The 72,089-nt window shown below is 35.5% G+C and overlaps 2 protein-coding genes, 2 long non-coding RNA genes and 1 pseudogene across 7 annotated transcripts; 1 reads left to right on the top strand and 4 right to left on the bottom strand.

Annotated features, from left to right (window-relative positions):
- Positions 1–897: 897 nt before the first annotated feature.
- LOC145789715 (uncharacterized protein At3g06530-like) lies at positions 898–3,870 on the bottom strand. 4 transcript variants are annotated; one of them, XR_014327960.1, is made up of 6 exons: positions 3,047–3,870; positions 2,553–2,660; positions 2,167–2,323; positions 1,905–2,067; positions 1,443–1,518; positions 898–1,277 (listed from the first exon to the last, which is right to left on the bottom strand). XR_014327960.1 is itself a non-coding variant. In XM_082867006.1 (5 exons), exons 2-5 carry the CDS (start codon positions 2,602–2,604, stop codon positions 1,140–1,142), a joined length of 429 nt encoding a protein of 142 aa, XP_082723132.1. In that variant the 5' UTR covers positions 2,605–2,660; positions 3,047–3,854; the 3' UTR covers positions 898–1,139. The 4 variants fall into 4 exon arrangements, 2 of the variants coding, with proteins under 2 accessions (XP_082723132.1, XP_082723133.1); XR_014327961.1 differs by lacking the exon at positions 3,047–3,870 and having other exon boundaries at positions 2,553–2,907; XM_082867006.1 differs by lacking the exon at positions 2,167–2,323 and having other exon boundaries at positions 3,047–3,854.
- Positions 3,871–4,473: 603 nt separating this feature from the next.
- Positions 4,474–5,904, bottom strand: LOC145789714 (uncharacterized). Its single transcript, XR_014327958.1, has 4 exons — positions 5,439–5,904; positions 5,032–5,115; positions 4,847–4,967; positions 4,474–4,617 (listed from the first exon to the last, which is right to left on the bottom strand). It is a non-coding gene; the product is annotated as an uncharacterized LOC145789714 (long non-coding RNA).
- Positions 5,905–27,994: 22,090 nt separating this feature from the next.
- On the top strand, positions 27,995–38,905 carry LOC145824260 (putative L-type lectin-domain containing receptor kinase S.5; annotated as a pseudogene).
- Positions 38,906–53,232: 14,327 nt separating this feature from the next.
- Positions 53,233–53,925, bottom strand: LOC145823509 (uncharacterized). Its single transcript, XR_014365793.1, has 2 exons — positions 53,893–53,925; positions 53,233–53,432 (listed from the first exon to the last, which is right to left on the bottom strand). It is a non-coding gene; the product is annotated as an uncharacterized LOC145823509 (long non-coding RNA).
- Positions 53,926–54,504: 579 nt separating this feature from the next.
- Positions 54,505–55,904, bottom strand: LOC145823508 (uncharacterized). The gene is made up of 3 exons (XM_082923010.1): positions 55,848–55,904; positions 55,502–55,723; positions 54,505–54,645 (listed from the first exon to the last, which is right to left on the bottom strand). Exons 1-3 carry the CDS (start codon positions 55,863–55,865, stop codon positions 54,520–54,522), a joined length of 366 nt encoding a protein of 121 aa, XP_082779136.1. The 5' UTR covers positions 55,866–55,904; the 3' UTR covers positions 54,505–54,519.
- Positions 55,905–72,089: the final 16,185 nt, after the last annotated feature.

The raw sequence follows: 72,089 nt of genomic DNA, 5'->3' as shown, positions 1-72,089 counted from the left end.
CCGGATTCCGGTATCTTTGCAGATAACCTCATCCTAGCCGAGATAATCTCAGCGTCATGACCAGGACACGTGGCACCTCGGCTAGCACTTCAGTGACACCTCGGCTAGCACTTCGGTGACACCTCGACTACGTGTTGTCATTCAAAATTTAGTCCCCACACTAATTAATTTGATTTTTTACAGATATATTCTACTTGATATATTTTAAAATACGAATATTTTGAATTATTAAAATAAATCCTGAAATAGATCTATTTTACCACACAACAGATATTGTTGTGCGGACTGCACAGCAGCATCCCAATTCCTTACCCCTACCCGTTGTGTAGTGAAACACACAGACCTTGTCTGCCTTAGGAGCTTATCTCTCTTTAGTCAATCATGAGAATTAGGTGAAATCACTGCTGGAAAAATGACTTTTAGCGGCGTTTTAAAAACGCCGCTATATGTATGAAAAACGCCGCTAATTCTTTTAGTGACGCTTATCACCAAACGTCGAGGACGCGGCCGTCGCTATAAGTTTATGACGCTTTAAAAACGTCGTAAAATTAGTATAGGCGGCGTTTTTAAAAACGCCGCTAAATGCGATAAATAATGATAAAATGACGTCATCCAATATTTAGCGACGTTTTTAAAACGCCGTGATAGATTTTTTTATTTTAAAAAAAATGTCCGTTGGCACTGTAGTGGCGTTTTGAAAAAACGCCGTTATAGATCTTTTTTTTAAAAAAAAAATTGTTCTGAATCTGTTATATTTAACTAAAAAACATACTTGTAATAAAGCTGAAAAATAACAATAATATGAATAAAATTTTACAACTACTTCAATATATTGACTAAATAAACATTACATGATTGTGTCTGAACCAAAATCAAACAACAAACACAATCAAAAAATAAAAAGAAAAAATAGGTTAAGTCATTTGCTTGCACAAATAATATAATTGTGAAGAAAACATTCACACAAATCATTTGAATAACATTAAGGAGTCACCAAAATTGGATGCCCCTCTATTTGAGCCAAATTGGAATCTGAGTTCACCAAAATACAAATTTGGACATTTGAGCCAACTTGATATTCATATTCCCATTCACAGAAAGTTAATTTAGAAAATTATAATAGCAATGACTCAACATCTTTAACACGCATAATTCCAGTTCCCATTCCTTTGATGACACTGATGGCGTCTTTCTAAAAGTTCAGACAGCAATGACTCAACATCTTTAACACGCATAATTCCACTTCCCATTCCTTTGAGCAATGATAGGATGACTAGCTGCCAAAGAAAACTCAATCCGTTACTTTCTGTTCATGCTATTATGGAAATTTTTAAAATTCTTGGCAGTAGTTACAAAATCTTATTCACTTGAGTAAAACAGAGCTTCTCTGCATACAGACATACAATGCATGCACTATGTAGATCCAAATCAGAATCACCAACCTTTGCATATGCAGAAAGAGTTAGGGCGAATCCTAGAATGAAAACTAGTATGTCATTCTTTATAGACTGACTGAATCTGAAAAATGACAGTTGCACAAGTTAATTTAGAAAATTATAACACAGAAAGTTAACATCAGTAAGCAATTTGTAAATTAGTACAGATAATAATAGCAGTGATTCAGGACAGCTAAAATTGCAATAGTTCTTAATGAGAACAAAACTAATTGAAATACATAAGATGAAGAGGATATCAAGAAATATTTTATTTTATTAAAGGCAACAACTCATAGGGCCTACTTAAAGAAACAGAAGCAACTCTCTTTTTAAACTATAGACTTCATGATCTTCCTATTCTATGGATATCGACAAAGTGGACAAAATGAAATGATGGTTATTATGAGAAAGAAGATGACAGTATGATGATGATATGATGAAAACTAAGCATAACAAAAAGGTGAAAACCTTTGTCCAATTGTCTGAGGCACTAAAAGGCTATGGCACGAAGAGCCAAGCAAAGATGTTAAAAATGAAGGCAAAACTTTTCTGTCTGATAGCATGAGCCTCTTTTGTTGAACCATTAAGCTCAGAAGTTCCTCAAGAAAATTACTCCAGATTGTGCTATTCCCTGTCAATTTAAGGATTTAGACAAAAGTGTTGCTTATAACAAAAGAAACAAAACAAATGCGACAAAACAAATAATTGAAGAGGATGCCATGATCAAAACCTTCTTCAGTGAAAAGCTTCGACAAAAATCGGACAAGAGAGATATTGCATTTGGTAACTAGGAAGTGAAGATGCTTATGGAAAACATTATTTGACTAACATGCAGCAAAGAAAACAAATAGATCCTGAAGTGTGCATACCCACTTCCTATTATCATCCTGGAAGAAAACAATAAAAAAAATAAAAAAACTAATTTAGTTATCTACCTATATGACAGGGTGATAGATTCAGAAATCAATCAAATCAGATACATATGTGACAGAGTTACAGATTCAGAAAACAGAGTATAGATTCCAGTGAAAGAACAATCAAGAACTTAATTCACCCAAAAACAATCAAGAACTTGGAATGAGTACTAGAGCTTTCACAGAGAATCGAAATGATTACCATTTATTATTCGAAGGATAAACTCTGCTAGCCAACAATGGGATGCAATCATGAATAAACCTGTTGCCTTTGCAGATTTGCAACCACTAGGGTGGCATCCTTATGGGCCTATTAAAAATAATCTTTTCATAATAAGCAACAGCAATTAGGAAAATTAAACAAAACACAGAAGTATGAGTGAGAAAAAAATATTCATTAACTCAACCATGAAGAAAATAGACAAATAAATTAATGAAGCTAATTCTATTCTAAACTTGACATAGTTACCAACCAATTAGATGATATTTCATACTCAATGGAGATCAATGGTCCTTGCTTTTAAAACACACACATAAATTTAAGCTAATTCTATTCTGAACTTGATTTTCTTCTTCACTTTCTAATGCTATAATCCAAATATTCCCACTTAAAAGCTTTGCTAAACGACGTCTATGTATTTAGTCAAACAAACATTTAGAAAATATTGGTCCCTAACAAAGAAAATGAAAACTAACCTTGTCCAACTCCGAAGTTGTCTGAACCACAGTGCTTCTAATTGAACAAAGAAAGTTTGGATAAACACAAGATCCACAATTTATACTTAAAAAACACTCGTGTTCCTGTTCTATACCTTTGTCTGCAAAAATTCAAACATCATAGTTCTCGGTGGCACTCAGATGTAATTTCAGAATTGAAAAAGTAACTACATCCAAATGAGGCCCAAGTAGTTCAATCAATGCATTTATTATCACCAGTCCAAGATAGCACTTGGTGCAGTTCCATCTATACATATCATTCAAGGCCACCAAACACAAGACTTCTAAATTCTACTATGGATACATCTGAGGATTCAACTATATCCATTAAAACTCAGTTGAACCTCATCTTTCTATAAATGATATAGGAATTGAATCACCAATAGCAGGGAAGAATGGTTTTCCAAACAATTTACCTTAAAGAAATTTCCCAAAACTGACTTTGCCAAAAAATGTACTTGGGAGGAGATATATTGGCTTTGATGGTTATTGTGAGAGGGATATGTCTTAGTCAATCAGCTTTAAAGCATCTAAGCAGCATCTCATGCCGTGAAAAGGATTTTTTACCTTTGCCTCTGTTAGGCCCTTTTCTCTAGTTAGATAGATTTTTTTTTTTTTTTTGACTTGCATGTGTATGAAAGAGAGAATGGAAGAAGTATGAAGCATAAAAAGAAGGAGAGCCCAAACTAAATAATCAAAAGTTTTGTTACTTGCAAAAAGAATCAAAAGTCTATATAACTAAATAATCAACTGCTAATGTCTTTGAGAAAATACAAAAAGAGAGCCCAAACTGTCTCAATGGAATAAGGAAAACACTAAAACACTACAAGGAACTTCTTGGACAAGCACAGATTCTGATTTTCATTTTACAGGATAAGCAATCATAATAAGTGAATGAGCATGCAAATTCCAGAGGAAATCAGGGACTCATGTATTCAACAAAATCACTGAACAAATTCAATTATTGTTTGATACTAAGTGAGAACGATCTAGTCTTCTTGTTATAACAACACTATCGCAGATATTAGGAAAACTACCACAGTGTCCAAGCATCAAAAGGTACTAGATTGTGATGGTAATATTGGATATGCAACCTAACTGGTGACAACATGATAACCAAAGGAAGCACATCATCATGCAGGGTGCAAAACTAGGAGAACTATTTTTAGAAGGACGTAAATTGCCCAAAAGCTCAACAGACAATTTATAAGATTAATCCATCCAACTAATTCCAGGCTCCAATCCCAGGGAATCCATTGTTATATGGATTTTGCATGTTTTGCAATCCATATTCAATTTTTTCAACCCACTTGACTCCCAAAATAAAATATAAAAAAATTACTCGTAGACCTTATAGCTATTGGTTGACACCAACATACAGGCATAGAAGTCATGCTTTACTAACATATTACCTCTTCAAGCAATCAACTTTCAGACATCACACCTTTGCTTTCTGTTTAGTATCATTCACTGGTTGTTCCTACTATTTATGTTGGAGAATTCATCGATAGGGCTCAGCATTCCAAGGATCAGCTTTTCCTGTTTAATAGCTACGAAACACAGTCAAGTAGTCACATTTTTAGGGAAAGCAAGATAATATATATATGGAATACTTAGCCAAGTAAATCCATTAACATTATGAATATAATTATTGATCACTCTCAATCCATTACATAATTTCTCATCTATGCATGTAATGTATGTTTACATGCCATCTCTTTTTCAAATGCATGTGTGTTGATATATGTGTTTGTACATGCAAAATTGTGGCAAGGATACATTCTTGGTCAGGGTTGTCAGAGAAATTTGAGTGCAGGGCATTCCCAACGCTCACCCGAACATTTTGTAATTGCAGATATCGGTCTTTGAATGCAGAATCGTGCCCTCTGAAATCAAATTCCTAAACAACAGACTTCATAAATTATGCACACATTAATGTGGTATATCTAAAAAAACCATCATACCTTCAGCAAAGAGTGAACTTGCAGGGCATGAAATCAAAGCTAATGCTCCTACTCCCAACAGTATTGCCCTTCTCTTAGAATTTCCTGAAATTTACCATTATATAATCCAAAACAAGAATCAAAACAATCATATCTCACAAGAAGTTAGTTTATACATTCCACCTTTGTCATAACTAGCAATTTTGCATCAAATTTACAGCCCTAATTTCAGAATTCACAAGACCAGAAGAATTTGTTATGAAGTAAATTCTTCAAGAAATCATTATTACATCAAAGACATATAAGCAAATCCCATGTCACTCATGAAAAACAAGAAGTAAAATGCTTGAGCTATGTTTGGATATTGGATATGTGAAGGGATTTGTAGGGAGAAGAAAAAATGAAGAGATAAAGAGTGGTAATCTTACTGTCTTCATCATAAGTTGTGTCTCCTGAACATGTGATAATGTTTTGTGGAAAAATTGCAGTAACCTTAGTTGAACAGTGGTAATCTTACTGTCTTCATCACCGATCTGAATCGCTGAGATCGATCTGAACCTCTGAATCACCAAGCTGAATCACCGATCTGAATCGCTGAGATGACCTTCGATTTCGATTTCAAGATGTGAATCACTGAGACCGATCTGAATCACTGATACCTGAATCACGATCTGAATCGAACTTCGATTTCGATTTCAAGATATGAATCACTGAGACCGATCTGAATCGCTGATACCTGAATCACGATCTGAATCGAACTTCGATTTCGATTTCGAGATATGAATCACTGAGACCGATCTGAATCGCTGAGATCTGAATCACGATTTGAATCGAAATCGAAGTGATATGAACTCAGATCTAAATCAAAATCGAAGTGATATAAACTCAGATTTGAATTGCAATATGAAATCGAAGTGATTTGAACTCAGAATTTTAAAATTTCGAGATATGAACTTCGAAATCACTCTGATGAACCACTTCGATTTCGAGAGAGAACTTCAATTTCTGAGCATTCCATTGATAAGCAACTTCAATTTCTGAGGGTTTAGACAACGGGGAGAGAGAGAGACTATTTGTTAGTGCATCGATTCAATTTGGGAGTTGAGATTCTCAGATTGGACAAAGAAGCGCGTGAGACAACATGCATTTGAAGGCGTAAATAAACGCCTCCTATTCATAAAACGGCACCGTTTCAATTAAAGGAAAACAAGACGTTTATAAAACGCCGTAAAATATTAAAAATAGTGACGTTTTAAAAAACGCCGTTAAAAAAACGCCACCTAAACCCTTCTTTCCTGTAGTGAATAGGCGCTATTCCCATTCTAATTTATTTTAAATATATTTTTTTGTTTATTTTTATTATACAATTATATTAATATTATTTCACATAAAATATAGTTTTTGAAAAAATTAAAATTTTAAAAGTATAAATGTAACTATGTATAATAAAAATGAAAATATATATATATATATATATATATATATAAAATATGAATAATGACTTCCTTCAATTGTTAATATTAAAAAGTCAAACTCATTTTATGGACCTTTTCTTTAAAAAAAAATTCAACTTTTGAGTTTAAATCTTTATTTTAAAAGTTGGTCTAGACTAGAAAATTTTTAAAATTTTGAAAAAAAAATTTATTAAAAACAAAAATAAGTCAGATTTTAGTTTATTTTTTAAATACAAAAAATTGACTTAATTTTGCCTATTTGAAATTCTTAAAAAATTGAATCAATTTTTAAATTTTGTAAAATGCTTTAGTAGAGATAAATCTTAAATATAAAGTCATTTTAGTTCATTTTGAAAAAAGTTTATTAAAAGCAAAAATAAGTCAAACTAAAAAACGAAAAATGTTAAGAGAAAATTGCAAATCAGTGGTATCTTCACAAAATATGTATAAATTTATGAAAAAATTTATAATTTTAATTATTAAAGTTGATTAAATTTACCACCAATTTGAATTTTTTTTTTTTTTTTTTTTTTTTTTTTTTTTTTTTTTTTTTAAACTCACTTGCGATTTCCCCAAAAATTAACCTCAAAAGTTGAGAATGCTATGACCATGAAGAATATTTATTATTTGTTTTATAGATGCTTAGCTGTTAATCCATCCCTACAAGCCTGCAATCTTCATGGCCCGAAATGAGTGCGAATTTCAAACACTATATGTTGATAATTGCTCAAAAAAATAAAAATAAATAAAAAGAAAGAAGGAAAAATTACTAGTCAATTCAAGTTGAGGAGTGCTTTACATATTAGATGGAAGGATTAATAAATCCAAATCAATTTCAAATCAGAGACGGTAGCCACATTAACGAATCAAGCAAAAATGTTAGAGGCCTCAAAAATTCTACCAAAAGTTTTACCAAATGTTTCACATGGGTGTGAGAGCCACATGAGACCCACATTGTGTGGGTCCCATACCCATGTGAGACATTTGGTAAAATTTTTGGTAGAATATTTGGGGTCTCTAACATTACTCACAATGCATTACCCACCAATTGAAATACACTCTTAACGAAGATGAGTCAATAATAATAGTCGCCGCACTCCTTGGAAAAACTAAATAATATGAAAAAATATTATTAATTCTTAGACTATATATCAAAAACGGTGATATTACATGCATTAATTAGTATATTAAATAGTGTACTAATACTAGTAATGATATTATTATTGACCTCACTCATTATATAAATTACAAATACTAAAAATCTCTTAAATTATGTCACATCATCAATTGATATATTAGTTAGTACACTAATTAGTACATATAACATTATTCTATTAAAAAATACCAAACAAATTTTTAAATACTCATTGGACCTCTAAAAATTAAATGTAATATATAAAATATATTATAATTAATATCAAATTAAATTAAAATTCTTTTAATAAATTAATTAGGTTTCATGTTTGAGGAAAGTGGTATCCACCAATTTTCAATTATTGAAAGAGACGAAATTAACCCCGATTGAACGGGACAACTCAATTTATTCCCCCCCTCCAACACACACACACACACACACACACGAACCTCCCTCATCCTTGTAATCTCAATTTTCATCTCTTCTTCTCTATCTCTATAATGGGATTGGCGGCCAACCTCCTCATATTCGACTTAAGATAGAACTCTACTACTACCAAAGACAAAAAAACCTCTCTCACTTGTTCTAGTCAAAAGCATTACAGAGCTCTTTAATGTCGTTCCTCATTACAATTTTGTTTATAAATTTGAGAGCAAATTTTTATTCTTTGAAACCCTTTCCAATATTATCTCTGCTATTTGAATAATTGTGGATTAGTCATGTAATTTTTTTGTCTTCACTTTCATGGTTATTTTCTTGAATATTTTTATGGATATGATAGCATTAAGGTTTTAATTATACTAATTATTATTTAAATTTTATGAAATTAAAAAAAAAAAAAAAAAAACTTGGAGCCACTGCAATCTAGGGGTGTAAAATTAGCCCATTGGCCTGCCCGACTAGGCCCAAGCCAAGGCCTTGGACTTGGGCACTATGTTTTGAAGCTTGGCGCGGCCCAGCCAAGCCTCAATATCTTTTTCCAGCAATTTCAATGGAATTTTTCTTTTTTTAAGTCTTGTCCAACCTAATCTTAGGCCCAGCTTGTCGGCCTAAAGTCTGAGGATACCCCTGGGCCTGGGCTGAGATTTTTTGCACATAGCCTAGCCCGGTCAGACTCAAAATTTGGCGAGAGGCCGCAAAGCCTAATTGTGGGTCAAGTTCGGCCAAATTTACACCCCTATCCTGGTGGCATGGCATAAATGGGGCTGCATTTTGCTATAAATTTCAGGGTGCATTCAAAACTATAGATTTTAGTCAAAAAAATTATTTAAAAAGTTTAAAAATTATATTAAAAATAATTAAAGATTTCTTCAATTCTTTCTACTTCTTGCACTTTTTTTTTTTTCACTTTCAAACACTGTAATTTTTTTCAACTCATATTTTAATCAAAAAATAAAAAAAATACAAAGAAAGTCATTTCATAAACCAATGGTTTCTCTTGGCAAATAGCAACTTTTTAATTTTTTAATTTTTTTTATCGCATTATTTCTTTATTTTTCTGTATATATTTGTTTTAAAAAAAATCAACTTTTAACTTACTTTTCAAAATAAGCCGAAGCATGTAAATAGCAACCCAACCCATCAATCTAGGCATTTTGCTTGTGAAATGGTGTAATTTAAAATGAAGGACCCAATAGTGCACTTCTATACAACATGATAATGCAACAATGGTTACTATTATTGTACTATTCTTGTGTTGAATGACCAAATATGAAATGGACTAGCCAATTTTATATTTATGAAAATGGAGAAGTCAGTGAGTTTATAATTAAGAAAAATAAGATGATGTTTGTACTTCAAACTAGACTATTATTGGGTCTCGTTTGTTTTCAGAAGTACAATAGAAAAAATTAATAGTGAGGGAATTGATAGTGAAGTGATTAAGCAAAATTGTTTTTATTTTGATAGTAGCTATTGTTGGAACAATCTTCTGTGTACAATAAATAAATTGAAACTAAGTCAAACAAATAAAATAAATAACGTACCAAAATTATTTTACCGAACCAAATGAATAATGAAAAGATCAAGTCGAGTGTGTGATATTCTGTCCTTAAGATAAATTCGCCCTGCTACGGTGCTTACGGTTAAGTGCCGTCAATCTCCTAGGATATCTTCACAAATTATAGTAGCACTCCAAACAATTTGTTCGGCAAACAAAAAAACCTATGTTGTTACTTTATGAATTTTTTCCCTAAACTAATATAAAGAATAATATATGCAAAGGAAAAAAATTAGAAGGAAAATGAAGAATTTCGGATCTCCAAAAATGCTGGAACAAATCTGGTTTTATAGACTCGAACAGGTGTTAAATTCAAACTGGAACAGGTGTATTGTTTTGAACAGATACAGTTTGAATTTCAAATAGAAAACTGCTGGAACTACTGCAGTTAAATAAGCTGTCTAGATTTTGAATCTGTTCCGGTTCCAACAGGTTTGAAAACTATTTGGACTATTTAACCTGTTTGGAAAAATTGGACTGGAAGAGATAACATTGAACAGAAAAATTAAATTCAAATTCGACACAAAATTTGAATTAATTTTATTAAGAATTCAAATAAATTAAAGTTAGAACCGAACTGACCCACACCCGCGCTTGGCTGGGTTGGCCGGACGAGTGGTGGTGGCGCGCGCGCGTGTGTGGTGGTTTGGGCTATGGTTCATTTTGTCCATAACTCCTCCATTCTACAAACTTGGGATGCCCCTTGGGGCCCAACCCAAGTGTTATAATCTAGAGCTTATATGCACACAAAAGCTCTCTTAAAGCTTCAATGTGGGACAACCCACTTCAAAGAAACCCACATTTACTTTTTTAATTGTCCATTCCACGAATCCGAAAACGACGTCAACTTCCTATTCACGCATAAATGGTTTTGATGAACCGCCTTCACTGTGTGACTTGCCATGCGGCAAGGAACACGTCATCTCTTCGGACCCACCCCAAAAGACGTTTGGGGCCCACTCAATTTTGGACTTAAAGTTATTCCAAAATAAGCCTTATAAAATCAAAATTTCCAACAATCCCCCACATGAATGGAATTTGTAACGCCCTCAAAATAATATATAAAACCCCACATTCTTGACATGCATTGATATAAGAGAAATAAACACTTTTTCTATTCATCAGAGTCGTCCTTACAAATGTATTACATGTTGATAACAAAAGTAAATGCCCAACGGCTTACAACTTTCCAAGTCAACACTTGGTTACACAAAAGAGAGTACTAACTCACATCATATTAAGCCCTTGGCCTGAATTTACATGTAATACAACAAATGATATCAAAACAACAAAAAGAGTCTTCAACTCCCAAAACCTTCCAAGCTATGTCCTTGGAGGTGGCATATCACCTGGACCTGAAAATGATGTCCCATATAGGGTGAGCCACAGCCCAGTAGAGATATACTAAACCAAATATAAGCAATGACTAAAACAATAGCATTTGATAGATGGTTAACACAAATAAACTAGTTATATCACAATACAGTTCCATGACACTTGTGTCCATGTTACATTTCACCTTACTTTACTTAACAACTCATTTCATAAACATGGCTCAGAACCTGGCCTGATAATTTAAATGAGATTACGTCTCACATTAATAGTACATCCATTTCAATTGGAATAACAACTCATATTAAACACTTCTTACTTCACAATAGATACACATAATTGCTGTATCAATCTCAAACAAAACCTTCCATACTTCATATATGATATACAGGTTTGCTATATAAATACTTCAATAGATACTCATATTTGTTGTATCAATGGAGTACATCTCCTATTTCCTCCCAAACAATGTCTGGTTTAGGAGTCCCATCCCCTATCTTCCCCTAAACCGTGGAGTACACCCCCTATCTCCTCCCACACAACACAATGTATATAAACACATATCATATACAAGGTCAATTAATACATAATTTGATGTATTATTCCAACCGCCATATTCGATGACATATTCAATTGATTAGTTTTGGTTTGCCTGATCATCATGCATTGTCTACAACATTCAAGACTATCCTCCACCGATAGCCCAAAGTAATTATTTCTAAGTAGAAAATAAATGCATCAAATGGATATAATATCAACATTTTCATAGGTGAGTGATAAATTAATCCAACTACGCCATTTAATCCCATAAATTTCCAATTTCAATATTCTCAACTCAATTTCTCATTTCTCAAAATTAATTATACAAATTAATTTATCATAATAATTAGGGCATTTTCCCATGTTTCACATATCAACCCTAAGGTTTGATTTCACCAATCTAACAACAATAATTCTATTTTTCAATAACTCACATGCATATAGGTTTTAATATTTGAAAACCCCTCTTTCATAAATTACATAACAAACCCTAACTTTCTCAATATTACCCAATATCACCAACTATCCAAAATAACCAAAATTAAAGACAAAACTCATAAGATGGAGTAGGGTATCCCTACCTCGAAATTAGAAGCCTAAAGGAGAAGATGGTGAATACCTGAAATGCTCCAAATCCATAACTTTTCAGATTAAAACGAAGCCCAAGCCACCCTCTATCTTTCTTACAAAGGACTTAGGGTAGGAACACACTAATAGTAGATCAATCCCTAGAGAGAAGGTAAGTGTAGAGAGAGAGAGAGAGCTCGGATCTAGGGTTTGCAAAATAAAAGAGATGAAAAAGTGAAGTGTTTCCCCGCTGTTGCCTACTGATATAACACAGGCTCGCTCGAACGAAGGATTGGTCGCTCGAGCGACCAGACACAAAGAACTTTCGCTCGAGCCAACAATTCGAAGCTTCAGGTCTGCAACCCAGAAGCACGCTCGAGCAATAGAATGCTCGCTCGAGCGAAGAAACTCAAAACATACACCTCGCTCGCTCGAGCGAAGGAAGTCTCACTCGAGCCAAGAAATGCAACTCTTAGGTCCAGAACCAGACGCAGACGCAAACTCGAGCGAAGGACTTCTCGCTCGAGCCACCATACACAAAACTCAACTCTCGCTTGAGCGAACAAACCCTGGCTCGAGCGAAGGATCTAAAACAAAGAGCTCGCTCGAGCGACAAAGTCCTCGCTCGAGCGAAGAAACCAAAATTTGGGTAGCAACCATTTGCTCCCAATCACTCCCAACCTGTAACAAACCTGCCCAACACATCCTATAATTCAAATACAAAGTATTGAAGGACGGAAACAAGATATAAACAACAATCGACATCATGAAACCTAAGTCCGGAAATACTGTACATAAAGGGGAAAACCCGGGATCGCTATAACCTCCCTCCCTTAAAGAATTTCGTCCCCGAAATTAGGCACAAGTTTTCAAAAGCAAGTTTTTCTCAATTCTCAACCACATTACAATTCAAAGTTCCATAACTTGACCCATTACCGGTCATTCCATCTCTATTTAAGAGGCATTTCACAATATGTACTACAATATGCATTATCAACATGCATTTCCTTCAATTCCAACAATTTTCCAATACACATGATTTATAATCTCATATCATATTCAATGTTCATGATATATTTCCATTTCTACAACACATTCAACATATACAATGTTATAACAAACTTCCATTTCAAGGCAAGTTCTACAATACTCGTATAAATTGAAACATATACAATGTTTTACAACTTAAGACACATTCAATGCTCTTAAAGTTTAACAACATAATAAAATAAACAACATATACTCAAACATCCCCAAATAGATCCGGATATTTCTCTTGGACTTCCAACTCACGTTCCCAAGTGGCTTTCTCCATTCCGTGATGTTTCCACAAAACTTTTACCAAGGGGATGGTCTTGTCTCACAAGACTTAATCCCGCCTATCCAAGACCCGAACCAGTCTCTCCTCATATGAGGCATCCTCGTCAACCTCTAAGTCGGTCCAATCCAATACAAGCGATGGATCTGGCTCGTACTTCCGAAGCATACTAACATGAAACATGTCATGAACTTCGGACAACTGCGGCGGCAAGGCTAAACGGTAGACAACCTCGCCAATCCTCTCAAGGATCTCGAAAGGGCCAATAAATCGAGGGGACAACTTCCCTCTCTTACCAAATCTCATCAAACCCCGCTTAGGTGATATCTTCAGAAACACGTGATCACCCACCTCAAATGCCAAAGGACTTCTCTTACGGTCGGCATGACATTTTTGATGACTCTGGGTTGTAACAAGCCTCTTACGGATAAGCTCAACTTTCTCCGTCGTTTTCCTCACCAATTCCGGGCCCAACAAAGGTGCATCGTCCACCTCGGCCCAACAAACTGGAGACCTACAAGGTCGGCCATACAAGGCCTCAAACGGTGCCATACCGATACTCGACTGAAAACTGTTGTTGTAGGCAAACTCCACCAAGGGCAAGTGCCTCTCCCACGACCCACTAAAGTCAAGGACACAACCCCGAAGCATATCCTCAAGGATTTGAATAGTACGCTCGAACTGCTCGTCAGTCCGAGGATGGTAAGCCGTGCTAAAGGTCAACCTAGTACCCAAGGCACTCTGCAAACTCTGCCATAACCTAGTAGTAAAGCGTGGATCTCTATCTGAGACGATCGACACTGGGACCCCATGCAACCTCACTATGTCCCGAATATACAAGTCGGCAAGATGATCTACTGAATCTCTCACGCGCATAGGGATGAAGTGCGCCGACTTAGTCAACCGGTCTACTACCACCCAAATAGCATCACTACCCCGCTGAGTCCTCGGAAGACCTACAATGAAGTCCATAGTGACATGCTCCCACTTCCACTCGGCAATAGGCAAGGGTTGTAACAAACTCGCTGGCCTTTGATGTTCGGCCTTCACTTGCTGACAAGTAAGGCACTTAGACACAAAAACTGCCACATCCTTCTTCATACCCCGCCCCAAAACTGGCGACCCAAATCCCGATACATCTTAGTGCCTCCCAGATGCACCGCAAGGTGTGAATGGTGAAAGTCTCGGAGTACTTCCTCTCGGCAAGACTCCGGCACAAAGAAACGGTCTCAGTATCTCATACTCTGGTCGGGATACATAGACAAACCCTTCTCAACCTTCCCACTGGAGATCTTCTCTCAGAGGGATTCTACCTCGAGGTCACCTCTCTGTGCCTCTAGCACCTGAGTCACAAGTGTAGGTTGCGCAACAACAAAAAACAAGGCCGCAGCCTCAACGGATTCGCCCAGAAGCAAATCAAACTCGCCAAGTACACCCAACATCTCCTATTCCCGGATGGCTATACAAGCTACATCACTAATGGATTTTTTGCTAAGGGCATCGGCCACAACATTGGCCTTTCCCGGATGATAATGCAACTTGAAGTCGTAATCCTCAATAAACTCCATCCACCTCCTCTGCCTCAAGTTCAAGTCTTTCTGTGTAAACAGATATTTCAGACTCTTATGATCCGAGAATACCTCGAATCTTTCACCATAAAAGTAGTGCCTCCAAATCTTCAAGGCAAAAATCACAGCTGTCAACTCTAGGTCATGTGTAGGGTAATTCCTCTCGTGTATTTTCAACTGCCGCGAGCTATAAGCTACCACTTTCCCCTCTTGCATCAACACACAACCCAAACCCTCTCGTGAAGCATCACAATAAACCGCATAACCCAACCCTCTCTCCGGAATAATCAAGACCGGAGCGGTGGTCAATCTAACTTTCAGCTCTTGGAACGACTTTTCACAAGTCTCACTCCATACAAATTTGACCCATTTCCGTGTCAATCTAGTCAACGGTGAAGCTAGTCTGGAAAAATCCTTCACAAACCGACGGTAATACCCAGCTAATCCCAGAAAATTGCGAATCTCAAAAATACTCTTAGGCTGTGCCCAATCTTGCACTGCCTTAATCTTGGATGTATTAACAGACACCCCTTCCTCGGAGACTACATGGCCTAAGAACTTGACATCTCCTAGCCAGAACTCACACTTCCCAAATTTGGTATGCAGCCTATGGGCTCTAAGCAACTCAAGCATCACTCTTAAGTGTTCCTCGTGCTCCTCCTCTGAAGGTGAATAAATCAGAATGTCGTCCACAAAAACGACTACAAAACGATCCAAGAATTCCCCGAATATCCAGTTCATCGAGTCCATAAACACTGCCAGTGCATTGGTGAGCCCAAAAGGCATCACCAGAAACTCATAGTGGCCATACCGCGCACGGAATGCCGTCTTCGGATTATCCTCCTCTCTGACCCTTAACTGATGGTAACCCGATCTCAAGTCTATCTTAGAGAAACAACGAGAACCCTTCAACTAGTCAAACAAATCATCAATACGGGGCATAGGGTACTTATTCTTGACTGTAGCCCGATTCAACTTCCGGTAATCAATGCAAAGTCTCAAGGCACCATCTTTCTTTTTAGCAAAGAGGGTCGGTGCTCCCTACGGCGAAACACTAGGGCGAATAAAGCCCTTACCTAGCAATTCCTGGAGCTGAATCTTCAACTCACTCAACTCAACTGGGGCAAAATGATAAGGTGCCATAGAAATCGGCGCCGTGTCGGGCACTAGATCAATAGAGAACTCAATCTCTCGATGAAGTGGTAAACTAACAAGATCCTCGGGAAAAACATTCGAATACTCACAAACCACCCTCGGCAATAGAGTCTGGGTCTCATCATACTCATTACTCATAAAGCTAGCAAGAAGACCACTAAGCTCACTCCGCCCTCGCGGATCATACACCGGTGGCAAAACACTACCAACCCGATCCCCCAAGAAATGGAAACAATCCCCGCTCAAGGTACATACTGTGACCCTCTAGCGGTAACAATCGATAACAGCCCGATATCAGTCCATACCCAGGATAACATCAAAACCCGACATAGGCATAACTACAAAAGGAAATGGAAGCCAGCGGTCGGCGACCTCTATGTCACAGCCCCGACACCCCTATTTCAAAATCAATTCACCCTCAACAGGTGATACAACACATATAGGAGATGCTAACTGTGCCAACTCCAGCCCCAAAACAGATGCAAATGCAGCAGATATAAAAGAATGGGATGAACCCATATCAATCAACACATTGGCAACCGAGTTGCAAAATAAGAAGGTACTTCTCACAACAGATGGAGCAGATACAAGATCCTGCGCGGTAACAGCATACACGCGCCCTGAAGGCCTCTGATCCACCTGCTCACCCCTAGGAGCAAAAGACTGCTGCACAGACTGGGACGACGAAGCTCCCTGATTGGCCCCCGAGGCTTGAACGGACTGTGCTGGCTGAAAACTCTGCGTCTGTCTCGAACCAGACGCACCCGATGTGGCACTCAACTGCGGGAAAAACCTCTTCAGGTGCCCCGCCTGACCACACTGATAACAAGACAGTGGTTGACCTCTGCCCTGACTTTGGCTCTGAGGTCGAGCCGAAGATGAAGCAGCTCTCTAACCTCCTCCCCTCTGCGAGCAAGCTGGAGACTTGTGACCCAATTGGCCACATTTGTAACAAGTCACGTCTCCCTGACTACCTCTCCTAGAACCTGCACTCGGCACTGGAAAGGTAGATCTAGCAAAACCACCCTGAGACTACTGAGGGTTAGAACCCCTCTGTCTCCTGCCATCACCCTGGCCATCCTGACTCCTCTTGGAGCCCCTCAACCTCTCCTCCTTCTCATGCATCATAATCTCCATATGGGTCGCAACGTCCACAAGGCGCCTATACTCCCGAGTCATAGACCCGCCAACTCTCATCTTGAGCCCGTGCCTCAATTTCCTCTCAAACTCGAGACAACAACGTTCTTCTGACGCCATAAGCTCAGGTGCAAACCTGGATAAACTAGTAAATGCAGCCTCAAACTCAGCCACTGATAAACTCAACTGCTTTAGCTGGCATAACTGATATCTCAACTTCTCCCTAACAACGGGAGACAAAAACCTCTCTTGGAAAGCATCTACAAAGGCCTCCCAAGTGCCACCAATACTACCCCTCGTGAACTTCCACCACTGACCTGCATCCCCCTTTAGCTGGAAAGACGCCAAGGTCACTTTCAAAGCCCCGTCTTCGATGCCAAGCATCTCAAACGTCTTAGTCATCTGCTCCAACCACTCATCAGCCTTAAGTGGCTCTTTTGGATCCCCCAAAAACTCATCCGGATTAGACTGGAAAAACTCCCTCTTCAGAAAGGATGGTCCTGCATCAACAACCTGGGCCTGAACTGGATTCTCAGCTCTCAGAACACCCATGGATTCCCTCAAAGCTCCTGCTATCTCGCGGGCTAAGGCACCCATGGCCTGCTGACCCACTGGCTCGGCCATATTGGCCTGACCAACACCCTCCTGCTGCGTCGGAACATCATCCGGTAAAGGCATCTCCTGCCTACCACGCCTACCACGTCTACCTCCACGTCCTCGTCCTCGTCCTGACATCCTAATAAAGGTAACGAAGAACATTAGCACATTCACAAATGTGCCGAAGCTATTTCACTCGCATCCTAATGCATGGACAACAGTAATTCATTCCACGTAAGCACATAATCACATAAGCACTTACGAATTTCATTTCCGGATAATGACAGTCCCGAGGCGTTGCTAGAGTTCCGGTTAGAAACAGCATTGATCAAGCGCTTTTCTAACAAGACTCCCAGAAACCCAAGGATCCAATCAACATCCAAGAAACCAAATCCCATACCCATAGAGTCACATAAACATGTTATCACATAAGCACATAACATTATACCTAAGTCTCTAACAAGCGAGACAAACCCATTGTGGTACTAACCACTTCCCGTATACCCAAAGTATTCGAACCCGGTACACTCTGATACCAAGTTGTCACACCCTCAAAATAATACATAAAACCCCACATTCTTGACATGCATTGATATAAGAGAAATAAACACTTTTCCATTCATCAGAGTAGTCCTTACAAATGTATTACATGTTGACAACAAAAGTAAATGCCCAACGGCTTACAACTTTTCAAGTCAACACTTGGTTACACAAAAGAGAGTACTAACTCACATCATATTAAGCCCTTGGCCTGAATTTACATGTAATACAACAAAAGATATCAAAACAACAAAAAGAGTCTTCAACTCCCAAAACCTTCCAAGCTATGTCCTTGGAGGTGGCATATCACCTGGACTTGAAAATGATGTCCCATATAGGGTGAGCCACAGCCAGTAGAGATATACTAAACCAAATATAAGCAATGACTAAAATAATAGCATTTGATAGATGGTTAACACACATAAACCAGTTATATCACAATACAGTTCCATGACACTTGTGTCCATGTTACATTTCACCTTACTTTACTTAACAACTCATTTCATAAACATGGCTCAGAACCTGGCCTGATAATTTAAATGAGATTACGTCTCACATTAATAGTACATCCATTTCAATTGGAATAACAACTCATATTAAACACTTCTTACTTCACAATAGATACACATAATTACTGTATCAATCTCAAACAAAACCTTCCATACTTCATATATGATATACAGATTTGCTATATCAATACTTCAATAGATACACATATTTATTGTATCAATGGAGTACATCCCCTATCTCCTCCCAAACAATGTCCATTTTAGGAGTCCATCCCCTATCTTCCCCTAAACCGTGGAGTACACCCCCTATCTCCTACCACACAAGACAGTGTATATAAACACATATCATATACAAGGTCAATTAATACATAAATTTGATGTATTATTCCAACCGCCATATTCGATGACATATTCAATTGATTAGTTTTGGTTCGCCTAATCATCATGTATTGTCTACAACATTCAAGACTATCCTTTACCGATAGCCCAAAACAGTTATTTCTAAGTAGAAAATAAATGCATCAAATGGATATAATATCAACATTTTCATAGGTGAGTGATAAATTTATCCAACTACACCATTTAATCCCATAAATTTCCAATTTCAATATTCTTAACTAAATTTCTCATTTTCCAAAATTAATTATAAAAATTAATTTATCATAATAATTAGGGCATTTTCCCATGTTTCACATATCAACCTTAAGGTTTGATTTCACCAATCTAACAACAATAATTCCATTTTTCAACAACTCACATACACATAGGTTTTAATATTTGAAAACCCCTCTTTCATAAATTACATAACAAACCCTAACTTTCTCAATATTACCCAACATCACCAACTATCCAAAATAACCAAAATTAAAGACAAAACTCATAAGATGGAGTAGGGTATCCCTACCTCGAAATTAGAAGCCCAAAGGAGAAGATGGTGAATACCCGAAATGCTCCAAATCCACAACTTTTCAGATTAAAATGAAGCCCAAGCCACCCTTTATCTTTCTTACAAAGGACTTAGGGTAGGAACACACTAATAGTAGATCAATCCCTAGAGTGAAGGTAAGTGTAGAGAGAGAGAGAGAGCTCGGATCTAGGGTTTGCAAAATAAAAGAGATGAAAAAGTGAAGTGTTTCCCCGCTGCTGCCTATTGATATAACACAGGCTCGCTCGAGCGAAGGATTGGTCGCTCAAGCGACCAGACACAAAGAACTTTCGCTCGAGCCAACAATTCGAAGCTTCAAGTCTGCAACCCAGAAGCACGCTCGAGCGACAGAATGCTCGCTCGAGCGAAGAAACTCAGAACATACACCTCGCTCGCTCGAGCGAAGGAAGTCTTACTCGAGCCAGAAATGCAACTCTTAGGTCCAGAACTAGACGCAGATGCAAGCTCGAGTGAAGGACTTCTTGCTCGAGCCACCAGACACAAAACTTAACTCTCGCTCGAGCGAACAAACCCTGGTTCGAGCGAAGGATCTAAAACAAAGAGCTCGCTCGAGTGACAAAGTCCTCGCTCGAGCGAAGAAACCAAAATCTGGGCAGCAACCATTTGCTCCCAATCACTCCCAACCTGTAACAAACCTGCCTCACACATCCTATAATTCAAATACAAAGTATTGATGGATGAAAATAAGATATAAACCACAATCAACACCACGGAACCTAAGTCTAGAAATACTGTACATAAAGGGAAAAACCTGGGATCGCTACAGAATTTGACGAATAGAAAATGCAACAACATGATCTAATTACAGAGAGTACATAAATGAAAATATTCTGCAAAGGAGAGATAGCTTTTGGCTTTGAACCTTCCCTTGTGAGACACTATCGGATTTACTAGCTAACTAATGAACATGATGTCTTGAACTGTTCAGCCGTTTGTGTAAACCCAGACAATAGAACTCACACAATATATCCCCACACATAGTTTAGTTCTCACTATTGTGTTTATTTTGGCCCTGAACAACCTGGTCTTTCATGAGTGCTCTAAAACCGGCCCAGTTCACACTCACATAGGTGATTCTTATGAAGAGTATCTTGCCATACTCCACTAGGTTTACCTAGATATAAGAATTATTAAAAGTATTACTTAACTTAAAATGCTGTAAACATCACTATTTCATCATAGAAACGGGTAGGAGTTTGACTCCTCAGTGATCCTTCTGAGTCATACACAATTCGGTTGTCCCTTTGAACCTATATCTTGGGATCTCCAGTCAACTAGGTTGGGTTGCCATTATGGTAACTCTTATTTAATAGGCTTAAGTTCCATTCCTCTAGATGAATTTTCAACTAGCTCTCTTGCTAACCATCTGGTTAGTGAATCCGCTATGTTGTCTTTAGACTTTACATATTAAATGGAAATAATTCCATTAGAGAGTAGTTGTCTTATGGTGTTATGTTGACGACGAATGTGTCGTGACTTACCGTTGTACATATGACTCTGTGCTCTACCTATTGCTGATTGACTATCGCAATGTATGCATATAACAAGCACCGATTTTGGCCACATTAGAATATCTTTAAGGAAGTGGCGAAGCCATTTTATTTCTTCCCCAACTTTATCTAAAGCTATGAATTCTAATTCCATAACAGACTTAGCAATGCAAGTCTGTTTGGAAGATTTCCAAGATACAGCCGCACCACCAAGAGTAAAGACATACTCACTGGTGGACTTTGAGTCTCTAGTATTCGATATCCAATTTGTATCACAGTATCCTTCAAGTGCTGCTGGATATTTAGTATAATTAAGCCCAATGTTACGAGTAAATATGAGGTATCTTAGAACCCTTATAATTACTTTCCAGTGTTCTACTCCTGAATTACTCGTATATCTACTTAATTTACTTACTGCATAAGCTACATATGGGCGAGTGCAGTTCATCAAGTACATTAAGCTTCCAATAATTTGGGCATACTCTAATTGAGAAATACTCCCATGTACATTCTCAGAAAGAAACAAATTAACATCTACAGGTGTTCTAGTAAGATGATCATCATCTCTGCTGAATTTTTCAAGTATTTTTCTCAATGTAATGAGATTGTGACAAAGCATAACTTTCTGATGTTTTGGTAATTTTCATACCAAGAATTACATCAGCAATCCCCATGTCCTTCATGTCAAGATGTTTATTCAACATTTTCTTGGTTATTTTAATCATGTCATTATTACTACCTATGATAAGCATATCATCCACATAAAGACATACAATGACATAACATTTGTCTGTGTTTTTAACATAAACACATTTGTCACACTCATTAATTTTAAATCCATTTGACATCATTGCCTTGTCAAATTTCCCATGCCTTTGCTTTGGCGCTTGTTTTAAACCATATAATGATTTAACCAATTTACACACTTTCTTTTCTTTTCCTCGAACAGAAAATCCTTCTTGTTGTTCTATGTAAATTTCTTCATCTAACTCACCTTTAAGAAATCGGTTTTCACATCCATTGATAAATTTCTAGATTGTACAATGATGCAATAGCAATTAGCATTCTAATGGATGTTATTCTAGTAACTGGTGCGTATGTGTCAAAGTAATCAAAACCTTCTTTTTGTCTAAATCCTTTGACCACAAGTCTTGCCTTGTATTTGTCAATTGATCCATCCACTTTCATTTTTCTTTTGAAAATCCACTTGTACCCAAGAGGTTTACAACCTAGTGGCAGATCTACCAATTCATAAGTGTGATTTTGTAGGATGGATTCAACTTCACTATTGACAGCTTCTTTCCTTAAAGGAGCCTCAGGACTGGACATAGCTTCTTTAAAAGTTAAATGCTCATTTTCTAACAAAAAAGTTAGAAAATCTAGATCAAAAGATTTTGAGGTTCTAACACGTTTACTACGCCTAAGTTCCTCATCCTCATTTTGATCTATCTCTTGCTCTTGTTCTTGATCATGTTCTTGATCTTAACTAGCAATAGCATCATAAGATCTTTTATTATTACTAGTCTCTTGTCCAGTCTTATTTGGAAATACATGTTCAAAGAAAGATGCATTCCGATATTCAATAATAGTATTTACATGCATTTTGAAATGTTCTGACTTATGAATCAAAAAACGATATGCACTACTATTCATAGCATAACTAATTAAAATGCAATCAACAGTTTTAGGACCTATCTTAGTCTTTTTAGGATTAGGAATAGCCACTTTAGCCAAACACCCCCACACTTTTAAGTATTTGTAGGATGGTACTCTTCCATGCCACATTTCATAAGGTGTTTGATTCACTTTCTTTCGGAGTACTTTATTAAGTATATAATTAGTAGAAAGTGTTGCTTTCCCCTACAAGTTCTGAGGTAATCTATAACTCATTAACATGGCATTCATCATTTCTTTTAAAGTTCTATTTTTCCTTTCGGCAATTCTATTTTGCTAAGGTGAGTGAGGAGCGGTGGTTTGATGAATTATTCCATGTTCTTTACAAACCTCACCAAAAGGTGATTCATATTCACCACCTCTATCACTTCTAAGTTTCTTAATTTTCTTACCAAGTTGATTTTCAACTTCATTCTTGTATTGAATGAAAGTTTCCAAAGCTTCATCCTTGGTTCGAATTAAATAAACATAACTATATCTAGTATAGTCATCTATAAAAGTGATAAAATATTTTTTCCCACCTCTAGTTGGAATTGATTTAAATCACAAATGTCACTATGAATTAATTCAAGTGGTTCCATACTTCTTTCAATTGAATGAAAATGAGTTTTGGATAATTTTGCCTCAACGCAAATTTCACATTTATGATTTGAATCAATGTCAAATTTAGGTAAACATTCCATATTAATTAATCTATGCAAAGATCTATAATTAACATGTCCAATTCTACTATGCCATAAATTTGAAGACTCAAGCAAGTAAGAAGAAGATGCATTTTTATTAATAACAAAGGGTACAACAGTCATTACATTCATTTTGAAAAGGCCATCAGACATGTAACATTTTTCTACATACATTCCGTTTTTGGTAAGTACAAACTTGTCACTTTCAAAAATTAGCCTAAACCCATTTTCACTCAACAAAGATCTGGAAACAAGATTCTTGCGAATGTCCGGTACATGCAGCACATTGTTAGAGTGAGTTCCTTTCCATATGTCATCTTAAGTAAAATCTTTCCTTGTCCTTCAACTTCGGAAGTTGAGGAGTTGCCCATAAAAAGTTGTTCACCATTGTCCACTATAAGATGTGAACATCTTTTTGTCAGCACAGATGTGGCGAGTAGCACCAATGTCCACCTACCATTTTTTAGGATTTCCGACAAGGTTTTCCTTGGAAACAACTGCAGAAAGATTTATGCCATCAACACCATTGGGAATATTGTCCACTTCGGTCATATGGGCTTGAGCAGGCTTCTTGCTTGTTCTTTTTTTGCTTTTGCTTTTGCCTTTGCTATGGCAATCTTTAGCCCGATGTCCTTCTTTATCACAGATGTAACACTTGCCATTAAACTTGTACTTTTTAGTTTTCCCGTATTTAGAGCCTTGTAATGTACTTTCTCTAGAAAATTTCTGTTTCTTTGCTTTTGGAGCATGTTCCACCACATTTGCCTTAGACTCCATTGGATGCTTACCGACGCCTTTTTCAGAATTGCAGTTGTCCTCCTCAATCCTCAAACGCACAATCAATGCCTCTAAAGACATTTCTTTACGCTTGTGTTTAAGGTAATTCTTGAATTCCTTCAAGCCTAGTGGTAGTTTCTCAATTAAGGTAGCAACTTGGAAGGATTCACTGAGAGACATGCCTTCTGCGTGAATGTCATGCAAAATGAGTTGGAGATCTTGAACTTGGTTGATCACAGTCTTAGAATCAACCATCACAGAGTCCAGGAATTTGTTAACCACAAATTTCTTTGAGCCGACATCTTCCGTTTTGTACTTTTTCTCCAAAGACTCCCAAAGTTCCTTTGCTGTTTTGATAGGACTGTAGACGTTGTATAATGTGTTGTCAAATCTGTTCAAGATGTAGTTCCGGCAAAGGAAATCAGCATTTTTCCAGGCATCGACCGCAACAACCACTTGCCGGCCGATTTCATCCTCTTTCAAAATAAGAGCATCGCCATAGAGAAAGTGAGCCAGGTTTAGAGTTGTAAGATAGAATAACATTTTCTGTTACCATCTTTTAAAATCAGTTCCTAAGAACTTCTCTGACTTCTCACTGTGATTGATTGGCACAGTCACAACAGGAGGGGTTGGAGCAATTGTAGCCACCACACTAGTACTTGTTTGGGCATTAGTTTGACCAGTTTCAGTAGCTATAAATTCTAAATTATAAATCAAAATTATAATTACAATTTTATACTACATAGAAAATTTAAACCAAAGCCACAGAATTAAATTATGTAAAATAAAAGAAATAAGAAATGTAACTTTTATTTTTCAATTAATTTAGAAATAAAATAAAAGTTTATTTAACCAAATTAATTCCACACAGGAAATAAAATTTCTGTAACACTTCAATAATTAAAATACTGAAACAGAATTTTAATTAATGAACACTCAGAAAATAATTTCTGAAAACCAAAATTAATTTTTGACAAAATTTCACAAATAAATATTCTGAATTGTTAATGACATCAGTATATTATTACTATCTGCCAAACAGTATATTACTACTATTTATTTTTCAACAAGAATATTACTTTTGTAAAATTACAGAAAATAGTTTCTATAAGAAGAAGAAAGGGAAAGGGAAACAAACGAAAAATTCTGTAAATAGAATAATTCGAATCTGTCTTAAGATTGTTAGAACAATCTTTTGTATACAATAAATAAATTGAAACTAAGTCAAACAAATAAAATAAATAACGTACCGAAATTATTTTACCGAACCAAATGAATAATAAAAAGATCAAGTTGAGTGTATGACATTCTGTCCTTAAGACATATTCACCCTGCTACAGTGCTTACGGTTAAATGACGTCTATCTCCCAGGATAAAATGATCTTCACAAATTGTAGTAGTATTCCAAACAATTTGTTCGGCGAACAAAAAACCTGTGTTCTTACTCTCTGAATTTTTTTCCTAAAATAATATGAAGAATAATATATGCAAAGGAGCAAAATTAGAAAGAAAATGAAGAATTTCGGATCTCCAAAAATGCTGGAACAGATCTGGGTTTATAGACCCGAACAGGTGTTAAATTCAAAGTGGAACAAATATGAAACAGGTACACTGTTTCGGACAGATACAGTTTGAATTTCAAACATATAACTGTTGGAATTGCTACAGTTAAATAAACTGTCCAGATTTTAAATCTGTTCCGGTTCCAACAGGTCTGAAAACTATTTGGACTGTTTGACCTGTTTGGAAAAATTGGACTGGAAGAGGTAACATTAGACAGAAAAATTAAATTCAAATTCGGCACAAAATTTCATTAAGAATTCAAATAAATTAAAGTTAGAAATGAACCGACCCACACCCGCGCTTGGCTGGGTTGGCCGGACGAGCAGCAGCGACGAGCGCGTGTGGTGGTTTGGGCTAAGGTTCATTTTGTCCATAACTCCTCCCTTCTACAAACTTGGGGTGCCCCTTGGGGCCTAACCCAAGTGTTGTAATCTAGAGCTTATATACACACAAAAGCTCTCTTAAAGTTTCAATGTGGGACAACCCGTTTCAAAGAAACCCACATTTACTTCTTTAATTGTCCATTCCATGAACCCGAAAACGACGTCAACTTCTTATTCACGCATAAATAGTTTTAACGAATCATCTTCACTGTGTGACTTGCCATGCAGCAAGGAACACGTCACCTCTTCGGACCCACCCCAAAAGACATTTGGAGCCCACTCAATTTTGGGTTCAAAGTTAGCCCAAAATAAGCCTTATAAAACCAAATTTTCCAACAGTTGTTAGTGTGGAGATTGTTAAATTATTACCCTATAAAAGAAATATAAAATATTAAAACAAATAAAATTATGATTTTTACTTAACAAAAAATACAAAAACATCAAACATTAATGTTAAAAAAAAATGTCCAATATGTTTGAAAAAAAAAAAACCTAATCCCATGGGACTAATTTCCTAATACTACCTTTACCTCCTCCATCTCAATCACAATACCAAGGCCCATGATGATTCATGCAGAACCATTTCAATTCAAAGTATCAAAAAAATTTTAATTGAATCTGTCAAAATACTATAAAACCACATTCCCCTTTTCCATTTTCTTCCCTTTTTTTGTTCAAATTTGTTAATATAAAACAAAACATCTATAGTCCGTTTGAAAGTAAGAAATATTTATAAATTAAGTGAGAAATAATGAAAAATGATGAGAAGGACAATTATTTTATTAAGTCTATTTCATTTTTTTATAAATAATGGTAAGATTCAAATTGATTAATTATAAAATATTTAGAATATTAAAATTGACCCTTACAATAGGAATGATGAAAAAATAAATTTCACTTATATTTTTTTCTCATATACTTTCCTTTATTACTCATTTAAATAGTGTAATAAGAAAATACGGTCATTTATTTTCATTGCTTTGTTTTTTAACATACCATTGATACCAAATGGAGTCATAAAGGCAGCCTTGTCAGAGAACGTGTCTGCCTTGGGAGCTTATCCCTCTCTAGTCAAATCATGAGAATTATTTGGAGTGGCTTCTTTTCTTCAATTGTCAAAACCAGAGATACTCTTAGATTATATACCAAATAGACTATTGAAAATTCTAATAAAGCTTCTCTTTAGAATGACTGGTGGTATGGAACCCAACTTTTAGCAAACACTTCACCTGGTTCTTACACTAACACTCATGACACTGTCAACACCATCATTATTGAGGAGGGGGATTGGAATTAGAACCCGATTGCTAATCACCTTTCACCTACTGATATTGCTAACATTCGTAAAATCAAACTTTCCAAATTTGTGACTTTTCCTGATAAATCCCATTGGACAGGTTCACCCCAAGGTAGATTCTCTTCCAAATCTTCTTATGACCTCATCATTAATGTTGAAGATCATAACTTTTGTTGGAATTGAATTTAGAAATTAAAAATTCCTCAAAAATTCCAATCTGGCTTGTTATGCACGGTAGACACCTTACAAACCAACTTAGAGTCAGTAGAAGTTTTGACAGCATTGACCTTTGTCCTACATGCCATTCTAATGGGGAAAGCATGAGCCGCCTCCTTAGAGATTGCTACTACTCGAGGGAGTTGTGGAAAAATTTGAAAAATGATCAATGGACTAGGGATGGCATTGAAAAGCCTCTGGATGTTTGGATTTCTTTTAATCTTTGCAATAAAACTAAACTTGCAAGTATCAATTGGAACATACGGTTCACTGTCACCCTTTGGTTCATTTGGAAAGGTAGGAATAAAACTGTTTTTGATAATTGTGATGTTTACATTAGTGACAGCTTACGCCTAGTGTTCCAGTATACTCAAGAGATCCATGAGGCCTTCTAATGCCCCCTAAGCTCTGATCAGCAAAAAATTAAACTAATCAATTGGTTTCCTTCTCTTGCAGGTATTACCAAGCTAAATGCTGGTGGATGTGCCAAGGAAAGTTGGGGAAAAGTTGATTTTGGAGGACTCTTTAGAGATGCAAAAAGTTTTTAGATTCTTAGATACTCTGGAAAGTTGGATGTAGCAACAAGCCTCTAAGTAGAAATATGGGCTATTTATCACGGAATAACAATCATTCATGAAAAATGTTGGAGAAATATGATAATTGAAATGGACTGTCAAGATACTGCCAACCTCATCAATAAAGGCGCTCATTCAAATTGCCCTTATCGTGCTCTTGTGGAAGACATTAAATTCCTAACCTCCAATATGGCCGGCATTATCAAACATATTTTTCGAGAAGCTAATCAGTGTGCATAGATGCCCTTGCTCATATGGGAGAAAACCAGGTGGAAGACTTGAAGATCTATGAAGACCCCGTATTTTACTAAATAATATTAAAAAATATTATTAATTCTTCTTAAACTTTATATTAAAATTCTAAATAATGTTAGGAATCATAAAAAAAATATAATGAAGATAATTATGAAAGATTCTCCACATTTAAATTATACATGTAATAAAACAACATATACTAATCAAAGAATGAAAAATCTTCATGATACATTTTATAATATTTTTTTCATGATCTTTAGTATTATTCTAAAACTCTAATTGACACCCAATAAATTTTTAAATACTCATTAGCCCTCTAAAAATCAAATATAATACACAAAATATATTATAATTAATACCAAACCAAATTAAAATTCTTTTAATAAATTAATTAGATTTCATATTCAACGAAAGTGATATCCACCAATTTCCAATTATTTAAAAAAAAAAACTAACCTGAACAGGATGAATCCATTATTTATTCTCCGCCGACCCTTCCTCGTCCTTTTTATCTCCATTTCATCTCTTATTCTCTATTGGCATGTTTGATTGAAAGGATTAAAGCATGGGATAGGGATTATTAATCCGTGGGTCCAATTATCCTATGTTTGTTTTGACATTTTGGTTTAGGATTATTAATCTAATGGATAATTAATCCAACAAATTTGTGGGATTATTAGTAATGGGGTAGGGGTGGGATAGTGAATACCACACTAATTTGATAGGATTATTAATACCTCACAATTAGTCTTGTAAATCAAACATGGCCTATATCTATAATGGAATTGGCGGCTAACCTCCGCATTCTCGCCTCCTCCTTTGTTTGGCGGCGGCGCAGCCTCCAATCTCCGCCAACTCCCTTAAAACTTTCACTGCCAAATATGGAGCCTTCGACAACAACAGCCTATTTGCCAAAGCCCCTGCTCTCATCGGCGCAAACGCCATCCAAATAACCCCAGACTCAGCCTCCAATCTCATTCCCTTCACAAACCAGTCCAGAAGAGTCCTCCTCAAACAACCATTCAAGCTCTGGAAAGGTCCCAACAACAACTCCTCATTCTCAGACAAGATTGCCTCTTTCAACTCATTTTTCCTCATCAACATCTATCGGTTAAACAACAACTCCACCGGCGAAGGACTTGCCTTCGTTCTAGTCCTCGATTTCAACCTCCCTAGCAACAGTTCCGGCCAGTATTTGGGCCTCACTAACTCCACCTCTAACGGCTTAGCCTCCAACCACCTCATCACCGTCGAGTTCGACACCTTTAAACAAGACTTTGACCCAGATGACAATAACGTTGGACTCAATATCAACAATGTCGTATCTAAAAAGCCGAGTCCTTGAACCAATCTGGCATCCAATTATCTCCTACTAAAGCTAAGTTTTACGACGTCTGGGTAGAGTATGATGGGGTGAACAAAACCATACAAGTTTACATCATAGAACAACCCGAGAAAGATAGGGCGACCCCTCCAACGCCTGACTCGCCGGTCCTCGAGGAGGTTCTCGAGCTGAGAGGGGTGGTGGATCAGAACTCGTATTTTGGCTTCTCTGCATCCACTAGGAACTGTAGCAATTTATTCTTAATTAGGCTGTTATTGACTATATTTTGTTTGGTTTGTGAAAAACGGGTTGAACATGATTCAAATAGATTGACTGGTATGAGCCCAAACTTATTATTGTGATCCATAAAGTTTGGGCCATGGTCATCTTAGTGTATATATTATTTTATATGTGGATATGTGATATGGAGGTGTAAGGCCTGTTTTAAGTTATTTGGGTTCCTTAATGGGAGGACCCAATAATTGTTTTATTTAGGCACAGTCCCCTCTCCTATCCTTATTAGGGTTTACATATATCTATATATATGTAGATCAAAGGGTTGTTAGCTCCATTGAAAAGACAACATAAAGATTAGGAGAAAGAGGGGAAGAGCTGGTGCTATGGTTTTCCAATTGTGAATGCCATATTCTTTCAAGGAAGCAAAACTCAAGACAATAACGGAATCAAACGGTATGTATCCAAGTTTATATTTTAGTAGTCACCTATATTCATAGTGTTTTTATTTCTAGTATATAGATCCTATAATCTTACATGTGGTATCAGAGCAAGTTTATACTAGAATCAAAATCATGGCAGATTATTTCAGTAAAATTATTTTATATAATGATAAGGAATAAATTAACATTTCTTTTACTGAATGATGTTTTTGCATCTCAAAATTGTGCTTTAGTAATTTCAAGCAAACTTTTTCAATGTAACGAATACATACTGTTTGAGTATTGATAGTTTGCTTCCAATTGTGTTTTATAAAATAAAAAAAATAGTAATTTGGATCTGGTAGTTTTATGACAATTGTAAAATATGGATGTGTGTATATTGAATCTATGTTGATATATATATATATATATATATATATTTCAAATATTACCTAATCAAATATTTGCAAAACATATGAAACATATTCATTTTTATGACTTTTACATAAACATTAAGATTGTTTAAGAGTTCTATATCATGCATATCACTTTGGTATAATTTTTGTAAATTCATATGGGAATTTTGGTTGACCGTGAGATATTATTTTGAGTAACTGTTTTGTGGTGATTCGTAATATGATATTATATATGCTTTGATGGGCACTTGGATATGTTGAAAATTTAATAAAAGTCATATGACCTAATTGTTGTGTGTCTCCCACTTTACATGTTAAAATTAATTTGTATAATTTATAAATTATGCGTTTGAATTCTTACCCCAAAAAAAAAAAATGTTATTGTTTTTATTTTATAATTAAATTATAGATTGCATGATAGGTTACAGATTGCATTATTATAATAAACAAACAAAGTTTTAAAGGTGGACAAATATTTATTTTTGTAGTCCCAGTTGGAAGATTTTTGAATCAATGTGGGTGATACTGCCGAAGTGGTTAACTTATTGAGATTTAAAGTGATTTACCAATAAGGATTCTGGAAAGCTCTTCTAATATTATATCACTCAATTACCTACCCAAAGGGGGTTAATTGAGTGTATTAATTTTAGAGGTAGTGTAAGCCGCTAGTAAGGGAAATTTTACTGATGTTGAAAGAATTTATCTACCCAAAGAAGATAATTTCTTGATAAATCATTCTTGCTAGTTGACTTGTTTATAGGTGTTAGAATGTATCTTATATATTTAGCCCAAAGGTATTTATATGATGATACATTCTGAAACATTTAACAAGATTGTTAAAGTTTATTTGCAGCCCATTGTTGTGAGATTATAATTATTGCCCATGTATAATTAATTAAGATTATATTGAAGTTTAAAGATGTTTATTGTATTCTATATATTCAACCCAAAGGTGTTTATATAGTGATCCATTCTGGCACATCTGAGAATATTGCTAAAGTTTATTCGCAGCATATTCTTGTGAGATTATACTAATTGCCTATGTATAATTAAAAGTTTGAGTTGTGAAAATGCTTTCTATATATTCAGTTTAAGAGTGATACATTTTAAATATTTGAGAATATTAATTGTGATTATGAGATTATTATTGTTCATATATAATTGATTGATATTATATTGAATTGAAAGCAATAAAGGAAAATATTTTTATAAAAATCAAACTTACTCCATTAAAGTTTTGATTGTGAATCCGTAAATGGATATTGACTTAGTTTTAAATCTAACTAATTTAGATGTTAACATACTTGAGAATGCACCTTCTTAACCATTTATATTAACACTTCAATATAGTGGTTGTTTGGGGTGTCCTAAATAAGTGCACTTTTTGTCTTTTTAGACTAAAAAGTTGAGGTTGAAAATATGAATGTTTAGGTTAACTTTTTGACTTTTTATGGAAATATGTGTATTAAATTTTTTTATAAATTAATGTGTAGGAGAAAATTAGTATTGGGAGTTGTGCAGCCGTAATTGTTGACTTTTGGTGAATAGTGATAACTTTTTAACTTTTTTAGTAATTTTTTAACTTTTTGGTTTTTTTGAGACTTCCCAAACTTGGCCTGAAATTATATTCAATGTTAACTATTTAAGAAAGTAGAGTTTTAGAATATCTACTAGATGATTCTTATAAGAAAATCTAAATTATACTCTACAATACTCTATATAATACCTTCGACTTTTACAAATTGTTATTTTTTTTTTCAGTGTTTTATGTTTTCCTTTTTAGAATATTCCGTAATCTCTTTACATATTATTAACTCCAGTAAGAAAAATTCTTTCGAATTTTTGTGAGCTATGACGCTCTTCCCACCTATGGGATCTCCTTATTTGTTTCTTAAACTACTTAAAAGCTCTTGTGTTAATCAAAATTTTATTTTTGATCATGTTATTTAAGTTGTAGTCTAGTACTGATCTTGTTTTAAAGAATGTTATTTTAGATATTGTTCGTATAACAACAATTTAATAATGTCAAAACTAAATAAGTATGATTATTTTTTTAATTTTTGTCTCCTTGGTAATAAAATAAAATAAAATAATAATAATTGAAATAGATTTTGTTTTGACTTCGATTTTAATTATCATAAAGTGTGTGGGAGAAATTGTTTTATTGATTTCTTAAATGAGCATTGATGTTATGCATTTGTCTAATCTCATTTATGTTGAAAAACACACAAATAAAGTTTTTAAAATTATTAATTAAAGATGGATATTGTAGTGAACATGATAATTTTGGTTAATGTGCATAACCTCTTATTAATTTTTTATAAAATTATGGAATCAGTTTAAATATATCATGCTTGTAACTTCGGAAGAAAGTTGAGTACTTAAGCGTCGTAATTGGACTCTAATAAAATGATGATGTGTATGTTAACATGTTTAAATTATATGAGTGTTTTTGTGATAGAATGTTTTTAATTACTCTATATACTTGTGTATACATACATGTAATACTAAGTTAAAAATATTTGAAAAAAAAAAACACTTTTCAATTGTGAATTAGTAGAAAATTTAGAATAACTTTTGAGTTTGGGATTGTACAGAAGTAAAAAAATTTTATGATATATTTTTGAAATCAAAATGGGACCTATAGCTATTTGTTGTTACTTTGTAAGTTGTCAATGGTTCTATTATCTTGGTTTTGACATAAGAATCTTTAAAGCTTTTAAAATGTGAAGTTATTAGATTGGTGAACAGTTTAAATATATAAATCTTATTGTATACTTGTGCCTATTATAATAAATTGGTCTGTTCATTCTCACATAGAGAAAGTGAGAGTGCAAGTAGAATCTGAAGTGTCTATTCAGTCTATTGATAAAAGTTGAACATGTATAACACGTGCAGCCTTCTAGACATTCTCATACAGTTCAAGATCCTTGTGATCATATTATTTTTCTAAATGAGCAATATCAAGAAATTGAAGAGATGATTGTTACGTATGATGAAGATATTGACGATTTGTAATATGGTAAATGAATTGATACAAATTATTAATTGGATATGAGATCATATTATACTTTTTAAAAATTTGAAATCTAATGAGTATTTTAAAGATAAATAAATAAATACAAAGCTATTGTAAGATGTTGTGATTTGAAAAGAGTATTGTTCTTACCAATGCCATAAATATAGGTTTATAATGATTATAGTGCTATTGTGACATTTTTATCTATTGCTTCGCCAAACAAAATAAATTTGATTTGTAAGTTAAACAAATTTATCTATGATTTTAAACGAATTTATGAGCAATGATATTTAAAGGTTCATCAAATATTATTACTTGGCTTTATGGATAATACTATTAATTTATGCATATATCTCAAGGTCCGTGGGAGCAATTTATTTTTCTTGATCCTTTATACCGATGAAATTTTACTTCCTAGTAATAATTTCAAATTAATACTTGATGTGAAGCTATTGTTGTTAACAAATTTTTTTTTTATTTTTTATATAAAATATCTTGATAAAGTATTTTGTGTTTGGCATTGAGATACTTGAAAAATAACTTAGAGGATTATTTGTCTCATCTCAAAGAGCATATCTAGATCACATTTTTACTAAATTTAATATGCAAAATGGAAAGCTTTACATTGCTCTTCTTAGTGATCGAGACTAATTAAGTAACATTCAGCATTCATAAAATGATTTTGAGAAAGAGTTCATGAGAAATGTCTCGTATGCTACTGTTGTAAGAGTTTAATGAATTATGAAGTTTGGATTGAACTTGATGCATATGTAATTAGTTTGTTAGACAATTATTATTTTAATTTAATCCTTGAGCATTGGGTTGAAACATATAAAGTGTTATGATATTTATAGATAATTAAAAATTATACGATTGTCTATAAAAGAATTAATCATGTTAATATTATTGGTTGTACTATGTCGACTTTGGTAGTTGCTCAAATGATATAGTATCTATTATTGGTTATATTTTTATGTTTGCATGAGGTGTTGTTTCATGAAGGAGTTTTATAAAATCTCTTATAATTTTGCACTATGCAACATGTTTTAGAGCTCGACTTGAGTTATGTAATTAAAGAATTTTATTTCAGAGCTTGGAATTGTTAATTTCATCTCCAAACCTAGAAAGATGTATTATGATATATGGTTTTAATTTTCTCTATGAAGAATAACAAAAACTCTAATGGTGTTAAATACATAAATTTAAAGTACTTCAGAATTAGAGAGTTGTTAAAGATGATATTCTTTATGAGCACATGTTATAAAATACATACTAGTTGATCTTCTAAATATAGGGCTTAGGCCAAATTTTAGTTTGCTAAAAATATTGAGCATATGGGTACTTTACAGTTTTTTATGTGCTTGGTTAAATTTTTTTTTTTTATCCATGAATATTATCTATGATATATTTCAGTTAATAAAGTTTAATGTGTTTATTCATATTTTGTTTATAGTTATGTGTGTACACATAAATGGTAATTGTTTTATATGTATTCCTCTTATATGAGCTTTTACAGTTATATTTTAATTTTGAGTTATAAAGATTAACACTTTGGTTTAGAAGTGTACATGGATCTATAAAGTATGATGCTTGGTTTAAAGCATGAAAGACCTCGGTTTAGAGGAATAATGGCTTCTTTTGGAAGTGTAAAATGTAATAAAATTCCTTGCAGGGTCTTGTCAAGACCATATAGAGGACTGGATGTGGAATTAGTATGTTATATAATTTTTGGATCAATTATGCTGAAATTCCACACTACACTTTATCACATATAGGAATCTATGTTGGTGAGATATTAGTGTTTGTAATTGTGGAAGGTGTTATGTTGTTCAATAGCATAATTACCGCTACAGTTCGATATTAATATTTCTCATTGAACGGGATTCTGTGCTGAGATGTTTCTATTCTAAATCATGTTTATGTGGCCACTAAAGTTGTTTAACCTGAGAGTCATTTTTTCTTAAATAAAATATTTTCTTAAAGTAGTAGTCAATGTTGCCTAAGTGGGAGAATGTAATAATTTATTCTTAATTAGGCTGTTATTGACTATATTTTGTTTGGTTTGTGAAAAACGGGTTGAACATGATTCAGATAGATTGACTGGTATGAGCCCAAACTTATTATTGTGATCCATAAAGTTTGGGTCACGGTCATCTTAGTGTATATATTATTTTATATGTGGATATGTGACATGGAGGTGTAAGGCCTGTTTTAAGTTATTTGGGTTCCTTAATGGGGGACCCAATAATTATTTTATTTAGGCATAGTCCCCTCTCCTGTCCTTATTAGGGTTTACATATATCTATATATATGTAGATCAAAGGGTTGTCAGCCCCATTGAAAAGACAACATAAAGATTAGGAGAAGGAGGGGAAGAGCTAGTGTTAAGATTTTCCAATTGTGAATGCCATATTCTTTCAAGGAAGCAAAACTCAAGACAATAACAGAATCAAACGGTATGTATCCAAGTTTATATTTTAGTAGTTACCTATATTCATAGTGTTTTGATTTCTAGTATATAGATCCTATAATCTTATAGGAACACCATAGGGCTCAATTGTGTACTCAGATGGAATTTGACTGTGGAGTACTGTTCAGATGACAATGGTCCATTGATCAAGATCTTGCCCGGGGTTGGGTTGCCAGTGGTGGTGGTGGCTACAGCCGTAGCAATGGCCTATTATTGCCACCGCAAGAAGCGGCCGACCAATAGATTGAGGGCGTTGAAGAGCTTGCCGGGGACGGCTAGGGAATTTCAATTCAAGGATTTGAAGAAGGCGACCAACAATTTTGATGAGAAGAACAAGGTGGGCTAGGGTGGTTATGGTGTGGTATACAAAGGACTGCTTCAAAATGAGGATTTGGAGGTGGCTGTGAAATAGTTTTCTAAGAGGTATTTGAAGGATCAGGATGATTCCTTGGCCGAGCTTATGATCATCAATCGACTTCATCATAAACACCTTGTTTGATTGCTGGGTAAGTCATTTTTCCCATTTTTTTGAATTTTTTACCCATTTGATTCATCTTTTCAACATTTCTGTAACGCCCCAATTTTTATGCCCAAATGATAATACAATAATTATGGCTCTTTAAAATAAAGCTGAAAATAAATCCCATTCTTGCATTTCATGATATAAATAGTCTTCATGCGATAACACATTCACTTCAAATCAAAATAACATAAACAAATAAATACCCTAATGGGTTTACAAGTTTCCAAGGCTTAGGCCCAGTTACACAAATCGGTTATTCAAACCCACACAAATATAGCCCTTGGCTTACAAAACAAAGTCACGCAAAATGAAAGCATGGTACTCCTAACACACACACTTCCACGCCTTCAGTTAGGCGAAACCACCACATCTTTTCCTGCACAAAAATCCTGTAGGGTGAACATAAAACCCAGTAGGAAATCCTTAACAAAGTATATACATTTTATACAAGTCTCAAGAGATGAAATGCATATGCCATGCTATGCCCTTTTTGAAAGAAAAACACATCTTTATCTTTTGTAAACCATCATGTTCAATGATGTCATGCAATTTTCATTGTTCAAAACTTAACAATTTAATTCAAGAGGCGGTAAATACAACTCTGGTAATCCCTACGTCAATGTCTGCAAGTAGACTGTACAAATACTACCAATTTGTCATTTTTACCGGTATTAACCGGAAGGCTCAATACCGGTATTTCCATTTCTGCTTTCGTTTCCAGTTTTTGATTCTATGTTTGATTAATTTGATGTCGAAGGGCTCAACCTATAGATAGATATAATCATGGACTCATGGTATATGGGCTAGTTGTAGAGCCTGGAGGCTAGCTAATTCCTTATCATAATTTCCAAAAGACAAAAGAATTGAATGGAAATATTAAAGCATGTGGTCTAATAACATAGTTTTTTATGCAACAGGATGGTGTCACAAGAATGGAAAGCTGCTATTAGTATACGAGTACACGCCCAACGGTAGCCTTGACAAGCACCTCTTCAGTGACTCTAATAGCAAGCCATTGAGTTGGAACCTGCATTACAACATTATCTCCAGGGTGGCCTCCGCCGTGCACTACCTCCATAACGAATACGATAAGACGGTGGTCCACTGTGACCTCAAGGCCAGCAACATCATGCTTGACTCCAACTTCAACGCCTGCCTTGGTGACTTCGACCTTGCACGCGCCCTTGACACTGAGAAGACCTCGTACAAAGAAGCTAAGGGCGTGCCAGGCACGATGGGCTACATTGCACCCGAATGCTTCCACATGGGGAAGGCAACACAGCAATTTGACATCTACGCATTTTGTGTAGTCTTGTTGGAAGTGGTCAGTGGGCTAAGGCCTGGAACCGAGGTTAGTGGGTTCCAATTCTTGGTGGATTGGATCTAGTATTTGCCCCGCAAAGGGCGGTTATTGGATGCTGTGGATAAGAGGCTAGGGAAGGACTGCGTGGTTGAGGAAATTGAGAGAGTGTTGCTTTTAGGCTTGGCATGTTCGCATTCAATAGCTAGTGAAAGGCCTCAAACACAGGCAATTGTTCAAATCATATCAGGTTTGGTGACAGTGCCTCATGTGCCGCCATTCAAGCCTGCTTTCATGTGGTCATCGATGCCGACGGGATTGGAAGATATTAGCCAGGCCACCACCACCATGACGGACACAAGGTTTTTTTCTATTTCAACGTCCAACTTTAGTATAGGGTCGACTTTGTTGGAAAATTCAGAAGTGGATGAAATTGAACTCTATCTGGCTGAAAGGGTTGTGAACCAAGAGACATGATCATTCTAAAGATTACAAGTACTTCTATAAATACCATCCTATCCCATGAAATTTATGATGAATATAAAAATTAGAGTATATTTTATAATTTTGAATATTTTATTATGTTAATTTGTAATAAGGGGTAGTTTGGGATTATCTAACACTTTTTGACTTTTTATGAAATATGAGTTGGGTATGAATTGAGTTTGAAGTGATGTGGTAGAGGGGTGATGTGACTTAAATAAGATAGTGACTTTTTGACTTTTCGATTTTTTTAAGTTATGACAAACAAGGCCTAAGAGTACACATTTCATAATTAATGTTATAAAATTTATATTAAAAATATATCAATTTATAATAAGATGCATGGTACACAACTTATTACATTTTCCATAAAGGGGTGTTTCGGGAACAACACAAAAAAGCTAACTTTTTGGTTTTTTAGCATTTTTACACAAAAAAGTCAACAAAAAAAAAATTAACTTTTTTAACACAAAAAAGCCAAATACAAAAAAGTTAAAAAAATTAATTTTTTACCAACTTCTCAAAACACCACAAAGACTTCTTCTGCTTGGACACCGAATCAATCACAAGATTTGATCTCATCAAAACGTGTTGACAAACTATGAGTTCCCTCCCCTCCTTCGTTTCCTCTAATTATTGGGTAAATTACAAACACACCTCCTGTGGTTTACTTAAATTATAAATTACTCTCTATTATTTTAGAAATTACATTATGCCCTTAAGGTTTCTAATTTCATAACAAATAGGTCATTTTATTAATAAATCATCAAGTTAATTAACAGTATTTAATAATGTTCAAGTTTTATTTCAATTAATAATTTAGATAATTTTATTATTGTATAGGTGAACAGTTAGAAATTTCACTTTTCAATTAATTCTGTTAAATAAAAAATTCTGACAGGGAGATATTTATAATTTTTTAAATCACAAAGAGCAATTCATATTTTAAGCAAAGCTCAGGGAGTGTATTTGTAATTTACCCCCAATTATTTGATCCGGACAATGTTCTATTAATTATTGTGATGTTTCTTATGAATTTTTTTTTTAATTTTAATTTATTCTTTTTCAATAGAACCATATTAATAAAAAAAAAATGTTGACATAGCACATACATAAATTTTTGAAAAAATTACAAATAGATAAAAAGAATGCAAAATAATTATAAATTGATAGAAAATCAAAAATAATTACACTAGAATGATACAAAATGTTTAGGATGAGAATATTTATGAAATTGTTACTCTCCATTTTTTTCTTTCATCTTTTTTCTTTTCACTTTGCAAACCCTATAGCCTTGTCAGCCAACTCATTCCATACATTCATCGGCACACTAGCTACCCGTTTTTCACTTCTTCCTACTGTCTGCCAGCTCTCTACCCTTCTCCATTGTCCTCAGCCTTCATTTGACCTCTCCACCATACCCTTATTTCCCTAACTCATGTGTGACCTCTTCCCCTCCTATATTTAAAAAAAAAATTTGATATATGAGAAAATTTTGAAAAAATAAACGATTTAAATTAATAAGACCCACAACGGACCTATGGATCAAAATAACATCTTTGAGTCCAAATTATAGATTAGAAGGAAGTCAGGTCCTAAATTAAGACCCTTTGTAACATTACATATTAGATTGTTTGTGGAATTGGTTGGAATAAATATTGCATGATACATATATATATATATATATATATATACTTTCTTTTATTTCCAAGAAGACATTTCTTCTACCTTAAATGCATGTTAGAACATGTTCTCTATGGCTGATTGGATTGATATTTTGTAACCAATTCTAATGTTTTGTTTTTTTATTTTTTTGCTTTTTTATTTTTTTGTAGATGGCTTTGTTGCGTGGACTTGTGGATAATCCATATTGGTATATGGAGAAGAATTTTCACTTTTGTATAGAACTAATATAATACTTTTGTCGTCCTCAGCTTTTGTGTAGTTCACTATTACTAATACAGAAAACTTTTGGTAATCAACAGATAATGACAGCCGTGGTACATAGATCACCTTCTGTCGTGGTACATATATATGACCATTTGTCGGCGTACATATATGACCTTTTGTCATGGTCTATAGAAAAACTTTTGTCGTGGTACATATATCACATTTTGTCATTGTACAGATTACGATGGTAATTTGTACCGTGTAAATGGTAATTTCGCTGGATAGTAAATGTATTTTTTGTATACGGAGAACTTTGATTTGTGTATGACATATTTTGTATGGAATTATTATTTTAGTTTGGACAATAGTTTGTTTGTATGGACTTTGACATTTAAAGTTATTTATTTTTTGTATATGGATGCAAATTGTGGAATGATTGATAGTATGTATCAGTTTGTTTATATGCGTATTACATGTTGCATGGAATATAGACTGGTTGTGGAGAAATTACAATTTTGCGATAAAACATAATATCATGTTTTTGGCTATTAAACAATTAGTAGCTAAAAAGAAATTGGGAAAATAATTTGGGCGGCTAAAAGTTTTGTAGCAAAAAAAAAAAAAAAAGAAGACATTTGGTGACTAAAAGTTTTGTAACCAAAAGAAAATCAAACATTTGGCAACTAAAATAATTCGTAACTAAAAACAAAAGCTAAAGAATAAAAATACTTTTGCCGACTAAAAATTTAGTAGCAAAAAATGTGGGACTTTAGGCAACCAAATATTTAGTAGCCAAAATAAGGACTCTTTGCCGTTTAAAATTTTAGTAGCCAAACATGTGGGACTTTAGGCGACTAAATTTTTAGTAGTCAAAACAAGAACTCTTTGCCGATTAAAATTTTAGTAACTAAAAATGTGGGACTTTTTAGTTGCCGAAAATTTACTAATTTAATTTAATGTCTAACCTTTTGGCGACTAAAATAATTTGAGTCGCTAATGTCTTTTACCGACAATTCTTCGACGACTACTTCTATGACCAAATAATTTAATCGCTGAGACCCTTCGGCGATTAAAAATAAACTTTTGACGACTAAAAATTTATTCACCAAAGGTAAAATTCTTGTAATGGTAGAACTATTTCAAGGTGGCTGCACAATCTCATGTCTAAATCTGTCTATTTTCTGAAGTAGTAAAAAAAAAATAATTGACTTTGTCAAAATACTATAAAACCAAATTCACTTTTTCTATTTTCTTCCCTTTCTTTTGGTTTAGATTAAAGTTAATATAAAACTAAACATCTACAATCCGTTTAAAAGTAAGAAATAGTAAGGAAAACTATTTTCTCATGTTTAGTTTATAAATTAAGTGTGAAATGATGAAAAATACAACTCTTTTATTAAACCTATTTCATTTTTTTTTTTATCAAAAATAGTGACATTTAGTGAAATTCCAATTGATCAGGGGAAATTCACCAATAAATTCTATTTTTTTGATCTTTTGATTCGTATAGTCCTAAATATTTTCTTGATAACCGTGTAGTCCTGAGGGCTGATTGTTTACTTAATCGTCACTGATTTGTTTACCATGAACGGATGCTGTGATAAAATATGGAAATAAGGGTGTGTGTTTTTCACGTCTCCTTTAAAAAGCGTACTATTAGTTTGGTATTTGTTAGATTCTGTTTGGCTTGATGTGGTGGGCTGTGAAGATGCCGAATGCCGTATGGTAGTGTGTGACGTCAGGGACGCGTGAGTTTTGCATACCCGTTTACCATACCCGTTGTGTAGTGAAATACAGACCTTGTCTGCCTTAGGAGCTTATCCCTCTTTTGTCAATCATGAGAATTAGTTGAAATAGGCGCTATTCGCATTCTAATTTATTTTAAATATATTTTTTTTGTTTATTTTTAATATACAATTATATTAATATTATTTCATATAAAATATATTTTTTGAAAAAATTAAAATTTTAAAAATATTAATGTAACTATATATAATAAAGATGAAAATATATATATATATATATATATATATTGGAAACAAAATAAAATATGAATAATGACTTCCTTACTTCAATTGTCAATACTAACAAAGTCAAACTTATTTTATGGACCTTTTCTTTAAAAAAAATTCAACTTTTGAATTTAAATCTTTATTTTAAATGTTGGTCTAGACTAGAAAATTTTTAAAATTTTGAAAAAAAATTATTAAAAACAAAAATAAGTAAGATTTTAGTTTATTTTTTAAATACAAAAAATTGACTTATGTTTGCCTATTTGCAATTCTTAAAAAATTGAATCAATTTTTAAATTTTGTAAAATGCTTTAGTAGAGATAAATCTTAAATATAAAGTCATTTTAGTTCATGTTGAAAAAAGTTTATTAAAAGCAAAAATAAGTCAAACTAAAAAACACAAAATATTAAGAGAAAATTGCAAATCAGTGATATCTTCACAAAATATTTATAAATTCATAAAAAAAATTAAATTTAATTATTAAAGTTGATTAAATTTACCACCAATTTGAATTGTTTTTTTTTTAAACTCACTTGCAATTTCCCCAAAAATTAACCTCAGAAGTTGAGAATGCTATGACCATGAAGAATATTTATTATTTGTTTTATGGATGCTTAGCTGTTAATCCATCCCTACAAGCCTGCAATCTTCATGCCCAGACCCACTACAAATTCAAGCTTAAGTTTTGAAATGAGTACGAATTTCAAACACTATATGTTGATAATTGCTAAAAAAATAAAAATAAATAAAAAGAAAAAAGAAAAAATTACTAATAAATTCAAGTTGAGGAGTGCGTTGGATATTAGACGGAAGGATTACTAAATCCAAATCAATTTCAAATCAGAGACGGTAACCACATCAACGAATCAAGCACAATGCATTACCCACCAATTGAAGTGCACTCTCAACGAAGATGAGTCAATAACAATAATAGTCGCCGCACTCCTTCGGAAAACTAAATAATATGAAAAAATATTATTAATTCTTAGACTATATATTAAAAACGGTGATATTATATACACTAATTACTCTATTAAATAGTATATCAACATTAGTTATGACATTATTATTAATAATCCTCATTATACAAATTATTAATACTAAAATTTTCTTAAATAATGTCACATCATTAATTTAAACACTAGTTGGTACACTAATTAGTGCATATAACATTATTCTATTAAAAAACACCAAACAAATTTTTAAATACTCATTGAACCTCTAAAAATCAAATGTAACATATAAAATATATTATAATTAATACTAAATTAAATTAAAATTCTTTTAATAGATTAATTGGTTTCATATTTGAGGAAAGTGGTATCCACCAATTTCCAATTATTGAAAGAGACGAAATTAACCCCGATTGCACTCTTTTGACCAACTAAATAGGAAAATGTTTGTGACTCACGTAAAGGAGGATTCTCATGACTTCTACTAATGTGTTGATTATTGATGTATTTGAATCTTTATTTTTCTATCTCTGACGGTAACATGAATGATTCAGATCATTTTGAGATTTGTAGGAGTTGTGTTTTATGGGGGGCCTCTATCATACGTGAACTAAATAATATTAAAAAATATTATTAATTCTTAAAATTTATATTAAAATTCTAAATAATGTTAGGAATCATAAAAAAAATCTAATGAAAATAATTATGAAGGACTCTCCACATTCAAATTATACATATAATAAAATATCATACACTAATCAAAGGAAGAAAAATCTTCATGATATATTTTATAATATTTTTTTCATAATTCTTATTATTCTAAAACTCTAATTGACACTAAACAAATTTTTAAATACTCATTAGCTCTCTCAACATCAAATATAATATATAAAATATATTATAACTAATACGAAATCAAATTAAAATTCTTTTAATAAATTAATTGAATTTCATATTGAACGAAAGTGGTATCTACCATTGACCTTGGCGAAGGTTGCACTCTCTCGACCAACTAAATAGGAAAATGTTTGTGACCCAATAAAGGAGGATTTTTATGATCTCTGCTGTTGTATTAATTATTGATGTGTTTGAATTTTTATTTTTCTATTTTAATAGTGACAAGAATAGTTCAAATCATTTTGAAAGTTGTAGGGATTGTGTTTGTGGGGATCTCTATTATTACTAAACTAAATAATGTTAAAAAATATTATTAATTCTTAAACTTTATATTAAAATTCTAAATAATGTTAGGAATCATGAAAAAAATATAATGAAAATAATTGTGAAAGATTCTTCACATTTAAATTATACACATAATAAAATTTCATACACTAATCAAATGATGAAAAAATTTTATGATATATTTTATAATATTTTTTTTCATGATCATTAATATTATTCTAAAACTCTAATTGACACTAAACAAATTTTTAAATACTCATTAGCTCTCTAAAAATCAAATATAATACATAAAATATATTATAATTAATATCAAATCAAACAAAAATTCTTTTAATAAATTAGTTAAATTTCATATTCAACGAAAGTGATATCCACCATTGACCGCGGCGAAGGTTGCACTCTCTCGACCAACTAAATAGGAAAATGTTTGTGAGTCGATAAAGGAGGATGGAAATTTCCATGAACTGTTATATTGATTATTAATATGTTTGAATTTTTTTTATTTTTTTTTTATTTTTGATAGTGACATGAATAGTTTAGATCATTTTAAGGATTATAGGAGTTGTGTTTTATGGGGGGTCTTTATCATTACTAAACTAAATAATATTAAAAAATATTATTCAGCTTGTTTGGTTCCATTTTTCCAAAAACACTTCTAAGAAAATTCTACTTTCTTATTTTTTGTGTTTTTTTGTTTTTACTGAATTTTTTTAATATTTTAAGCAATTTTTTTACTTTTTAGACACACCTAACATAAATACACCTAAAAAGTAAAAAAATTATAAAAACAATATTTAAAAATTCACTAAATACCAAAAATATATAAAAAAAAAAAATACAAGAATTCAGTACATTTTTTGTATTTTTAAAATGCTGTTTCTAATTGATTCATGTTGCTAATTGATACATTTTTTTGGTCTCTTTTGGTATCAGAGCCAAGTTGCTAACTAATTGATGTTGCTAATTAAAGTGTTGTTTCTATTTAATCAAACTCTGTTTCTTTCTTTATAAAAATTGTTTCCAGCCCTCTTAATCTGTCAACAACTTTATCTGTGTCTTTCCACTTTGTTACTAGCCACCCATCTTTCATCCCAAGTCCTAGGTAAGTCCTTTGGTTAGGCAGTATTGGATACATAGAGGTTTCCCACAATGGGTATGAGTAAACACATCGTATGTGAAAACATGATAAGTTTAGACAATGTATTAACCTCATTGTAAGCTATTTTTAGAAAAAGGGAAAAATGAGTCGATTATTTGGAAGTAACTCTTATATTAACTCCAGGTCAATAACACTACCTTCTATACTTAATCAAGGTCTAGAAATTAATGAAGAAGATGTAGAAAGACAAAATAATAAAATTGATGTAAGTTGGAACATACCACAATTACCGATTAAAGAAATATATAAAACTACTTTTATGTAGTCTACATTCTGTAATGCCCTCAAAATAATACATATAAACCCACATTCTTGACATGCATAGACATAAGAGAATAAAGCATATTTTTATTTATTAGAGTATTCATTATAAAAGTATTACATGTTGACAACAAAAGTAAATGCCCTATGGGCTTACAACTTTCCAAGCCAATACTTGGTTACAAAAAAAAAAGAGTACTAACTTATACACGTTAAGCCCTCGGCTTGAAGTTACATGTAATACCAAAATAACAAAACAACCAAAAGAGTCTTCAACTCCCAAAACCTTCCAAGCTATGTCCTTGGAGGTTGCATATCACCTGAACCTGAAAATGATGTCCCATATAGGGTGAGCCAATGCCCAGTAGAGATATACTAAACTAGATATAAGCAATGACTAAAACAATAGCATTTGATTGATGGTTAACACTTATAAACCAATTTATATCACAATACAGTTCCACGACAATCAAGTCCATGTTACGTCCCACTTTCCTTTATTTATCCAATTTTCCATTTATACAAGCATGTCTCAGAACCTGATGTAGACACCCCATTTTCGACGGACCTTAAGACTCAGACGTCACCAGTTGAGCGCCCGGTGATGTTGCATTTTGTGCTCGATCTGAGGTTTCAGAGTCTCGGCTGCGAGCCTTGCCTCCGGACTTCGAGGCTCTTTTTGTGCCTTGTCTCGGTTTGCGAACCGGGTCCTGTTTTCTCCATTTTCTCTTCCCAAAGGGAGGGAGAGGTCTCGTAGACCATCTCTCAGTGGCCGTAGGCTATGTTTCGTGGTCGTAGGCCATTTTTCCCATTTGGAGCCCAATTTCCGGTTTTCGGAGCCGTCGGCCGTGTGCCTCGGTTCGGGACCGCTTAACTACCTCCGTTTGCTTCGATTTTTGGTACACACCTTATTTCCTCCCTTTAGAGGGACACTGTGGCCCGGGAGACCACCTTCGTGGTCATACGCCACTTCTGGTGCCTAACGGCCTGCTTTTGGGGCCCCGAACCGCGCGTTTTGGCCCCCGAACCTTCGTTTTGCATCCGTCTTGGTCCATTTTTGGTGGAGACCCTATTTTCACTGTTAGGGAGGGGGTAGCATGGTGGCCGGCCACCTTTTCTCCTGAAAAGTCAGTTTTCTCATTTTCATTCTCCAAAAGCCGATTTTTCTGACCGAAAGCTGGTTTTTCCCACTTTTGAGCCACATTTTCTGGCTTTTCATACCACCATTGTGTTGTGCTCATCTGGGAGGCCACCAATATGGGTAGGCCGGCCAGAAATTCATCTTGACCCTTTTGAACCCCCTCTAAAAGCTAGCTTCTCTCTCTTTTAGGTCACATTTTCTGGCTTTTCTCCACAGGGTTGTGTTGTACTCATCTGGGAGGCCACCTTTCCAGGTAGGCCGACCAGCATTTTTGCTTGAACCTTTTGACCCCTGGTCGGCCGACCAGGGGGAGTGGCCAGCCGGCCACTTTAACTGGCCGGCCTGCTTCTTGCTTTTTGCCCTCTCTGAATGCTTTACAGCTGTGCCAGCTGGGGGGCATTTGGTGCATTCTCCATACACGTGTATGGAGGATCTTTGAAGCTTCCAAGAGAAGCTTTGGCCTCTCTTCTCTATAAGAGAGGCCCTCTCTTCATATCTAAGGGTTAGACATTTTTGCTTAAGGCTTACAACCTCCCTCCTCCATTGTCACTATTCCAAGCTCCAAAACCCTAATTTTCTTGGTCCATTTACACTACAACCCTTAGCACCACAGCTCCATCATCCATTCCAGCACCTTGGAAGTCATTTGCAGAGGTTGAAAGCTCACCAACTTGGTCCAAAAGCTGCTGGAGGTCGGCTCTTCAAGGGTAAGTGTCCATTTCCCTCAAACTTGCATTTTTTTGCTTCATTACTTAGCTTCATTTGCAAGTATTTCTGGGCTTTGTCATAAACTAGAAAGTGTCATATTTTGAGCTCCTCTTCAACTTTGTTTGAGGGCACTTTGCTGTTTGAGGTCCTCTACTTCCCCTTACCATCTATCTCTCTTTTAGGGTTGTTTTTGCATCATACTTTAGCCCTACTTGTGAACATTTTCGAGGTTTGTTATAAACTGGAAAAAGCTTTTTTTTGACCTCCTCTTTAATTTTTCTTGAGGTCACTTTTCTGTTTGGAGTCATGTCCTTCCTTGCATGCTCCATTCCTTCATATTTAGGGCTATGCATTAGAGCATTTGCATTAGACTTGTTTTAGCCTCTTAGCCACTGAAATCCAAGGGATTTTCAGTGGCTTTGATGAGGTTTTGAGCTTTGAAATCATAGAGGGGTGACCCTCTCACCCCTCATTTTCTTTACTGGCATCATTGGCTTTCCAAAGGGGCTCTATTTTGTATGCATTGAAGTTACTTTCTGGGCCCAATTTTGTGGGTATTAAGGTCTGCCTTAGGTCTATCCAGGGCCCCTTTGATCATATTTCATGTCCATAGTGCATGTGTAGAACAATTCCATTCAAGGCCTTTTGAGGGGGCCTTTCATCGTATGCTTCTTTGACTGATTTCAGGGCCAATTTTGTGAGTTTTAGGGCTATCATAATCCATTTCCAGAGTTGGTTTTGCCATGCTAAGTGTCTATCTTATATGTGCTTAACAACCCCTTGAATGGCCTTCCAAAGAAGCCCCTCATTTTTGCATGCATTGGCTGCATTTAAGTGATTATTTGGGCATATTTTGGCATGTTTTATTCACTGTTTTTGGCTACTTTGATGAGTTCTCATTTTCTTCATATACATGCCATGTAAACCATATTTGCTAGTCAATGTTGCATGCTATTTTAGTCCATCATGTTAGCATCTTTTGGCCATGCTCTAAACTAGAAATGTGCATGTTTTGGGACTTCCTTGGCTCTGTCTTTTGACTTCATGATCAAATAATGCTTGCTTTGTATACTTGTGGTTCAATACATGTGCCTAGTCTTGAGTTTCGGGGCTCATTCCATGCATCGGGTGCCATATTTCCATGTTTCGGGACCATTTAGCATCATGTTTCAGTGCTGAAAATTACATGTTTGTATGCCATCTTTCATCCCTTGCCATGCTTTGGTAGAGTGGCATTTGATGCCTTAGGTTCGGTCCTCGGTATGCGTGCATGTGTGCACGTATTTAGGTTATCTCTTTTCCATCTCATGGCCACTGATGTGAGTGTGGCTGAGGTCCACTCATGTTGGTATAAGTCCATCATACATTGTGTATGCCATTTCATAGCATTACGTATGCTAGGTTGTATGTTAGAGCATCGTGTATGCCATGTCATATCGAGCATTGTGTATGCCATTTCATAGCATTGCGTATGCTAGGTTGTATGTTAATCGCATTGTGTATGCCATCTCATTTGCATCGTGTTTGGGATAGGAGTTAGCCCAAGCACGAGAAACGAGGTACGTTTCGTACTCTGAATGACGGAACGTGTCTCAATTCCCTGTCGCCGACACTCTGAATTACTCATGATGGAGTTTAGGTCTTGTTGTGTTTTCATGTGCATTCATTTCATATTGATTTGTGCAATTCGACTCCTCGGCCATCATGCATCGATATGCGTGATTGGTGACACGAGGATCGAGGACTACACTCCCTGAAGAGTAGTCATGCATACATATGTGAAAATACTTTGCCATGCCCCTTTATTGCTCTCTGTTGCAGTAAATCAGAAATCAGCGGCCTTCTGGAGCGTTGCGCAATATTCCAAGAACAATTGCAAACAGAGGCAAACTGGGGCATCGTAATGGATTTCTGCGCAAGGCACCTCAAGCATACATCATTCATCATTTGGAACAGAGCTGAGGCGGTCCATGGATTTGCATGCTAATTAACCTGCTTTCCTAGATTAATTTGTTAATTAATTAGGATTTTGTATTTATTCGGACTATATATTATTTATTCGGACCCTCCAAGTGAGGGCACAACTGTAATAAGTGTGTGTACGTGTGATGTATGTCTTCCAACCCCACGTCTTTCTCCCTTTTATTTACTAGCTTATGATGGTTAGATTAGGGCATGTTTCAATTGGCATACTTATACTTGCATGTTTGCATCATTTATCTGTATTGCATGCACCGGGCTCGGTGCATCATACTAACTGCATTTGTATTTCAATTCCAAGTTGAATACTTGTTAGTTGTAGCATTTCATATGCCATCTTTAGAATAGCCGAGCCTATCTTAGTTGCATTCCTGTATGTGTTGCATTAGGCATTTCTATATAGTTAGGATCATGCATGAATTTCTAACTAGTTTCTGTTTTGGCTTGGAGTACTCGTTTAGTGTTTATGCTTTAGCATCCTTGCATGAGTGTGAGTGTTGCCATGATAGCATGCTTACCATGAGGCTATGTGCTTATGTGATATATCTGCCTGAATGCCTGTGGGTGAAGGTTTGGTTATTTGGATTGGAACAATTCATCAATTGTGAGTTTTAAGTCCACTAGATAGTGGCAAATCATTTTGTTTTCTAAGCCCACCTGAGGGTGGCAAATCCACATTTTAGCCTACTTGCGAGTAGCAAATCGTTTTCAAAACAAACATGAGATGTGTTGTTCCAATTCAGGCGATTCGGTCTATATTTGTATGCTGTGCGCATCACATAGTAAATCTAGGCTAATAATCGGAATAAGAACGCATAATGTTTTCAAACCTAGATATCATGGTTAGTAGCACCCGATCTTTGATCGGGCGAGCGGGGGTGCTCACGAAGTGACCTTCCCCAATCGTACCCAAGTTCCCGAGCCGAAACAATTTTGGTGATGACGGACACGTGGCCTTAGGTAACGAGTCAGGGTTTCCTAAATTTCCCCAAAAATAAAATATTTAGGTGGCGACTCTGTATCTGGCAAAGCAGTCCATGTTTGGCATTTCTTTCAAAAAAATATGTTTTCAAAAACGATTTGCTGGATTTGGACTCTTTGATGATTCATCGGTCTTGCATTGCACTCCACGAGATTAGATACAGGACCGTGACAATTGAGTCCGAACTATAGTGAGGCCCGAGGGCGCGTCTACAATTTCTGGCGACTCTACTGGAGACTTAGAGAACTTGACTCGAACTCATGATATCTTGTTTTGACTGCACTTATGTGTTTCTTTGCATTGCATTTGCATTGGTGCGCCTAGGACACCGTGTTTGCCATCTGCTATTCCTGAACGGTTTGCCGGAGGCTCGCTTCGAGAAGAGTGCCATAAGGTTGACCGGTTACGGGCTTTGCCAGTGTGGAAACACAAATCCCGGTTTTACCGGGGCATCCTTTTTGACCATTCGACCTAGTGCATATTCGGAATCCATAGTGACCATTCCAAACTAGGACAGGTTGCTTACCCGTTTATAGGTTGTTTGAAACCGCTGCGTGCATAGTGAAACCCTAGTTCCTGACAAAATAGGACAGGGAAACCTTACCCCAACATAGGGGTGTTTTCGCTCTTACTTGTTTGTTATGTGCTTTTAGAGTGCGTCTCTATACGAATGCATGTATCAGCTTACAAGTTTGGGCATCAGGCCTGCGGGTACCAATTCAGTATTTCTGGGTATCAGGCCTGCGGGCACCAGTTCAGTATTTTGAAATCAGTTATCTGCGGGTATCAGATTCAGCTTCCGGGATAGTGATTTGGGAGTCACTACAACAAATTTGGGATTTAAAGACGAAACAAATTTGTCCCAAAATGTATATATTTCGTCACCCAAACTAATTACGACGAACATTTTTCGTCACCCGTTTTGTCTCCAAAGGGTCGTCGCTAAAGGGTCTTAGAGACGAAAAAAAAAATTCGTCATTGAAAATGATAAATTTGTGACGAATTTTTTTGTCTCCAATGCACTTTGTTGGGAACATACTTGTAAGTAATTAGCGACAAAATATTTTGTCAGTAAAGAAGAAATTAGAGACAATAGTATTTCGTCATAAATATAAGAAATAGAGAAGAAATAATCTTGTCATGTTTAATATAAACGAAGACGAAAATTTTTTGTCAAAGAAGCTACCAATAGAGACAAAAACAAATTCATCATTAAAAATGATAAATTTGTGACGAATTTTTTTGTCTCCAATATACTCTGTTGGGAACATACTTGCAAGTAATTAGCGACAAAATATTTTGTCATTAAAGAAGAAATTAGAGACAAAAGTATTTTGTCATAAATATAAGAAATAGAGACGAAATAATTTTGTCACGTTTAATATAAACGAAGACAAAAAAAATTTGTCAAAGAAGCTACCAATAGAGACAAAAACAAATTCATCATTAAAAATGATAAATTTGTGACGAATTTTTTTTGTCTCCAATACACTCTGTTGGGAACATACTTATAAGTAATTAGTGACAAAATATTTTGTCATTAAAGGAGAAATTAGAGACAAAAGTATTTTGTCATAAATATAAGAAATGGAGACAAAATAATTTTGTCACATTTAATATAAACGAAGAAGAAAATTTTTTGTCAAAGAAACTACCAATAGAGATAAAAACAAATTCATCATTAAAAATGATGAAATAATGTCAAAAAAAATTCGTCACACATTGAGGGTAATAGTGACAAAATGTGACAATATTTTTTGTCGTGACAAATTCATTTAGCGACGAAATAAAGAATTTATGACAAAATTAATCATCCACCTAAGCCAAATAAGAGACAAAAAAAACCTTCTTTAGGGATGGAAAATTTTGTCAATAATTTCATAATATTTTTTTCCACATTATATACCTATTTTATCAAAATCTAAATTTTAGTTCAACAAATATGACCATGTTCATGTTGAAACCTGTTGAATATAAGAATTCCATCACAACTTAACCTAACCTGTTATCAACACATTTACGAATTAACAAAATGAAAATATCCATTCATCATTACAAATAATTTCATCATGATATAATAAAATAGTGAAATATCCACAAAATATCCAAAAGTTATAACTTGTTCAATTCCACCAAAAATCCAACAATAACTAGTGTAACTCCAAAAAGTATGTGTATCCTTATCAAACAAAAATGAACATTCAAACAAATTACATCATTGTTGCACGTCAAAAATGCCACCCCAATCCAATCTGCAAAAAAATAAATTAAAAGTTTTAGTAATTAATCAATTATACAAAAGATTAAAAACATTAGTAACTCATCAATTTACAATTAGATCAATTATACAATTTATCCCTGTAACAGACTTTTTTTTAGATTATGAGAACAAAAAATTAATTTTAAGGCTAATTCACAAATGGTGCATCCCATTAATGTGCCGTAAGTTCATACAACTTATATTGGTCCCTCCTAAGGTGTTTCTATTGGTTCTTGTACAAATCTATAATTGTGTGATAATTTAGCATTTCGACAGCCTTTTTTCAAGCTTTAAGTATAGAGAAAAAAATATATTTTTTAGACTAATTCACAATTTATACATCATGTGCACCTGTACAAATTGGATGTCATATGCATGTTTCCATTACTTCCTAATTCTTCAAACATGTATTCTTTTATAAAATTTGTTATATTAAAGTTAATATACTTTACCAAGAAGTATGTCCACTTGTGGATGAGTCCCCTTCACTTCCAAAGTGTCCAGTGAATCCTTTGGTCCTCAAAAAGTTGACAACATCAGCCATTATCTCCCCTTACTTCTTCTTACCCTCTTCAAGATCTTCTATTTTATTGTTCTGCATTTGTATTTGTTCCTTTTGTGTCTCTATTTGCATCTCAAGGCGCTTCACATAATCATTTGTTTCATCATATATGGTAGTGGCTCTCCTAATAGAGGATGAAGGTCTCATGCCAAGTCCCTTCACATAGCCAGACCTTGGCTTTAGGACTTTAATTGATAGCTCTTCTGCAGTCAAAGGGGTTGATCCCGGTTGTGAGAGGTGATCAGCCTGTGTCTGTATCATATTTTCCTATCAAATATAAAAAAAAATTAAATAATTATTAGAAAATTAAATAAGATTATAACAAATAATATTCTAAAATTTTGTTAATAAAAATTGCAATATATACTCACATAATTACACTGAGCTTGAGATGAGATCCACTCATGTGTTTTCTCATTATAGTGCGTTTCCTTGTACAACTCTGCTAGATCAGGTAGCATCTCTTTTCTCGTGCCTAATTCGATAGACCAAATATTCAATAAATAAAGCTAAGAATCTAATATAATTCTGAAAGTGCAAGGATACGTACCAGCTTTTCTACTCTAACAGGGATTGACCTAGAACCACACCTATGTTTTGTATACATCCTTTCTCTGTTCGCGATGTTGGCCTTTGATTGTTCCTATAAGGAAGAATGACCAATATAACAATGAAATGTATCATTAGTAAGACAAATATGTTGGCTTTTGATTGTTCCTGTAAGGAATAATGAACCAATATAACAATGAAATGTATCACTAGTAAAACAAATTTAATGGTTGATAATAAAGAAATTGCATTGTTCCTCTCTATCATTTTCCTATATATCATTTCAACTTAAAAGATATTTCAAATTATTCACTAGTTTCATTCAATTCTGTGAAAAATAGATTAGAGGACTTGTTGAGATTTCATCATAAGATGGTTTTTCTGGGCGAAAAAAGAAAAACGAGTAATTTACACTGTTCACAAATAGGGGGCATATAAGCATGGGCAAGATAGATTGTGAAAAAATCCATTTACATTTCACAAGATATGGAACAATTACTGATACGAAACTCATAACCCTTTCTTTCTTCCGCAACTTTATCAAATCTAAAGTTCTATCTCAATACCCTATATTAGTTACTTAGCTAGTTGCTTACCATTATCATGAAACTTCAGACCAAACCCAAGAACAAACAGAAAATTAATACAATCATAGAAACTGAAATCTTAGTTCTTTATTCTATGATGTGAAAGATGCACTTTAACGAAACATAAATTAATCTCATATTATGCGAGCCTTCCAATCCATGTTTAATAGTTTCCCTTTCTCATTTTTCCACTTATTTGGTTTTTATTATGTTCCACTTACATGCCTAAAAGATAAAGGGAAACGAATACATATGGAATTTCACAGCAAATTGATTGTGTTCTTTCTAGCTGTTTTAGAATCTCTCCCTATTCTAATCAAATTCTTTCTTCACTAATATAATAAAAAAAGATGAAAATGTTACCAGAAATTCTTTAGTGTTCCACTTTTTATCAATAAGATCTATCCACTTGGTAGGATCGACATTCTTTGGTGGGTGGTTTCTTGCATACTCCTCCCCTTTAGCCTCCTTCAGCTCCATGAATTGTTTGTGCAGCCTATAGGTATGGTTACTCAATCTCCGACCAAATTTTGTGTTCATTGCCTTCTCTATATCAACAGGGTCTCCTTGTAAATCAAATTGATCCTGCAAAAATAGATAAGTCATAGATAATTCTTATAAAAAATAAAATAATTACAATAAAATAATTAAGATTTCTAACCTATTATAAAAATGAGTAAAATCTCCTATAAGCAGAAAACGAACTTACATTCAAGCGTTGAAACATCGCCTCCTTAACGGAGGCATCAACATACTTCCACCTACGAACACTACTACAAAAACAGATAAAGATCACACTTTTCTTATATTTGTTACTAAAGAAATAAATCTAGTAACCAGAATCCAAACTATTTTTCTAGGACAGGTGAGCTTCTAGGGAAAGAACTCAAGAGAGACTTTATAAACTCCAGACACAAGAGTGTTGAGATGAAGCCATGTACCAAAAAACCCTCCCATGGCAACCTTAAAAAGAAAAACGTGTGCACACTTTATTGCAAAAAGTTTGTTGATAATGTCTTTATTTATCTAATAAGAAAAAATGTTAAAATTAGAAGTCATATTGGGCTATGTCTCAATTGTAATTCTTTTAAAAAAATTTAAAATAATTACTTAATTCTTTTAAAATTTTAAAAAATAATTACTTTAAAATTTAGATGAGTGCATATGTAACAGCAAACATAATTTTCTCTGTGTGATGTGTATCTGAATTGTCAAATGACTATATTTATCCATGTTTGTTGTGTAAGCTATAGACGACTTCTAGCAGATCCTTGAATTTTTTTGCCAATTTTGAGACTAAGACCAGAGAAGGTGCAATAACTACAAAACACAAATATAGCACCCATCCAAAGAAAATATACACCAAAAGGGATCCAAAGATCCAAACTGCACTAAGACGTAGTGCACCATGCCTAGACAATTCAAAAGAGGGTCCCTCAAAATCTTTTGCATTTGAACATGTAAAAGAACTATCAGGGATGCCCAAACACACAAACATTAAACTAAAGTTTATTACAGCACCAAAATTCCAAAACAAATGGTTGCTCATAACCAAGTATCATATCATCTAATATGATCAAAACAAAGTGCATTCATTTAAGAAATAATTTAATTCTAAGACTTCACAGACATTACCTTAACAAGGCAACTACTTATAACAGGTTCTAGCACAGCCAACAGATGATCACCTAGACTAGTGATGCAAATTCATCCAAAAGATGAAATGGAACCTTAGACAAATTGACAATTTTATTAGTACGGTCCATCAAAGAGGTAGGTGCGAGCACTAGGAAGCCATTTTCATGTTATGTTGTGGGATTGATCTAAAGGCTTCAAGGAGCTAATCATCTAAGGGGAATAAGAGGGTAATGCTAGTGACTGGAAGGCACCAAGGGGATGCCAGATGGGAAAAAGATTACATCACTTTAATAAACATAAAACAGGTGTCACCATTTCATCAGCCAAAGCCAAAAGTGAAAATATCTATAAATAGCCCCTCTACTGATGCCTTGAGGCAAACACATCTTATCTTTCACTAATTTTGATATATATGGAGGCCTCTCTGTCTCTCCAACTCTCCTTTTCTAGCAGTAACATGTACCAAGGCAGAACCAGGGGTGGAAAAGGGACCGTGACCCATTTAAAGCTCTCAAAAGTCCTGCTAATATTTCATTGTTTGCTCCTGAATATCTTAGATTGTAGAGAGTTGACATCTAGAAAACAGAATACCAAAATGGCCAATATAAAAGATTGAACTCAGCATTCAAAACTAGCACAAAAAATCATAAACCCACTAAAAATAAATCTAGAGTTTAAAAGGATTTATGTCAATTAAACCAAACAAAATTAATCATAAACCCATCAAAATTAATAAGAAATCATCAAAAATACCAAAATATTCTCACCCATATTAGTTTTAAATCCATTAAAAAAACAAAAACAAAAGGATACAAATATAAAGCAAAAATTTGTTTACAGAAACAGATTGTTTAAAATAATTTTGTTTTTTAAACAGAAATTGTTTCACCAATTTTGAACAAAAATTTCAACATAAATTATGCTACAAATCAACAAATCTGAAGCAATTAACAGAAGCAATCAAGTAATTTTTTTAAAAAAAAATGAAAAAAATAGGCAATCAACAAATCTCAAGCAATCTAAAGCAAATAAATATGAAGAAAATTGGAGGGAATAAATACCTAGGGAAGGATGGAGAGAGAGAGAGAGAGAGTTGACTGTTTGTGAAAACAAGGGGAGAGTCTGTCCTCCACTTCCATCATCATTCTTCTTCTACCATGGCCTCCTTTGTAACCCTAAACACACCGCCTTCCAATCTTCACTCTCTCATCCTTTTGTTTCATTTCATCGTTGCTTCTCTTTTTCCACTCACCAGGGGCAACTGAAGCGGCGATTAGTGTGCGCTAGCTATGAGGTCGATGAAGAGGGTTGGAGAAGAGGGAGAGAAAGGTCAATCAATGAGCGTGAGTGAGAGAAAGGTTTAGGGTAGGAGAGTAAAGCATGTCGGTGGTGATGAAGGATGAAGATGGAGCGAGATAGTATATTGAAAGAGATGAAATTTCTTAATTTTAATATTTTTGGCTAAAAGTTTCATATTTTTCAGTTTTGGCGCTAATTAATTTTTATTTAGCGCCTTTTGTTTTTTTAGCAGCAGCTTAGGGCTTGTTTTGATAAGGTTTACGCATTCGATTTATATTTATAAAAATTTTATAAATTAATTTTTATTTATTTTTAAAAAAAGTGAGAAATGGCAAGTGGTGGCGGGTGGTGGGTGGTGACGAGTGGTGGCGGCGGAAGATGGTCGTGAAAAATGATAACGGGTGGTGGTGGCGAAAGACAGTGGTGGAAAATGATGGTAGATGGTGGGTGATGGTGGCAGAAGATGGTGGTGGCAAGTGACGGGTGGGTGGGTGGGTGGTGATGGCGAAAAACGGTGGTGGAAAGTGGTGGCAAGGGGCGGGTTGTGGCGGCGGAAGACGGTGGTGGAAAGTGGTGACGGGTGAGTGGATGGTGGTGGCAGATGAGTGGTGGATGGCGGGTGGTGGTTGGTGGTGGCGGGTGGGTAATAGTGGCGGTGGTGACGGTAAGTGGGTGACTGTGGCAAGTGGTGGGTGGTGCCGAGTGGGTGGTGGCGGGTGGTGGGTAGTGGTGGGTGGTGGCTGGTAGTTGCTGATGGCGGGTAGTAGATGATGGTGGCTGGTGGCGAGTAAGTGACAGGTGGTGGTGGCGGCGTGGGTGGCAGGTGGGTGGTGGTGGCAGGTGGGTAGTGACGGGTGGTGGATGGTGGTGGCAGGTGGGTGGTGAGTGGTGGTGACGGGAAGGTAGCGGGCGGATGGAAGGTAGTGGCGGGTGGTGGGTGGTGGCGGTAGTGGTGGTGGCAGCGGGGGTGGTAGCAGGTGGGTAGTGAGTGGTGGTGGCAGGTGGTGGTAGGAGGTGGGTGGTGGTGGCGGAAGACGGTGGTGGAAAATAGTAGCGGGTGGTGGCTAGCGTTGGGTGGTAAAAAAAAAAAAAAACTCAAAACTCAAAACGGAAACACATTTTTTGAGTTTACAATTTTTGGCCAAATTTATAAACTGAGACCACTGATTTATAAATCAAAAATTTACCAAACAAATTTTTATTTGAGTTTTTAAAATTTTTGTAAATATAAACTGAAAATTGAAAACGTATTGGTTTGAGTTTTTTGAATTAAGTTTTTTAAAAATTGAGTTTTTTGATTTTTGTGTTTTTTTGTTTTTGATGAATATTTTTAAAATTTTAAACATTTTTTTTACTTTTTTAGATGCACCTTACTTAGATGTATCTAAAAAGTAAAAAATTTTTAAAAAAAAATTTTTAAAAATTAATAAATACATAAAAATACAAAAAATATACTAAAATCTTGTGTCTTTTTTTTTTTTGTATTTTTTGTATTTAGTGAATTTTTAAAAAGGTCTTTTTCAATTTTTTTTTTTTTTTACTTTTTAGGTATATTTATGTTAGGTATGTCTAAAAATTAAAAAAATTTATCAAAATATTAAAAAAATTCAGTAAAAATAAAAAAATACGAAAAATAAGAAAGTAAAATTTTCTTAAAAGTGTTTTTGAAAAATGATAACCAAGCATTGTGTGTCGTGGAAAGTTTAATTTTTAACGGTTGGTTTTTTTCTGCGTCATAAAATATTCAACATTTTTAGTTGTTGGTATACGCGTGTCATGTATAGTTGATGTATTAACGGCATGTCATATGCATGTCATAGAAAGTTTTATTATTTACGGCTAACTTTGCAAGCCGTAAAAAAATCTTCGTTATTAGCATTCACGACCTACGCAATAGACACGTCGTGGTTGGAAAATTATTTACAACATGCAAAAAAAGTAAGTCGTAAAAGTGAGAAACCACGACTTGCATTTACTGTATGTCGTTGATGTGAAGCCGTAAAAACCCAATTTTGTTGTAGTGTATGTTGGTTGGGGGTGATGAGAGAGAGGCCTCCGAAGATGGCGACCGTAAGAAACACTTTGCCCCCAACAATATTGAACGCGCGCTCTCTCTCTCTCTCTCTCGTGTGCCTTGTGATGAACCCTAGCCTTCTACTTTCCTTTTGATTAGAAGTAGCCAAAGAGTTAAATGTATTTTGAATTTTTTTTTAAAAAAAATTGTGTTTTGGTGTTGGGGCTTTTTTAAAAAAAAAAAATAAAAATAAATTGGGAATTGTATATTTTATCTAAAAATCAAATTGGAATATTTTATACAATCACACCTATTTAGGGAGTGGGATTAAATATATATATATATATATATATATATAATCACACTTATTTAAAAAGTGTGATTAAAAAGTAGTAATGTATATATAATCACACTCATTTAAAAAGTGTGATTAAAAAGTAGTAATGTATATATAATCACACTTTAATTAAAAAATGTGATTAAAAAATACATAAATAATCACACTTTAATTAGAATGTGTGATTAAAAAATATATATATAATCACAAAATGTTTTTCTGCGACCCATATTTTTTTTTGTTAAAGTGACAGAGAGGGACATAAAGAGAAAAGAGATGAACGAGACAGACAGAGAGAAAGATAGAAAGAAGAGAGATGAGCGAGAAAGTTAATTTTTTGTCATCAATGAAAAATATTTTTCTGGGACCCATATTTTTTTTTTGTTACTAAAAATCAGGAACTAATTTTTTGTGGTAGAGGATAGGGAGCGGCAATAGTGGTGAAGGTGGTGAATAAGAGGTGATAGTGGTGGTGCTGGTGATAGCGAATGAGATTAGTGGTGAAGTTGTGGTAGTGGTAGAGGAGATAAAGTAGCGGTGGTGGATGAGATGTAATGGTAGTAGTAATGGTGGTAGTGGAGTGGTGGTGATGGTGGTAGTAATGATAGTCGTAGAGGTGGAGTGGCAAAATGTTTGGTAATTGACAAAATGTTTAAAAAATTTAAAAATATAAAAAATAGTGAGAAATGGCAAGTGGCGGCGGAAGACGGTGGTGAAAAGTAGTGACGATGGGTGGTGGGTAGTTGGTGGTGGGTGGGTGACAGTGGCGGGTGGTGAGTGGTAGGGAGTGGGTGGTGGTGGTGGTGGTGGTGGTGGTGGTGGTGGTGGCGGGTGGCTGGCGGATGGCGGGTGGTGGTAGCGGGTAGGTGGCGGGTACTGGGCGGCAGCGAGCGGTGGTTAAATAAAAAAATAAAAAATGTTGAGTTTTTTTTTTAAATAAAAAATAAAAAATTTAGAAAATTCAGATTGGAATATTGAAGCTCCCACAGACCTTGGGGGTTAAAAACCCCCTTTTGCTTAACACGGAATAATTATAAATATTTATATTTGTATTAGATTTTTTTAATATATAAATTATGTTTTTAAGATTTTTTATAAAAATAATTTAACAATCTTATCACTAAGCATAGTGTATGAGAGAAGTTAAAAAGGGTATTGCAGTAACTATACACGGATTGTATCTATAATTATTTGTATAAGGGGATTTCAAATGCTGATCAGGGGATTGTATCAATAAATGCAGGCATGTGGAAAAACATGTGGATTGAAAAAAGTTAATAAATGTTGATCAGGGGATTTTGACCAAATCAATAAATGTTGAGTTTTTCTTTTTTTAATAAAAAATATAAAAAATTCAGATTCGGATATTGAAACTCCCACAGGCCTTGGGGGTTAAAAACCCCTTTTTGCTTAATACATAGTATAGATATAGATAGATAGATAGATAGATAGATATAGATATAGATAATATAATATAGATACATAGATGTGTTGAAATTTTCAAGAAATTTTGTTTATGCTAGTTTTTAATGCATTAAAGTTTAATTATGAGGGGGTTTTGAACAAATCTCCCAAAAGGTATGGGGATTGGAAGAAATTAATAAATGCTGAGGTTTTTTTTTTTAAATCAAAAAATTAGAAAATTAGGATTGAGATATTGCTCCCACAAGCCTTGGGGGTTAAAACCTTCTTTTGCTTAATATATAGTATAGACTAGCATATCACTCGTGCTATGCACAGATTGTGTTTACAATTATCTATATATGTGAATTGCGATTTTTAAATGTCTTCTTTTTTTTTTTCTTTTTTTTTAAATGTCTTCTTCGTTTCCTTTTTTATATTATATTAAAGTTTAATATTTTGATAATAATCATATGTGTTAGACTTTTCGAGGAATTAAATATCTTTTTATTATTATTATATTATATTAAAGTTTAATATTTTGATAATAATCATATGTGTTGGACTTTTCAAGAAATTTTTTTTATGCTTGTTCTTAATGCATGAAAGTGCTATTATGAGGGATAATAATCATATGTGTTGAGACTTTTCAAGGAATTCATGCGTTGGATTTCAAAGAATTTTTTATGTTTGTTCTTAATGCATTAAAGAGTTATTATGAGGGTAAGACTTGGGGGTTGAGAGAAGTTAATAAATGCTAAGGTTTTTTTTTTTTAAATAAAAAAAATCAGGAAATTTAGATTGGGAGATTGGAGCTCCCGCATGGCTTGGGGTTAAAAATCCCATTTTGCTTAATATATAGGATGGATAGATAGATAGATGGATAGATAGATAGATAGATAGATAGATAGATAGATAGATATAGATATGGCACATACCATTTATATGACACAAGGACCAAAGTACCGGGACAATTGCTGCAATTTGCCCTCATCTAAATTAAAGGGATTTAAAAAGTAAAAAAAAAAATTATAATATTAAAAAATGTTCACTAAAAAAATATAGATTAAAAATTAAAAATTAATTATTGAAAACTCCATGCTAAACAAGGTAATGTTTTCTATTAATTTTGAAAATTAAAAAATTATTATTAATTTTTCCTCTGTTTTTTTTTTCTCACAATTTTTTTTTTTTTTTTTTTTGTGGAGAGTGGTTTTGACCTGCGATTTTTCTAAAATGAGTCTTCTAGATGGAAAGGGTAGAATTGGTTCAGACAATGAGAAAAGTGCTTATGCAAGGGGCGCCTTCACCTTGAGAAAGAATAGTCGGTTTTGCATAGGGTGCCTTCTTGGATAATAGCTTCAATACTGGCATGCATGAAGGGCTTAAGTGTGAGACATATGAGAGAGGCTTTAGTGCGAAAATAAAAGAAATGGTTTACAGAGTGTCTTCTTGCTTCACGACTTCAATACTTGTGAGAGAGGAGTAGGCTCAAGTGTGAGAGAGAAATGAGGGTTTTTAGGAAGTGTCTTCTTGGGTCGCGACTTGAGTGTCCGTGCACATGAAAATGAGTGATAAAGGTCAGAGTGTGTCTCTTGGGGTGACGGTTTCAGTGCTCTGAAACACTAAACCATAGCATTTTAATAAAGAGAAATAATTAGTGATAAAATATTTTTGTCTCCTTAAATACAAGAACAAAGAATTTATTATTGGTGACGAAATATTTTTGTCTTCCATAATATAACCTCATGAGACGAAAAATATATTCATCGCGCAATCAATCAGAATTTATTAGTGACGATATATTTACATCTCCCACAACTTATTCTTCCAAGACAAAAATATATTTGTCGCCCATTTAATAGAAAGATGAAACGGCATCGTTTGCATGATGGAGTGTTTATTGGTGATGAAATATTTTCGTCTTCCATAACTTATCATTCCTAGACAAAAATATATTTGTCGCCTAATAAATAGAAATATGCAACGACATTGTTTAATAGGTAGGGAATTTATTGGTGACGAATTACGTTCGTCGCAAAAAATATATATATTTTGTGACAAAAATGTTCGTCTCCAATGAGCTAAAATAATTTGCGCCAATGCAAATGAAATTGGCGCTTGAATTTTGCAGACGAAATTTTTTTTCATCTCCTATACGTTTGAGAAAAATTAAAACAAACGACAAAATTAATATTTTGTCATCTTTGGGTTAAATTTTAAGTCACCAAATTTTGTCACAATAGCCTAGATTTCTTGTATTTTGTTTCCTTGTTTAATTATTATTATTATTTTTTTCTTTTTGTCGAGAGGGGTTTACTGTGAGAAAAAATAGTAGCTTTGCACATAATGTCTTCTTGGATAACAATGTTTGCATGCACAAACGGCTTAAATGTGAGAAAGAATAGAGAACTTCAGTGCGAAATAGAAGAGATGGTTTATAGAGATTGTTTTCTTGAGTCACAGCTTCAATACTTGTGAGAGAGGAGACTCAAGTGCGAGAGAGAAATGAGGATTTGTAGAGGGTGTCTTTTCGGGTCACGACTTTAGTATTTGTGTGTGTGTGAAAGTAAGTGATTAAGGTAAGAGCGTCTCTTAGTTTCTGACGACATTTTAATAAAGAGAAATAATTAGTGAGAAAATATTTTCATCTCAAACTCATATGTTCGTTGCCTAATCAACAAAAATACAAAAACAATGTTGTGTGGAGATGAAGAATTTATTGGTGATGAAATATTTTCGTCTCCTTCAACTTAACCTCATGAGACGAAAATATATTTGTCACACAATCAATCAAAATGCAACACGACACATGGAGAATTTATTAGTAACGAAATATTTTCGTCTCCCAAAACATATCCTTTCGAGACAAAAATATATTTGTCGCCTAATTAACTGAAAGATAAAATGAGCATGAAGGGTTTATTGGTGATGAAATATTTTCGTCTTCCATAACTTATCCTTCCCAGACAAAAAATATATTTGTCACCAAATAAATAAAAAAATGAAACGACATCGTCTAATAAGTTTGGAATTTATTGGTGACGAATTCCTTTTGTCGCAAAAAAACATTAAATTTTGTGACAAAAATGTTAGTCTCCAATAAGCTAAAATAATTGGCGCCAACAAGAAAAAAAATTGGTGCCTCTTTTTTTTTCTGACAAATTTATTTTTTCGTCTCCTATAGTTTTGAAAACAATTAAAAGAAACAACAAAAGTAATATTTGGTCATGTTTGGATTACATTCTAAAACGAAAATAAATTTTATCACCAAATTTTAAAAATTAATTATTGAAAACTCCATACTAAACAAGGTAATGTTTTCTATTAATTTTGAAAATTACAAATTTTTTATTATTTGTTTCTCTGTATTTTTTCTCACAAAAAAAAGAATAGCTACATTAATTATCTTCTTTTTCTTTTTTTTTTGTTGGAGAGAGGTTTTGACCTTCGATTTTTCTGAAATGGGTGTTCTAGACGAAAATGGTAGAGTTGGTTCAGACAATGAGAAAAAGTGCTTGCGTGCAGGAGGGGCCTTCACTGTGAGAAAGAATAGTGGGTTTGCATAGGGTGCCTTCTTGGATAATAGCTTCAATGTTGGCATACACGAAGGGCTTAAGTGTGAGACAGAAGAGATAGGCTTTAGCGCGAAATAGAAGAAATGGTTTACAGAGTGTCAGATTGAGTCACGACTTTAGTAGACTCAAGTGCGAGAGAGAAATAAGGGTTTGTAAAAAGTGTTTTCTTGGGTCACGACTTCAAGGCCCTTGTACATGAAAATGAGTGATAAGCATCAGAGTGTATCTCTTGGGGTCACAGTTCCAATGCTTTGAAACACAAAACCACGACATTTTAATAAAGAAAAATGATTAGTGATAAAATATTTTTGTATCCTTCAATACCAGAACAAAGAATTTATTATTGGTGATGAAATATTTTTGTCTTCCATAACTTAACCTTATAAGACGAAAAATATATTCGTCACACAATCAATTAGAATTTATTAGTGACGAAATATTTTCGTCTCCCACAACTTATTCATTTGAAACAAAAATATATTTGTCACCTATTTAATAGAAAGATGAAATGACATTGTCTGCATGATGGAGTGTTTATTGGTGACGAAATATTTTCGTCTTCCATAACTTATCCGTCGCAGACAAAAATATATTTGTCACCTAATAAATGGAAATATGCAACGACATCGTTTAATAGGTATGGAATTTATTGGCGACGAATTACGTTCGTCACTAAAAAAATTATATTTTGTGACAAAAATGTTTGTCTCCAATGAGCTAAAATAATTCGCGCCAATGCAAATGAAATTGGCGCCTCATTTTTGCACACGAAATTTTGTTTTCGTCTCCTATACTTTTGAGAAAAATTAAAACAAACGACAAAATTAATATTTCGTCATCTTTGGGTTAAATTTTAAGACAAAAAAAATTTCGTCACCAAATTTTGTCACAATAACCTAGATTTCTTGTATTTTTTTATTGATTTTAAGCATTTGGTGACGAAATTTGGTTTTCCTCTCTAAAAATAATACATTTGGAGACGAAATTATTTCCTCTCTAAAATTTTTTACAATGGTGACGACAAATTTCGTCTCCAAAATGGCGCCAAATCTTCCACCAAATTTTCCAAGGACGGGAAATTGTTTTGTGACGAAAAATAAAATTTAGAGACGAATAAAATTTTCGTCACCTATTGTTTTATTTGATTTTAAGCATTTGGTGATGAAATTTGGTTTTCGTCTCTGAAAATAATATAATTGGAGGCGAAATCTTATTTTCATCACTAAAACATGCATATTTGGAGGCTAAATATTTTTTCGTCACGCGTTTTCGTCACCATAGACCTTTTTTGTTGTAGTGAGTAGTGATTTGGGAATAATGATCGGTCTTTGAGAACAGTGTATCAATTGCGTGTTAATTATACCTGACTGTGTGTTGTGTTTGTTTACGCTGTTATGCCGTCTGTTCGTTTGCTCGTTTATTTCCTTATTATTGCTTTATTTATCTTTTTGCTAGGTATTTTAGCACAATTGCTCCAGACCAAGCAGATATTTCCCAAGCACTCTGGACAAGAGGTCGCCGACTCAATCGATCTGAGGATCTGGTCAACGGACAACCAGTGTTCCACTCTCTACCCCCGGTTATCAGACGGGGGTCAAAAAGGCGCAGTATATCTGAGCAGAGGTTACCAGAGCAGCGGGTTACCCCATCAGTGGACAGTCGGATTGAGATCCCAATTGTTGCTATAGAGATAGACCTGCCAGTAGTTCAGACAGATCAGGGCAGTATGGCGGGGCCGACAGGAGTTGAGAAAATGATGCGTTAGATGCAAGACACCATGAGAGCCATGCAGCAGGATGCTGTTCGCCGGGATGAATTTGCCAAACAACAGGCCGAGATCATGGCCCAACAGGCAGAGTTAATTGCCAGATTGCAACAACAAGCCGGAGTATCTACTTCACACCCAGTTCCTCCCCCACCAGGAATCTCGGCACCCGAAGAGGCACCGAATGTCCAGGCAGATACGGACATACCAACAGGGCCAGCTCCACCTCCAATTCTGCCCCAGCTATCTAAGGCACCTACGCCTGTCAATCAACCGGACTCTCCCTTCGAGTTCGAGGTAGACCATACAGCACTGAAATTGAGCAAGCTTGAGAAATTGTTCAAGAAATCCCAAGGGATAAAGGCTATCCCGGATATCGAGGATGGATATACCGACGTGGCTGTTACGCTGTCGGATAGGTTTAAAATGCCGCAAATTGATCGCTTCGACGGATCTGGGGACCCCATGGTGCATCTCCGGCTATTTTCAGATATACTACGGCCAATGGGCCTCACCAGACCCCAAAAGCTTTCACTATTCGGCCGGACCCTGTCGGGTGTGGCCGTTATCTGGTATGCGAAGTTAGAGGATGATGTCAAGCGGAGTTAGGATGAAATGGCCGAGGCCTTTGTTACGCAATACTCTTACAATACCCAAATCGAGATTACGACCCGAGATCTCGAAACAACAAGGCAGGAGCCTAAGGAGAGCTTCTCGGATTTTGTAACTCGGTAGAGGGCGAAGGCTTCGATGATGACCCTGAAGCCTACCGACAAAGACCAAATCATGATGATTGTGCGTAATCTCCAGCCAAAACTGATGCAAAAAAATGATTGTGCTCCCCTTTCCCACTTTTTCAGATCTACATGAAATGGGGGTACAAATCGAAGATGCAATGAAACAGGGTCTGATTGACCAAGATAGAGAGCAAACCAGAAGAACCTTTAACCGCAACAACAATACAGGCCCAAGTGGCGCTGCAACTGCAAGAGCTTCGGAGGTGAGCGTGGTCACCACCATTCCCCTTCCCCTTCCAAGACCCATGGCAGCTACACCTTTCTCCAGCGCGTCCGGAAGCAACACACAAACCACTCGATTCCAACCTAGAGGCCAAAGAACCTTCACCCCACTGTATATGCCCCTGTCCAAGGCTCGAGGGGTATTAATCAAGAAAGGGTATCTAAAACCCCTGGAGCCGAGGCCATTGCCAAATCCACTCCCTCCTTCCCATAACCTAGCAAAATACTGCGCATATTATCAACAACATGGTCACGACACTGACCAATGTTTCAGATTGCGTCATGAAATTCAAGACCTCATTGACAAGTAGGTGATTGTACCTCCAGAAAAACCCAATGTCACAACAAACCTTCTCCCACCGCACAACCAAGCTCCACCTCCCAAAAGAATCAACTTCATCCAAACTGGGGTCGTGTCTTACGATCCCAGCATATATATCACTCCTTCCCACCTACCTAAGCCAGAGGTGCTTCTTCCTGACTGCACTGACTCTTTGTGCATGTTGGACATCTCCAGAACCCAACCCGAGCCAATGGTGGTGCCTGGCAAAGATAGAACAGAGGAGATTTCAGAGGAGGATGGAATTGTTCAATCAGGGTTTGAGCAGTCTGGGAGTGTCGCTGGGGAAGCCTATGATCCGAGTGATTACATTCTACCAGTAGGCCAGTTTGAGCCTAATATTGAATTGCTAGAGAGGGCAGAGCTGTGTGTGATCCGAGGAGATGGATTTGAGCAGGGGACAGATGTTTTGACGGCTGTGGAAGAAGACTTGACCAACCTCAAACTTTTCAACGACCAAGATCCAAGAGACACGGCAGTCAACTGGTTTGATTATGAGGAATCAACAGAGGCTACTGGGTGGCTTGATGACTTGCTAGACGTTGTCGACGAAGCTCAGTTAGAACAGGGGCCCGGCAGGGGCAAGTATATCAGTGGTGGCGGAAAGGGCCGGAAGTCGGAATGAATCGCCGGAGAGCGTTGGTGCTAAGAATTCCGCTCGAGACTTGGGCATTATGAATGCGGGAATTGTTGAACAACCAGCTGAACTGACACAGCTGGAACAAGAAAGGTTTGAGGATGCCGAGAGAATTAGGAAAGCTAAGGGCCTTGAGGGGACTGAGAGTGCTGGGTGCACGAAGATAGAGAATGCTGTGAGCATGTGGACGGAGAGTGTTGCGGGTGCAATTGAACCGGAGCCAGACAGGTGTCTGTTGGCTGCCAACGGAATGTGGTGGGAGGACGATGATTTATGTCTTGCCCACATGGATGAGGATTGGGGGAGCAATCAGCCAGATGATACCTGGTATATCGGTAAGGTCGATCATATGACGAGAAGCGGGCTGTATTTCAAGCCCCCGTACCTAGACCAGCCAGAGGCATCTGGGAAGGATAAGGAAGTTGAGAGACAAAAAGAGAAGCAAGTCGAAGAAGAGGCTGTACTGAGGCAGTTAAAGAAGATACAAGCAGACATCTCCATCTAGGGACTGCTTATGGCATCGCGAGTACACAGACAGGCTGTCTTATCGGCCATGGACAAGGCCAAGCTCTCTATAGACACCACGCCCGAACAGCTGGTAGGCTTGGTTTTTCCGGGAGGAGCTACTTCGATGTTGACCTTTTCTGACAAAGAACTGCCACCTGAGGGTGCAAACCACAACAAACTACTCTACATCTCCGTGGAGTGCAGAAATAAATGGATACCCGTGGTGCTTGTCGACACAGGGTCTGCCATCAATGTGTGCCCAGCAAGGACTGCATATGCAATCGGTTTAAAAATCACAGATTTTGTGCCAACAACCCAGGTGATTCGGGCATATGACAACACAAGCCGAGAAGTCATGGGAACAGTGAAAATTCAGACCAAGGTTGGGCCGGGGCAGCATGAAATTGACTTTCACATCCTAGAGATTCCCGCCACTTTCAATCTGCTCTTGGGGCGGCTGTGGCTGCATCAAGTGAAGGCAGTTTCTTCTACCTTGCATCAAATGGTGAAATATCCCCATGGAAAGGGAGTAGCCATTGTTTTTGGGAATTCATCGATCCATCCACCGCCGGAAGTATCTACGCCAGTTTTGGAAATTGAGCACGGTATGGAGGATGTGTTCTTATCCAGTTTTACTCTAGCTGAGGCCCGGGTCGTGCAGAACATCTTAGCTATTAATGAGGGGTTGTACATCAGTGCTTAATCAGTATACCTCATGAACAAGCTTCAACATATCCCCGGGATGGGATTGGGAAAGAGTGGCCGAAAGGACGTCGCAACATTGGCCGAGGTGCCACATAACCCACATACCTTTGGCTTGGGTTATCTGCCCAACAAAGAGGACTGGATAATAAGGGTAAGGAGATGGCTGGGAAAGCCAAAGCGAAGAAGGCGGGGAAGCCTTTTGACTTAATGCACCGGCCCATTCAGGGTACCCTGAACGGACGCTTCGTCCGGGAGGGGGAGGATTTTCCGTTCTGTGGCTTCCTAGAGCCGTGGCTGAACGCGGAGAGGAAGTGCGTGCCGGGGTTTGAGATTTTCTTTGACCTGCAGTTACCCGGGGATGACGTTGCCGAAGAGCAGACAGACCTATTAGCTGAGGCTGAGCAGAGTAAAGAAGTGCAGTCTAAGGACGCTGAAAATGAAATGGGGGTAGCGCTGGCGTGTCTACTTTCAGATCCTTCGATCGAACAGAAGTGCTTGGGGGATAACTTCTTGGTATGCGTGATTGGGAATAGAACGGCTCGCACCCTCTCTCATTTGGCAGTATGAAGAGGGATTTTTGTCCAGCAGCACCGGGTCAGGTAGTGAGTCGGAATCTGATTCCACCGAATCTTGTGAGTCGGAATCAGGTTCCAGCTCGACTGAGTCTGAGTCTGGTAATCCTAGGGATGATAACCCGGATGCCACAGTCTTGTCCAGGTCGTCTTTTTCTTTCTCTTTTGAGTCTGTTGTAACCGAGGAATCGGACGATTTGGATGTGTTTAATGAGAATCTAGCAATTGTGGTTTCTGAGTACTTTTCTGTGCCCTTGATTTATTGCATTAATTCAGACTTTCAAAATTTTGATGAAAACGATGAGGAAGAAATTCCTCCGGTTTTGCAATGCTTAATTGAACAGGAGCAGGAAAGATTTGTTAAACCCTTAATGAATGAAATCACTACTATGAATGTCGGTACTGAGAAGGACCCGCGGCTGGTCCAGATCGGGTCCACGTTGTCTTCGGAGGAACGCAAGCGCTTAGTTGCTTTATTAAAAGATTTCAAAGATGTTTTCGCATGGTCCTACGAAGACATGCCTGGAATTGATCCTGAGATTGTACAGCACCGGATCCCTCTTGACCCTGAGGCCCGACCCATTAAACAAAAACTCAGGAGGATCCGCTCGGACTGGGCCCTCAAGATTAAGGAAGAAGTCACCAAGCAAATTGACGCAGGTTTCCTGCTGGTATCCGAATACCCGACTTGGTTGGCTAACATCGTTCCAGTGCCAAAGAAGGATGGCAGGATCCAAGTATGCGTGGATTTCAGGGATTTGAACAGAGTTAGTCTGAAGGACGACTTTCCCGTGCCGCACATTGATGAGTTAGTGGACTTCACAGCGGAGCATGCTTTGCTTTCGTTTATGGATGGTTTCTCAGGCTACAATTAGATAGTGATGGCACCTGAAGACTGAGAAAAGACTTTCTTCACCACCCCGTGGGGGACATACTGCTACAGAGTGATGCCGTTTGGGTTGAAGAATGCTGGAGCTACATATCAACGGGCCGCGACCACAATATTGCATGACATGATCCACAAGGAGGTTGAGGTGTACGTGAACGACATGATTGTCAAGTCCAAAGAAAGGGAGGGCCACTACACCGCCTTGCAAAAGTTCTTTCAAAGGATCAGAGAATTCCGGTTGCGGCTAAAT

The sequence above is a fragment of the Camellia sinensis genome, chromosome 4 (genome assembly GCF_055761805.1).
Source record: "Camellia sinensis isolate YWXY chromosome 4, ASM5576180v1, whole genome shotgun sequence".
Classification (NCBI taxonomy): Eukaryota; Viridiplantae; Streptophyta; class Magnoliopsida; order Ericales; family Theaceae; genus Camellia; species Camellia sinensis.
This window is presented reverse-complemented; position numbering and strand designations above follow the sequence as displayed.

Excerpts from the sequence above, each read along its gene's own strand:
- LOC145789715 (XM_082867006.1), bottom strand. The coding sequence starts at position 2,604 with ATGATTGCATCCCATTGTTGGCTAGCAGAGTTTATCCTTCGAATAATA. Across the intron at positions 2,068-2,552 it reads TATCCTTCGAATAATAAATG|GGAATAGCACAATCTGGAGT; the intron begins GTAATCATTTCG and ends TTAAATTGACAG. Across the intron at positions 1,278-1,442 it reads CTCTTTCTGCATATGCAAAG|CTAGTCATCCTATCATTGCT; the intron begins GTTGGTGATTCT and ends TTTCTTTGGCAG.
- LOC145823508 (XM_082923010.1), bottom strand. Across the intron at positions 54,646-55,501 it reads GGAACACTAAAGAATTTCTG|GAACAATCAAAGGCCAACAT; the intron begins GTAACATTTTCA and ends TCTTCCTTATAG.